We start from the raw sequence: 54095 nt of genomic DNA, 5'->3' as shown, positions 1-54095 counted from the left end.
ATCACATATAATGTTCTCTTGTTAAAATGTTTTTGTTGTCATCAGAACGTTGGATCATCGTCCCACTAATAAAAACTCTAAAGCTATAGTATGTTGGATATACTGTATGACACCCCAGAGGGTGCATTAGAATGATCTCAGATAGAAGGGAGACAGAAGCCGACCCAGCACAGATACTGTCAGATCAATCCCATGTCTGTATCAGAGCCACCTCTGATTCAGATATAAACGAAGAGTCCAACCAAGTCCAGACACAGGCCTCTCCCTCACTTAGATTTTCATGGATTTTAGTCAGTGCCACCTCATTCACAAGGAGAATCCTACCCAGTCCTGTTACAGCCAGAACAGCCAGTCCCAGCCACAGACCTCACATTCAAGACTGAGACCGATCTCTCTTCTCCAGCTATATCATATCTAGTGTTTTACTTTGGACCAGAACCAGGTGCAGTGACTCTGCAGTCTGACTCACACCTGTGATGCCTTCAACCTTACCCTCAGTCTGTCCCATACCTCTCACCCATACAGCCTGAGCAGCCTCCATCCATATCTAATGGCCCTCCACAGATCATCTGTCACTCAAACCTTATCCCAAGCTGCCCACTTCTAGATATAGATCTCCCCCAGGACAACAAAAAACATTAATTTCAAAGTTTAAAGCTAGAATCCTAAATTGCTATGTCCATTTTTGGACTTGTAAATTAATTATATTTACCCATTGATTATTGATGAATATAACTTATAAATGCCTCATGAGCTTAATTCAACTGTCGTACCCCATCAGAACCCAAAAATATTGTTTTACTCCAATGTTTGTAAACAATGTAAATGTAAACAAACAATGCATAGCCTCAAAACATGGTTAAAACTGCAGTATAATGTTGATATCATGGATGGTAAGTCCTTGCATCCATAGCTCTGTCTATGAATTTGAGAGTGGTTACAGAAACTGAGGTGGGATGAACCGCTTTGTTATTTATTCATTAAGGATTTTCTAGCTTTAACAAACCATACAACTCTATTCACAAGGACACATTTTAACAACTTTCACTGAACATTTACTAGAAGAACTGTGCAGATGGGAAGTTTGGTAACAGAATTTGGGTAAAATCTCCCTCAGTTTTTTATGTGACCACGTTTTCTAAAAACTCTTAAATATCTGCTCTGAATTAAGATTCAAATATGTCTGCAGAAATAATTGGGTTTTAGCCGTGTGGTGCCAGGTCAACAACTTCTCCCTCAACGTGATCAAGACAAAGGAGATGATTGTGGACTACAGGAAAAAGAAGAGGACCGAGCACGCCCCCATTCTCATCGACAGGGCTGTAGTGGAACAGGTTGAGATCTTCAAGTTCCTTGGTGTCCACATCACCAACAAACTAACATGGTCCAAGCACACCAAGACAGTCATGAAGAGGGCACGACAAACCTATTCCCCCTAAGGAGACTGAAAAGATTTGGCATGGGTCCTCAGAGCCTCAAAAGGTTCTACAGCTGCACCATCGAGAGCATCCTGACTGGTTGCATCACTGCCTGTAATGGCAACTACTCGGCCTCCGACCGCAAGGCACTACAGAGGGTAGTACGGCCCAGTACATCACTGGGGCCAAGCTTCCTACCATCCAGGACCTCTATACCAGGCGGTGTCAGAGGAAGGCCCTGAAAATTGTCAAAGACTCCAACCACCCTAGTCATAGACTGTTCTCTCTGCTACCACACGGCAAGCGGTACCGGAGCACCAAGTCTAGGTCCAAGAGGCTTCTAAACAGCTTCAACCCCCAAGCCATTAGACTCCTGAACATCTAATCAAATGGCTACCTAGACTATTTGCATTGCCCCCCACCCCTCTTTTACGCTGCTGCTACTCTCTGTTTATTATCTATGCATAGTCACTTTAATAACTCTACCTACATGTACATATTACCCCAATTACCTCGACTAACCGGTGCCCCCGCACATTGACTCTGTACCGGTACCCCCGTATATAGCCTCGCTATTGTTATTTTACTGCTGCTCTTTAATTATTGGTAATTTTTCTTTTTTTAGGTATTCTTTCTTAAAACTGCATTGATGGTTAAGGGCTTGTAAGTAAGCATTTCACTGTAAGGTCTACACCTGTTGTATTCGGTGCATGTGACAAATACAATTGGATTTGATTTGATTTAGCTATGTCATGACACCTTGACTTTGAAAAAAATCTATTTTGGTTATTGAACTTAAGTTAGTGAGGTGGATTTACATCCAGTAACAGAATTCCGGTAACGGAAGTACATCATGGGTCCCTGATCTGTACCATACAAAAATATATTATTATGGATATTAAAGTCATTCTCTTCATGGTAATGTATCCTGTTTAGGTACACAAAAGTAGAAATATTCAATTCCTCCTTTGCATATTTGGCTATTATTCTAATAAGCTACGCCCCCAAACAAGACCACATTTAGTTGGTCCGGACCAGACCAAATCTGAACCAATCATAGACGTCTATGTTTCACAAGTTTGGACAGTACAGCACAGTACATTAGAGTTCAGTACAGTATAGTAGTTCAGTAGAGTACAGTAAAGTAGATACAGTATTTTCAATACAGTACATTATACTGTACTCTAGTGTAGTGTGCTGTACTGTACAGTACTGAACTGTACTATACTCAACTTTTCTTTACTGTACTGTTCTCTACTGTGCGCTACTGTACTGTGGTGTCCAAACTTGTGAAACATAGATGTCTATAAATGGTTCAGATTTGGTCCGGCCAGGACAGACTGACCAAATTTCCACTACTTTTCAACGTCTAAGGACGTCCCGTGTCAGTTGGTCGGTGCTCAGTGGGTGAGGATGCTTGTTACAGTAAATGGAAAGAGGGTAAGTGGTAGGTGTCATTAAGAGCCGTGAGAGATGCCATTAACTGGAGAGAGAGGGAGAGGGAGGGGTTGTCCAGACTGTTTTTACACTCTTGCTTTGACCACTAGACAACAGAAAGAAAACAGTTATGAGCTGAACATAACAGTATGCTAGTGGAAGGGAGGACAGACAGTAGCAGGTGTCTGACCCAACTGTGGTTTGTGACTACTGTGATTTCCCATTGTAGCCAATTCAATTGCAGTCATTCGATTTGGTAACAGAATTAGGAATTTTTATCACTTAATAATTTATAAACAAACTTGATGTCAGCAAAAACACAACTAGTTTCTTAAACTTACAGAAGGCAAATAATTTCTCCAAAACTAAATACATTTATAAGTGTTGATATTAGTTGGCAGGGGACATTACTTCATCATTATTGTGTTTTGCCGTATTTCTAATACCTTTTAAGACTTTGTCTGGTAGATGTTGTCAAAGACCCATATTTCCATCTGTTTGACCAGAAATCAAAGCTTTTGCTTATTCCTACATTTTAGTGTGGAAAATTGTAGAAAATGTACAGTATATATGCCTTAATTTCTCAAAATGATAGACTCTTAGCTTTCATTTGAGATCCAATTTGACATGCCCCTATGAATGTCACGTTTGTGCTCATGGGTCCTTTTACATGTTAATGCCCATTTGCATTGCTTCAGTAACTCTGAATAAAACGAGATTACACACTTTTCACATACCTTGTCAGAACAGTGATGTTATTAGTGGTTCTAAATGTCATACCTGCATCACCAATGGCACCCTATTCCCGAATCCCCCATATAGTGCACTACATTTGACCAAGGCCCATAGGGCTCTGGTCAAAAGTAGTGCACTATATGAGGAATATCCTTTGTACAAACTGGTAATTGATGTTCAGTTTATGGTTGTGTTTCATAAACTTTCACCCATATAGCTAGAACTATGTGGCCGGAATAGGGTGTCATTTGAGATTTGCCATGTGTGTGTGTTCCACCCTATATTCTTTAAGTTTGAGGTAACAGTTAAGCAAAGGACAAAGGTCACCATCAGGGACAGGTCAGAGCAGAGCCCAGACTGAGTTGAACGGTCAGGATTTCTGCATGCTTACTACCGAGAGGTCACTTCTTATTCACACAATTCAGTCATTTCTCATTGACACAATTCTCTCTCTCTCTCTCTCACACTCACACACACACGTAGGAGCAGGGCCACCACGTCAGCCAAAGAGACAGATACCAAAAGCACCACCATAGCTAACCAAGCCAAAGACCAAACCCTGAGGGTCACTGAATGGCAGTGGACCTAGAGTGCCCCGCGGTGGCTGACTGGGGAAAGTAGATGTCACGGTATTGACGAAAAATTGGAGGCTACATTTGTAGGATATAGATAAGACTATCCCCCTAGGCACTCTTACCAGGTAGTTGCCGTTAAAAGCCTTTATTGAGTTGGCATGTCCATGTAGAAAAGTGAAATGAAGGCAAACAATTTGGCTACTTCCCTCAAAGTTCTGGAGGAATGTGCGCTCGGGGAGTGCACGGCAGCCATGGAGCCCTCCTTGACTCCGCCGAGGTCAGGGAGAGGTTAGAGGTCAGAATTTAAGAGAAAGATGTGGATGAGAAGAAGGATGAGGAAGAGGAGGAGACGGGGAAGGCTCGTTCACAGAGTAGCTGAATGAACTGTGTCGTCAGGAGTTTGTCACTAAGGTAACAACAAAGGAGTTTACTTTCTTTTTCTTTTTTTCTTACACGAATCACATGAATGTTCTGTGGAGGACTTTGTCACCTTAGTTTTATAGTATTCTTTTGTTACTATTTGCAGCAGCAGTGATAGTTGGGGATAGCGGTTTTGATAATACTGTCTCAGGTTGGGGCCGTGCTGGATTTGCAGTACCGTCCTCTCCTCAGACCCTGACACTATTGACATTCTTGCAAAGGAAGAGGCACAGACACAGATATTACAACCTTATTTCCATCTCTGGCTCTCTCTCTCCTCTCTCTCTCAGCCTCTCATTCTCTCTTTATAAATAAAAGTAGCCTACAGCACTGCTTTACATTTACATTTTAGTCATTTAGCAGACGCTCTTATCCAGAGCGACTTACAGTTAGTGAGTGCATACATTTTTTTTTTTTTCATACTGTACTACAAAATGGTTATTGCATATATGACTCTACATACACACAGTTGATAGATATTTATTACTCAATATTCTTTTGTAAATATGACAATTTAAGACATTTGAAAACTGTTTTTCTGTAGAATCTTCTAAGGACTGTCACACCTGTTCCAATTCAACACTAACTAACGCCATCTTCCCATAATCCCTTTATTCTACTCCTACAGGTAAACCACACAGGTGACCACCAGGTGTCACAAGCAAAAAAGGAAATTACCATATACATAAGTTTTCATACATTGATACACAATAAAACAAAAACAAGTTCTATTCATTTTCTTTTCTAATACATTTAAGTCATTTAGCAGACGCTCTTATCCAGAGCGACTTACAGTTAGTGAGTGCATACATTTGGTTTTTTTTCATACTGTACTACAAAATGGTTATTGCATATATGACTCTACATACACACACACACCATAGATAGAGCACATATGTATGACTACACACAGGCACACAAACCACAGGTGACTGGTTGCACTTTAATTGGGGAAGACCAGCTCATAGTAATGGCTGGAACCGAGTGCACTTAACAGTATAAAACACATCAAACATAGTTTGATATCAATTAATTCACTCCATTCCAGCCATTATGTGCCGTCCTACCATCACCAGCCTCCTCCTACTTCATTATTGTGCTCTCTCCTTATTTCTTTCTTACCAGGTGGATCAGGAGCACCAGACATACCTGCCAGTGTCAGCACCACACTGCATCTGAAGGCTGTTCTGCACAACAACAGGCCCCGTCACTCACGGAACATGGAGAAGCTCTGAGCTCACCTATGACATCATATGACTTACAGTTCGAGAGGCACTGCATGTCTATGTCCACCAGTATTCCTCATACAAGCCATTCAACTTCAAACTACGATAACCACAATGCACCTGGCCATGGGCCTCCAGTGTTCATACAGAACTTTGTGACTCAGGATGGCCGGACTGTTAGTTGATGGTGTGATGGAGGGAATATTGAGTGAAGAAGGAGAGGAATCAGATGACTCCACCACGGTGCAGGTGGGAGATGTGCCGAAACAGGATGACCTGGAGAAAGAGGAGGGTGGAAAAGAAAATGAAGGAATAGTACTTCCCTCCATCCAGACATACCCTTTCCCCTTCCGTCTCCAGTCTAGACACACCCACTGATGACATCCCCCACCCCCTTTCCCTCTGACATCCAATCACGGGGGCAGGAGGATGTTGACGGACAACCCCGCCGTCCCGCTCCCCTAACCTGAGGCTCCTAGACATGGCTGCCCATGTCCACTCTTTCGCCTCAACGCCCCTGGAGAAAGATGACGAGGGCCATCTGAATTGGAACCCCCAGTACCCTCGCCCCTTTCAGCTCTCCCAAATCCGGGAAGAGAGTCTGGAGCATAGGCATCAGCTGGAGGAGAGTCCTGGAGAAGTTGGGAGTGGGAGGATAGTGGAGGCAAGCTGATGAGGGAGAACTGCAAAACTCTAAATCATCAAACGGGTCCAACACTGACAATATCAATGCTGAAGCATTGGACAGAATCATCAGTTCTCAAGCTTCAGGACTGGACAGTTTCAGTGTTGAAGTATCAGAGAGTACCGATCAAAAGGTGACAAATGTTGCTGAAACAAGTCCACCAGACAATGCCAACACTCACGCAACTGACAGTCTGAGTGCCAGTATTGAAGCAACTGACAGTGTCAAAGAAAAGCTGACAGGCATGATCAGACACGGCTACTGAAGCGCCTTGTATTACCGAGTGTGTTAGGTCAGATAGTGACAATACACTGTGGCCAGACTCTCCTACTACTGACTGGTGTGTGAAAGATTTTGCTGACCTCAGTACAGTCCCTATCATTACTCAGGTAGAGAGTCCACTGCCATTCACAACTGGCACAGATTCAGTCAGTGTGTCAGTGAGACTGTAGAAGAAGCATATTCTAGAATGGAGTAAACATAGAACCAGCATATAGAAGGTGCGAATGTGAATGACTGTGTCCAACAGTCAGACTCCCATACCAGGGCTGACCCACCCTCACTCTGGCTGGTAAGATTCCACTACACTCCCCCTGTCTGGATGTTCCAGGGCTCAACAACAACCAGCTCTAGTCATACATGCCCAGGGACAGCACAAGGGAGACTACCACCATCTCTTCCGCACACACCCTCCTCTCCCTGGGCCAGGTTGAGGTGGAGCACTCCCTCACCTCCACGTCCCATAGAAGACAGCAGGAGAGAGTTTTGGGTGCCATCAAGGGAGGGATGGACAGTGATGTAGAGAGAGAGAGAATGGGATGGAGACCAGAGAGGAGGTTGAGAGGGAGAGAGGCACAGAGATAAAGCAGAAAGAGTGAAACGGAAGGAGGGACTGAGTCGGAGGTAGAGACCACCCAAACTGATCAACAGATGCAGATAGAAGAAAAACAGCGAAAGAAGATGAAGGGAGACTTGAGGAAAGAGATCGCTGAAAGACTTGGGAGACATAAAATGCAAATCCAAGCAGATGCAGCAAGAGGTTATCAAATAGACATCAGAAAGAGGGAAGATGTAGGGAAGATCTAGTTAACACAGAAGGGATAGAAAATGAAAAATAGGGAGTAAAGGAAACAGATATAGGAAAAAAGGTGAAGTAGCCAGTTATAGAAGTGGAGAAAGTGATAGCAACCAAATACAAGATGGAAGAGAAAACAGAGAAAGAGAAAGTCAAAAGGACGAGAGACGAGCAGAGGCTACTACTGCTCCTAATATTAACATTGATAAAACTGAAGGTGATACTGAAAGAGCCTCAACAAGGACAAAGAAAACAGAGACAGACAGAGCAACGGTGAAACAACGGGTCGAGGCAAAGGATAAGACAGAAAAGCCAAGTCCCATGATGAGAGTAAAGAGGAATAGCAAAGCTGCAGAGAAGGGGGAAAAAGGAATTGTCGAAAACAGCAAACCTAGCAAAAAAGAGAAAGGGGATTAAGCAGAGGACAGAAAAGCCTCGTCCTATGATAAGTCAGAGAAAGAAGGGTAAAGGTTAGAGAGAGGACTTTGAGCCTGTTGTTCACATGAATTGTTGTGCAACACCATAGGTAAACTCAGACCATCGTCTTTCAGCTCGGAAAAGTGGATTTCTACAGGTGTAGGCTTATGTAAAATACAATACAAAATCCTGAGAATAGTCATTTACATTTGGTTTATATATATATATATATATATATATATATATATATATATATATATTTTTTTTTTTTGTTCTTTAAACAATACAAATTATTCACATACCACATCTCTTTCAAGCAGTACAAAATACAAGAACTCTTAATTTTATTAAAACATTACATTTATAAATAACTATCGTGATACTATTTTCACAGCATCTTGATGAACAGATTCAGAGAACTGTGACATAATCATAGCTAGCTATGTACATTGTAAACAATGTCTTCGAGACAATATATAACCCTTCTGAGACGCATTTAACTAGTCATGACATATTCCCTTTGACATCTATGGGGCTTACTGTATACTGTAGAGCTGCTTTGTGCAGGTTCTCTCTATTTCTCAAAACAGTATAAGCCCCATAGAAATAGAATTCCTAGAAGGGAAATCGCCATTAAAGTCAATTGGGTGTCATTGGAGACGTAGCCCGCGACAGACTAGCCTTCAGAGTATATAAATACAATTCCTAGAAGGGACATAGACCACAGCAATTTGACTGCCCAGTCTGTTCTAGGAATTTAATTACTATGCTTCAGAGTTCCTTCACTTAGTCATCCTTCTTGTTGGGTAGAGCAGAGCTGTTATCAGCTGTTTTAGAAAGCAAGGCCGATCTGTTGTCGCTAGGCAATCCTTCATTATTGTTTGCAACCTTCCCATTGATCAGAGGAGTCGATGGCGTTGTAGACTCTGCCTCCTCAGATGCGAGGTACTCGCTGATCAGCTTCTGATAGGTGGGATGGGTGGTCAGCACTCTGAACAGGTCCTCTGTAGAGATACAACAACATAGCATTAGGGTTATTGACAAGACTGGGGCTCTCTCAACTTGTCTTTCCTTCAGTCCTCGCTACCTATCTCCTTGCTGCCTCAACTGTATTGGAAAAGGTCCACGGTCCCTCCCCTCTGACCTTCTCCAATGGGTTTTGAGAAGGAGGCAAGGAGAGAGGATGCGGGGGAATCGAGGAAAGATTGAGAAAGAGCCAGATCGCTCTTCTTTGAAACTACTGGTGTCACATGATCACAGACTTGGTTTCTGCTCAACAGCCACAAAAGGCAAAAATAAGTTTAATAATACACCACTAATGATCAAGGTAAGTTGGGACGGGCTGAATGTAGCCCATGATCTATAATAGTTATGACTGAAAACACTTTATATAATGTATACCGGATGTGTTTAAGTACACTCTATCCAGATGTAATATGTATCAAATAACTATTTTTGCTGTGTAAAAAACATGCCATGTAAATAATGTGTAGAATATACACATGTAACAAAATTAGTTATTTTTGTCCTCCTAAGAGGGCTGGTGGTAGATGGGCCCCAAAAAATAAAGATACGTTTATTAGATTCATCAAGTTGTTCATTCATTTAAATTAGATTAATATAGATTGGTGTCTTGCGTTCAGTGGGCGCGCCTCTCCTGGACAGTTCTGAGTACAGCTCCTCTGTGTGGTACTGAGGACTCCCCACTAGCGCCCCCATCAGGTTAGACACATCCACTGCAGTCAGACTGCCACTACCCTCTGTGTCATACAGCTGCAGACACACACAGCAGATAGTTATACTGGGTTAAAAATATACAGTTTATGTCAGTATATAAAGTTAATATACGGTTTGTAAAATATATACATACACTTTATATAAAACATAGTTAATATACAGTTTAAAATATGCCATTTAGAAAATACAGTACATACATATACAGTGCATTCGGAAAGTATTCAGACCCCTTGACGTTTTCCACATTTTGTTACATTACAGCCTTATTCTAAAATGGATTAAATTGTTAGTTTTTTCCTCATCAATCTACACACAATACCCCATAATGACAAAGCAGGTTATAAGTTTTCAATTTTATTAAAAATAAACTGAAATATCACATCTACTCTAGTTCATTTAGCAGACAAGATTTGCTTAGAATTCCATGGCATTATTTTATAGTATGAAGAATACAATTGAACAAAGAGTAAAAAAATTGAAAGTATATTTTCTCCAAACGATTTGAGGGAGTGCGCACATGCGGCTATTCTGTGTTGAGCGGTTAACAAAGAAATAGGTATTCCTGTATGCTTAATTTAGAGTTATTAATGTAACTTTAGTTGTTCTACAAACGTTGGGCTATATGTTTAGATTTTTAATACATTGTAAGGCTGCATGATGCGACTAATGATGATTTGACAAAAGTTGCTTGAAAGGCATGAGCTCTGCTTTGTTTTTTGCGCAGGCTTACATCAGTCACTCATTCACAATTTGACAAGCACTTGATAATGCCTAGAATCTCACGGCGGCATCCCCTTTGTGTGGCCATAATGCACCCTAAAAAAATCCATGCGGCAGGTAGCTTAGTGGTTAAGAGCGTTGTGCCAGTAACCGAAAGGTCGCTGATTCTAATCCCCGAGCCAACTAGGTGAAAAATCTGTCAATATGCCCTTGGGCAAGGCACTTAACCCTAATTGCTCCTGTACGTCGCTCTGGATAAGAGCGTCTGCTAAATGACTAAAATGTAAAAATGTAAATGAAAGGCATGAGCTCTGCTTTGTTTTTTGCGCAGGCTTTAAAAACATTGCGCAACATGAGCTCATGAGCTCTCATGAAGTGTTTGATTAGATTTTAGAAAAACATTTGCATTGGGGTCAGAGGGATTAGAGGGACAATAGAATGCTGAGTACCAGGCAGTTAGCAAGTTTGGTAGGCTACTAATGACAATCACCAGCATCAGAGCTTGGAGAAGCCTATTTACCTTGACTAAACAGTCACGTGGAATTTGACTGCCTTCATGACTCGTGACCGCCGGTGTGGCGGTAATAGGGTCACCACAACAGCCCTAGACGTGACGCTTGGCATTCAGAGTTCAATCTTGGATTCATCAGACCAGAGAATCTTGATTCTCATGGTCAAAGTCCATTAGGTGCCTTTTGGCAAACTCCAAGCGAGCTGTTATGTGCCTTTTATGGCTTCCGTCAGGCCACTCCACCATAAAGGCCTGATTGGTGGAGTGCTGCAGAGATGGTTGTCCTTCTGGAAGGTTCTCCCATCTCCACAGAGGAACTCTGTCAGAGTGACCATCGGGTTCTTGGTCACTTCCCTGACCAAGGCCCTTCTCCCCCGATTGCTCAGTTTGGCAGGGCGGCCAGCACTAGGAAGAGTCTTGGTGATTCCAAACTTCTTTCCAAATCATGTCCAATCTATTGAATTTACCACAGGTGGACTCCAATCAATTTGTAGAAATATCTCAAGGATTATCAATGGAAACAGGATGCACCTGAGCTCAATTTCGAGTCTCATAGCAAAGGGTCTGAATAAGGTATCGGTTTTTTATTTTTAATACATTTGCAAACAATTCTAAAAACCTGTTTTCGCTTTGTCATTATGGTGTATTGTGTGCAGATTGATGAGGATTTTTATTTATTTAATCCATTTTAGAATAAGGCTGTAACGTACAAAATGTGGGAAAAGTGAAGGGGTCTGAATACTTTCAGAATGCACTGTATAAATACAGCACATGTAAAATATACTGTATATGTACATTTTATAGGTTAAAGCGTCCTCTTTATACTGTATATACCGCTTGGGTACCAGTCTGTTTCTGCTCTCTTGCCAACTCCTTATGGAATGGTCATGCCAAACATGTTGGAGTTGACAAGCGCACAAACAGATCTGGGACCCAGGCTACGTACACACACACTTTACAGGTTGAAATGTCTAACTTCGTACCAGGTTTTACATGTACTCTAAACATTAACACAGGGGTTATGAATCTATTCTCCACGTACACACACACACACAAACAAACAAACACTGGGAAAGGTACTTACAGTGAAGGCGATGTGAAGGAGAGACTTGACGTCCAGAAGGCTGGAGACAGCAGCCACACTTAGATAGAGCTGTCTGAGATCCACCTTGTCATCCTGCAACGCAACGCACACACACTGACGACGTTTACATGCACACCAATATCCCGTTATTATTCGGGATACTCAAGTATTCTGTTTTTGAGTTGCGCATATAAACATCATATCCCGTTTACAATAACCCGAAAAAGCTTGTATCATGGTTATGTGAAACCAGGATAAGATGCCTGGGTTATGCGGATCTTAGATGGGATACTGTGGCATGTAAACATCTTATCCCGTTTACTGTTGTTTTTCGCGGTCTATGCAGGCTCAGTTGCGCATTTCATGGGTATTGTGCAGTCTATGGTGTTGTGTGATTATGTTTTCATCTGATTGTCAAACAAAACACTTCAAAAAGTAGGCTAGTTGCACAGTTTGATCCACCATAATAATTCCATTATAATTCATTTTGCTGATATTCCGTCCTGGACCGTATAGCATACTTGGTACTTTAAAGTTTCTGCTTATAAATTCCGATATTTGGTAGGTCATATTATGATTTTGGACATTTGTTTGTCAACTATAGTTAGATATATGCAGCTTCTCTTCTGTCATAACTTGTTGCTCTAGAAGACTAAATAAAGTAGTGCTCACCAGAATATGGTCTTACATCGATAGAATGAATGCATTCATCTACTTAGCACCTTTAACATTGTTCGTTTCATTTAGGGACCGGGAGAAAACGCAATAACTCCAAAACAGTGGAAAGATTAGTCCTGTGCAAAATGTCCAATGTCGTCAGTTTGACCGGTTTTAATTAAGGAAATGAAAAGCGGGATATCAAAAGGTGCATGTAAACAGCTTATCCCGAATAAGAATATGAGCTACTATCCAGAATACTGTGCGTATGTAAACAAGGTCACTGTTACACAAACAACACAGAAACAAAGTACACACAACACCAATAAATACTCAAATGTACTGCACACACACACACACACACTTGACGCTGGTGGACAATTATACCTTGGAGTAGTTTACCTCGGAGTACTTTACCTCAGAGTAGAGACCACAGATCTTAGCAGCAGTCTGTCTGTCAGTCAGTCCCATAAGAGGGACCAGCTCATCCACAACAGCACTCGAACCCAGTTCTGACTGACACCGGTCAATCATCTGAGTTAGTGCCACCTTAACCTCTGACTCTCTGAGGCTGAGGATGGAAGGGGAGAGATGGAAAGAGAGAAAAATATGGAAGGGGAGAGAAATGAGAGAGGTTACCAGGAGGTTTCTAGATGATAATTTAAGAAGTATTGCACACAAGAAGTTACGATCAAAACACCAAAGCCATAGGTAAATAACCTTCAGAAAATATTCAGACCCATTGACTTTTTCCACATTTTGTTAGGTTACAGCCTTATTCTAAAAATGATTAAATTGTTTATTCCCCCATCAATCTTCACACAATACCCCATAATGACAAAGCAAAAACAGGTTTTTAGAAATATCACATTTACATAATCCTTTACTCAGTACTTTGTTGAAGCACCCTCGGCAGCAATTACAGCCTCAAGTCTTCTTGGGTATGACGCTACAAGTTTGGCACACCTGTATTTGGGGAGTTTCCTCCATTATTCTCTGCAGATCCTGTCAAGCTCTGTCAGGTTGGATGGGGAGCGTTGCTGCACAGCTATTTTCAGGTCTCTCCAGAGATGTTCGATCGGGTTCAAGTCCGGGCTCTGGCTGGGCCACTCAAGGGCATTCAGAGACTTGTCCTGAAGCCACTCCTGTGTTGTCTTGGCTGTGTGCTTAGGGTCGTTGTCCTGTTGGAAGGTGAACCTACGCCCCAGTCTGAAGTCCTGAGCACTCTGGAGCAGGTTTTCATCAAGGATCTCTGTATTTTGCTCCGTTCATCTTTGCCTCGATCCTGACTAGTCTCCCAGTCCCTGCCGCTGAAAAACACCCCCACAGCATGATGCTGCCACCACGCTTCACCGTAGGGATGTTTCCAGGTTTCCTCCAGACATGACGCTTGGCATTCAGGCCAAAGAGTTCAATCTTGGTTTCATCAGACCAGAGAATCTCGTTTCTCATGGTCTGAGAGTCTTTAGGTGCCTTTTGGCAAACTCTAAGCGGGCTGTCATGTGCCTTTTACTGAGGAGTGGCTTCCGTCTGGCCACTCTACCATAAAGGCCTGATTGGTGGAGTGCTGCAGAGATGGCTGTCCTTCTGGAAGGTTCTCCTTTCTCCACAGAGGAACTCTAGAGCTCTGTCAGAGTGACCATCGGGTTCTTGGTCACCTCCCTGACCAAGACCCTTCTCCCCCGTTTGGCCAGGCGGCCAGCTCTAGGAAGAGTCTTGGTGGTTCCAAACTTCTTCCATTTAAGAATGATGGAGGCCACTGTGTTCTTGGGGACTTTCAATGCTACAGAAATGTTTTGGTACCCTTCCCCAGATCTGTGCCTCGACACAATCCTGTCTCGGAGCTCTACGGACAATTCCTTCGACCTCATGGCTTGGTTTTTGCTCTGACATGCACTGTCAACCTTATATAGACAGTTGTGTGCCTTTCCAAATCATGTTCAATAAATTGAATTTACCACAGGTGGACTCCAAGTTGAGAAACATCTCAAGGATGATCAATGGAAACAGGATGCACCTGAGCTCAATTTTGAGTCTCACAAAGGGTCTGAATACTTATGTAAATAAGTTGTTTTTTATTTGTAATACATTTGCTAAAATTTCTAAAAACCTGTTTTCGCTTTGTCATTATGGGGTATTGTATGTAGATTGAGGGGGAAAAAATCTTCTAATCCATTTTAGAATTAGGCTGTAAAGTAACAAAATGTGGAAAAAGTCGAGGGGTCTGAATACTTTCCGAATGCACTGTATACAGATAACTGACAAAATTATGGAAACATCAGAGTCAATGAGGGATACAAAGTAATTAACATCCCATCATGCTTAGGGACATGTATAAAAATGCTGGGCAGGCCATTCTTTTGGCTACCATGGCTATGCCACCATCCACAGAGCACAAGAAGTCACTGAAAGGTTTGATGAGTATGAAAACGGTGTAAACCACATGTCATGGCCGTCTCAGTCACCAGATCTCAACCCAATTGAACACTTATGAGAGATTCTGGAGCGGCGCCTGAGACAGCGTTTTCCACCATCATCAAAAAAACACCAAAGGATTACATTTATCGTGGAAGAATGGCGTCGCATCCCTCCAATAGAGTTCCAGACACTTGTAGAATCTATGCAAAGTTTATTTGAAGCTGTTTTGGCTCATGGTGTCCCAACGCCCTATTAACACACTTTATATTGGTGTTTCCTTTATTTTGGCAGTTACCTGTATGTATATATTGTAATGGCTTCGGTTCCTAGTTTCTAAAGTAGCCATTTCTATAGATGCTTTGCATGCACGGTTCCAACGTGTATTCCCATTAATGACTTGAGAGAGTTGATAGATATTTATTACTCAATATTTTTTTGTAAATATGACAATTTAAGACATTTGAAAACTGTTTTTCTGTAGAATCTTCTAAGGCCTGTCACACCTGTTCCAATTCAACACTAACTAACGCCATCTTCCCATAATCCCTTTATTCTACTCCTACAGGTAAACCACACAGGTGACACAAGCAAAAAAGGAAATTACCATATACATACGTTTTCATACATTGATACACAATAAAACTAAAACAAGTTCTATACATTTTCTTTTCTAATACATTTACATTTTAGTCATTTAGCAGACGCTCTTATCCAGAGCGACTTACAGTTAGTGAGTGCATAATTATTTTTTTTCATACTGTAATACAAAATGGTTATTGCATATATGACTCTACACACACACACCATAGATAGAGCACATATGTATGACTACACACAGGCACACAAACCACAGGTGACTGGTTGCACTTTAAATGGGGAAGACCAGCTCATAGTAATGGCTGGAACCGAGTGTACTGTGGTCCTCTGTAGCTCAGCTCTGTAGCTCAGCTAGTAGAGCACGGCGCTTGTAACGCCAAGGTAGTGGGTTCGATCCCCGGGACCACCCATACACAAAAAAAATTATGCACGCATGACTGTAAGTCGCTTTGGATAAAAGCGTCTGCTAAATGGCATATTATTATATTATTATACTTAACAGTATAAAACACATCAAACATAGGTTGATATCAATTAATTCACTCCATTCCAGCCATTATTATGTGCCGTCCTACCATCACCAGCCTCCTGTGACACACGTCTCTTACCCGTCTTTGTGCAGCAATGAGAGGGTTTCTCTGGCTGGGGGTTCCAGGGGGAGGGAGAGCCCCCCTAGCATTCTGGTAGGAACACGCCCCATCACATGGTCTGTTGCTGGGATACCCAGAGCCCTGAAACACATAGATGATACTGTTAGAACACACACACACATATATCTCTCGTTCACATAAGCAGTGACTACTACTTACTTAAACTGCATATAGTTTACTAATCGTACTACATACTATTTAGTCAAAACGAATGCAGTAAACAACAAATATCAGCATACTAGGCTCATCCTACTGAGAATGCATCATCTATGTGCGATTCTACTAGATGAAGTGGAAATTAGTATGACATCCTGGCATTTAAAGCACACTCAATTTGAGAAATTTCACATACAATAAAACAGTATTTTTTTTTGCATACCCAAAAAGCTTACTATTTAGAACGCAAGTACAGGTATTCGGACACAGCCATAGTCTTTAGCTGGGCTACCCAGTGCCCTGACAAGCATCAAAGAGGTAAACTCAGTACTGTTAGAATAACACACATACCGCAAGAACAAACACACAGCTCAGTAAGACTGTGAGCCCAAAGATGATACACACACAGAGGCAGAAATGCTGTGTAAACTCACTTGGCCATGAGTTTCTGGATGTTGTCTGCATAAAGGTTAGAGTCATCCTTCTCTTCCTGAGAGGGGGTGTATACTGGCAGATACTGTAACCAAATCAGAGTACAGGATATTAATACTGACAGGTAATATCGCCAATAAGAGAAGAGGACATATATACTGACAGCCAATTTGAAAACAGAACACTATCATACCTCAACAGTAACGTTAGTGTAGAGCTGAGAGCAGGTGTGCCACAGTGTCTCAACCCTGGAGGGAACAACAACACCCATCAGGGAAATATCAGATTGAAGAAACTTGTTTCCAATATTATTTATGTTAAATGGAGATTTGATAATGAAGTTGATTGATTATCATATTTCATTTAGATGGAGCCTTACCAGGTTGTTCCCTTGTGGGTCCAGCGCACAGTATCCTAGAAAAATAAGCATGTTTTTTTTTCTTTTACTCACATGTGCAGACAGTACATCACCTGATTCTGTTCAGAACATTGCATCGCCTACATTTAACTCAGTTCAAAACACATCCCGTACAGGCATGCTGTGGCGCCATGGGAGTTCCACAAACATTAACTATCTATGATTAGAAACCAAACAACATGGTATTTTCCCACGACCAGAACACATTGTAGTCCTTATTAGGAAGGGTGCTCTCAGGCCCAATTCCAATCCATCAGCTACTCTGTATGGGGCTGGTCTAGTGGTAGTGCAGTCATCCCAGACCATATATGCTCCTGTAGACAGTGGTTCAATCCCCCTGTTCCACCACTCACTTTCTATTTAATTTCCCTCTCTACTCACCAGTTTATTGGGGTAGTGCAGCAGAACTGGTTGGACTGGGACTCCAGCCAGGAAGGCACCTAGAAGGGAGAGAGAACAGTAAACCAGTCAGCTCACACCCTTCTTTCTCCCCTCCCTATGTAACACATCATGCCATCCATTCCTTTAGGTTTAGCAGGAGAAGTGACAATTTGTTGATTTAAGACATGAGATTATTTATGTTCTCCCCAATACTGGGTTCAAATACTATTAGAAATGATTTTAGCTACTTTAGCTGGGCTTGATTGAGCTTGCCTGACACAATGGAACCAATAGAATAGTCGCAAAAGTGCAAACAATCTTGCACCCCAGGCAGGCTAAAAGATTTCAAATAGTATTTGAACCAAGGTCACGTTCTCACCAGGTTTAAACTTGATGAGAATGGTGCCGTTCGTAGTGGTGCCTTCTGGGAACATCAGCATCTGAGAGAGGGAGGGGAATAGAGGGAGAGAAAGACAGTGATTGATGAACAGAGACAATGACAGAGACGGGGAGTGAGAAAGCAAGGGAGTTAGTAAAACCAGTCCTTAACCACTAGACCAATAGGAAATCCTTGAACAGTTGGGTTTACATGTCTCGGACAAGGCTACTACGTTACACCAGTTATCCCCATTGGCCTAATATGAACTTTGACCACTGCTTGCCTGTGGCCAGTAGCCATTGGACGTGAGCCTCTCTTTGATCTGCGCAACAGCTTGTTTCCTGGACTCTGGATTCTTCCTATTTACCATCACTGACTGGTTAAACTCCAGGAGGGCTGAAAGAGAGAAAAGAGAAACCATATACAAGGCTGTTATAATGTGACATAACCATAATAAAATGATTACTATATTAATTAGGACACAAAGGCCACTAAAGGCCTGTGCTACTGAAGAGATAGGAAAGGGAAAAAGTAAGAGAGAAAGAAGGAAGGACAGGAAAAGATAGCGGGAGTACACATACAGGAGAAGTGAGGCAATAGTTTGTTTTAGGACTTCGTCATAATTTCTCAATACTCCCTATTATCCAATCCCTCACCTTCAATTCCTCCCCTCCTCTCATTCGCCATCTCACCCCAACAGAGTAGAATTATGTTGCCCCCTGTGTGGCATTTTATCTTATAGTATATTAAGGTTACCATTTGAGGACAGTAATCAGATACTAGATCTGTGTCTTTTAAGGGCAATTTTGACCAAGAGTCACAGGAAGGCTCTGGTTCTCCGATCTGGACACCACCTTAGCCAACTGTGTGTGTGTGCACGCGCATGTGTCCCACTCCCAGTTACCCCCACACTCACCCCCTATAACGGGAATTTTTAGGTTTTCCGATCGGGACACCACTGTAGGTAGCTGGGTTTCCGTCAGCACCAACATATCCAGGAAGCTACTGTGAGGCGCCACCGCCAGCACGGGAGCCTCCTTACGCCCCGCCCTACGACCTTTAACCCGGATCCAAAAGAACCCCAGGAAGAAAAACGCTGCCCGGCCCAGGACCCGGATGATGGGATGTAGCAGCCACCAACGCCACCCCACCACTACTGGCCGGGAGCGTTCCAACTCTGACAAGCCGGCCGAACGCAGCCGGGCGATAGGCCACATCATCAGGAAGCAGAGGGCGACCAGGAAGATTCGTATGGGGAAGAGGATGGTGCCCAACACCATGCCCTGTGGATGGGAGGGAGAGGGACATGTTAATATATGTTAAATTGGGTAGGCTACAATGTATAATGTTTATTCCACGCACAGAGGCAAACATTCTGGCAAAGGCTACAATGTATCAAATCAATTTTTTTTTGCCACATGCGCCGAATACAACATACCGTGAAATGCTTACTTACAGCCCTTAACCAACAATGCATTTATTTTTTAATACAAAAGTAAAATAAAACAAAAAAGTGTTGAGGAAAAAAAGAGCAGAAGTAAAATAAAATAACAGTAGGGAGGCTATATACAGGGGCGTACCGGTGCAGAGTCAATGTGTGGGGGCACCGGCTAGTTGAGGTAATATGTACATGTGGGTAGAGTTAAAGTGACTATGCATAAATAATTAACAGAGTAGCAGCAGCGTAAAAAGATGGGGTGGGGGTGTAAATAGTCCGGGTAGCCATGATTAGCTGTTCAGGAGTCTTATGGCTTGGGGGTAGAAGCTGTTGAGAAGCCTTTTGGACCTAGACTTGGCGCTCCGTTACCGCTTGCCGTGCGGTAGCAGAGAGAACAGTCTAAGACTAGGGTGGACTTCCTCTGACACTGCCTGGTATAGAGGTCCTGAATGGCAGGAAGCTTGGCCCCAGTGATGCACTGGGCCGTACGCACTACCCTCTGTAGTGCCTTGCGGTCGGAGGCCGAGCAGTTGCCATACCAGGCGGTGATGCAACCAGTCAGGATGCTCTCGATGGTGCAGCTGTAGAACTTTTTGAGGATCTGAGGACCCATGCCAAATCTTTTCAGTCTCCTGAGGGGGAATAGGCTTTGTTGTGCCCTCTTCATGACTATATTGGTGTGTTTGGACCATGATAGTTTGTTGATGATGTGGACACCAAGGAACTTGAAGCTCTCAACCTGTTCCACTACAGCCCCGTCGATGAGAATGGGGGCGTGCTCAGTCCTCTTTTTTCCCCCTGTAGTCCACAATCATCTCCTTTGTCTTGGTCACGTTGAGGGAGAGGTTGTTATCCTGGCACCACACGGCCAGGTCTCCGACCTCCCTATAGTCTGTCTCATCATTGTCGGTGATCATGCCTACCACTGTTGTGTCGTCGGCAAACTTAATGATGGTGTTGGAGTCGTGCCTGGCCGTGCAGTCATGGGTGAACAGGGAGTACAGGAGGGGACTGAGCACGCACCCCTGATGGGCCCCATGTTGAGGATCAGCGTGGCAGATGTGTTGTTACCTACCCTTACCACCTGGGGGCGGCCCGTCAGGAAGTCCAGGATCCAGTTGCAGAGGGAGGTGTTCAGTCCCAGGATCCTTAGCTAAGTGATGAGCTTTGAGGGTACTATGGTGTTGAACGCTGAGCTGTAGTCAATGAATAGCATTCTCACATAGGTGTTCCTCTTGTCCAGGTGGGAAAGGGCAGTGTGGAGTGCAATAGAGATTGCATCATCTGTGGATCTGTTGGGGCGGTATGCAAATTGGAGTGGGTCTAGGGTTTCTGGGATAATGGTGTTGATGTGAGCCATGACCAGCCTTTCAAAGCACATCATGGCTACAGACGTCAGTGCTACGGATCGGTAGTCATTTAGGCAGGTTATCTTAGTGTCCTTGGGCACGGGGACTATGGTGGTCTGCTTGAAACATATTGGTATTACAGAGTTCCTGGCACGCTGTTACATGTTACAATGAATCCAGAATATACATGCGTGCACAGCTGATAATCCACAATAGGCACATGCATGCAGACGCACAAACCATTCAAATGGGTCCTCTTTTCAACATAAACTCTTACCACATTTCCTCAAGCATAATAAAACAACTCACCCTTATTCTCTGCGCCCTGGTCAGTTTCAGTTTGTGTATAAATGGGTGAGGGTAATCGGATGTTGCTTGGCGACTGTCCTGCCTCTCCATGGCGACTAGGCAAGCCTTGACAGACCCAATATCTGTAAAAAAGTAGGTCAGACCCAACCAGATTTCAAATTAACCCTTTGAGGTTTGATGTGCGAAATATTCACTAAATGGCGTCGAATATCCAGGTGCGTCGACAGTTTAATTCCGCCGCAACTATTTAGCTTTCGTAAAAGGTTTTGATATAAAAGTTATAAAAGTGCCTCTCAAAATGTATCAAGATGCAGAGAGCCAAATCCAATGCGAGTGATAGGAAAGGAGACCGAGTGCGAAAGTTGGTTGGATAAAAACAAACAAAGAAACAAGTTCAAAAGTGAAAACGATCCAAGTGAAATCAAAGATGTGAATCCGTACTCCTAAAAAATCCCAAAACGTTGATTTATTGTACTCTAATACAAGGAACTTTATACGAAATGTGCGCTCCCGTCCCTGCACATATAGTAAGAAATAAGAGTAACAACTAGCATTGGTGATCTTCTTCGGTGGGGTTTTAGGGCGGACTACATCCTGAAAAGTTATATTGCCGCCCACTTTTTCGTCTCCTTCCTCTTGAAAATAAAATATTCCATTGCGGGAAGGGGGGGGGAATAATATATAAATAACTCGAAACCCATTCCACTCCTTCAGTCACTACCCAATCCAAATAATCATGTTAGGTTTTGGGCCATTGCAAGCGATCTGCTTTCGTTTTCGAGATGATCGATCTCTGTCGAGGGAGGAGCTAGTTTTTACATATTATGTATATTTATTTATTCTGAAAACATTTCCGTTCGTTGGCAATGTAAATTCTCGCAAATGCTTTCAATACACTTACTTTTATGTTCGCTAGCTGGACAGGCAAACGCCGCGGAGTACTAAACTGTAAACCAATCAAAACTCGTTTACCATGGTACTATCCCTGCTGATCACGTCTGCCAATCACATTATACGTATCTAAAGTAGTAGACAGTTGGCGACATCTTGAGAGTAACCTCACGTAACAGGCGCTTGATAATATATATATATATATATATTTTAAATAATGTTGGGGGAGTTTTTCTTCTGCACGGTGCAGAAAACCTCCCCGATAGTTTATTTTTTATTTTATTCTCGTCAAGCGCCTACTACGTTAGGTTACTCTCAAGATGTCACAAGCTGTCTACTACCTATAGATACGGATAAAGTGATTGGCAAAGGTGATCAGCAGAGATAGTACCATATGGTACACAGGTTTGGCTGTAACCTGGTCTCAAAGTATTTCGTATTATTCTGTACGTAAATCAGAGACAAGCATTTTAGTATGATATGTTACGTTTTGTATGGTATGTATTAATTTGTGGATGTCCATCACCCATTTCGTATGATATGTTACGAATTACAATTCACATTATATTTTGTGAATTTGTAAAAGATACATTATGTTACCAATTTGCAAAACCTACAATATGTTACGAATTTGCTAAACGCTACGGAGCTGTGAGGGGAACGGCACCTCTTTACCTTCAGGCTCTGATCAGACCGTACACCCAAACGAGGGCACTACGTTCATCCACCTCTGGCCTGCTAGCCCCCCTACCTCTACGGAAGCACAGTTCCCGCTCAGCCCAGTCAAAGCTATTCGCTTCTCTGGTACCCCAATGGTGGAACAAGTTCCCCCACGACACCAGGACAGCGGAGTCACTGACCACCTTCCGGAGACACTTGAAACACTACCTCTTTAAGGAATACCTGAAATAGTATAAAAGTAATCCTTCTACTCCCCCCCCCCCCCCCCCCCCCCCCACCATAACAAAAAAAAGTGGTTGTCCCACTGGCTATCATAAGTTGAATGCACCAATTTGTAAGTCGCTCTGGATAAGAGCGTCTGCTAAATGATGTAAATGTAAATGTATGAAATGTTACAAATCCTAGCTAGGTAGCTAACGTTAGCTAGCTGGCTAATGTTAGCTAGGCTAGGGGTTAGGTTTAGGGTTAAGTTTAGGAGTTAGGATAAAGTGTTAAGGTTAGGGGAAGGGTTAGCTAACATGCTTAGTTGTTGCAAAGTAGTTAAAGAGTAGTAAGTAGTTGAAAAGTTGCTAATTAGCTAAAATGCTAATGTTGTCCTTGATGAGATTTGAACTCGCAACCTTTGGGTTGCTAGACATTCGCATTATACACCCATCCACCCCAACCAACCACCTTACTTTTATTTTTGCCTTAAGTAACCATTGGTCTTATGTAACTATACCAAATGTAACGGATTTACCTTACTATATTACGTCTAGTCTATGAGACCTGGCTGCAAGAATGGCGCTGGAGAAGATGGCTGCCGTTTTACAGCCCTCTAACCAATTGTACTATTATGTGTGTTTTTTGCGTTATTTGTAATTTATTCTGTACATAATGTTTCTACCACCGTCTCTTATGACCAAAAAGAGCTTCTGGATATCAGGACAGTAATTACTCACCTCCTATTGGAAGAAGATTTTTTCTTCAACGAGTTGGACACAAAGGATATTGTACAGACACCCGACAAGGCCCAAATCCCCATCATTCGCATGAGAAATAGACAGAGATATCGTGGACGTAGGTCGGGGTGCCTTGTAAGGATCCGACGGCGAGCGAGTAAACTGCCTCTTCCATCAATCCTATTAGCCAATGTTCAATCATTTGAAAATAAATTGGACAACCTAAGATTAAGGTTATTCTACCAACGGGACATAAAAAACTGTAATATCTTATGTTTCACCGAGTCGTGGCTGAACGACAACATGGATAAGATACAGCTGGCGGGATATACGCTACATCGGCAGGATAGAAAGGCTGACTCCGGTAAGACAAGGGGTAGTGGTCTGTGTATATTTGTAAACAACAGCTGGTGCATAAAATCGAATACTAAGGAAGTCTCGAGGTTTTGCTCGCCTGAGGTAGAGTATCTCATGATAAACTGTAGACCACACTATTTACCAAGAGAGTTTTCATCTATATTTTTTGTAGCTGTCTATTTACCACCACAAACCGATGCTGGCACCAAGATTGCACTCAATGATCTGTATAAGGCCATAAGTAAACGGAAACGCTCATCCAGAGGCAGCGCTCCTAGTGGCCTGGGACTTTAATGCAGGGAAACTTAAATCTGTTCTACCTCATTTCTACCAGCATGTTAAATGTGCAATCAGAGAAAAGAAAAACTATAGACCACCTTTAATCCACACACAGAGACGCGTACAAAGCTCTCCCTCGCCCTCCATTTGTCAAATCTGACCATAACTCTATCCTCCTGATTCCTGCTTATAAGCAAAAACTAAGGCAGGAAGCACCAGTGACTCGGTTAATAAGGAAGTGGTCGGATGATGCAGATGCTAAGCTACAGGACTGTTTTGCTAGAACAGACTGGAATATGTTCCGGGATTCACCAATAGCATTGAGGAATACACCACATCAGTCACTGGCTTCATCAAGTGCATCGATGACGTCGTCCCCACAGTGACATACCCCAACCAGAAGCCATGGAATACAGGCAACATCCGCACTGCGCTAAAGGGTAGAGCTGCCGCTTTCAAGGAGCGGGACTCTAACCCGGACGCTTATAAGAAATCCCGCTATGCCCTCCGACGAACCATCATACAGGCAAAGAGTCAATACAGGACTAAGATTGAATCATACTACACCGGCTCTGACACTCGTCGGATTTGGCAGGGCTTGAAAACTATTACAGACTACAAAGGGAAGCTGCGAGCTGCCCAGTGACACAAGCCTACCAGACGAGCTAAATTATTTCTATGCTCACTTCGAGGCAAGCAACACTGAAGCATGCATGAGAGCATCAGCTGTTCCGGATGACTATGTGATCCTGATCTCCGTAGCCGATGTGAGTAAGATTTTTAAGCAAGTCAACATTCACAAGGGTGCAGGGCCAGACGGATTACCAGGACGTGTACTCCGAGCATGCGCTGACCAACTGGCAAGTGTCTTCACTGACATTTTCAACATGTCCCTGGCTGAGCCTGTAAAACCAACATGTTTCAAGCAGACCACCATAGTCCCTGTGCCAAGAACACTAAGATAACCTGCCTAAATGAATACCGACCTGTAGCACTCACGCCTGTAGCCATGAAGTGCTTTGAAAGGCTGGTCATGGCTCACATCAACACCATTATCCCAGAAACCCTAGACCCACTCCAATTTGCATACCGCCCCAACAGATCCACAGATGATGCAATCTCTATTGCACTCCACACTGCCCTTTCCCACCTGGACAAGAGGAACACCTACGTGAGAATGCTATTCATTGACTACAGCTCAGCGTTCAACACCATAGTGCCCTCAAAGCTCATCACTAAGCTAAGGACCCTGGGGCTAAACACCTCCCTCTGCAACTGGATCCTGGAATTCCTGACGGGCCGCCCTAAGGTGGTAAGGGTAGGTAACAACACATCTGCCACGCTGATCCTCAACACGGGGACCCCTCAGGGGTGCGTGCTCAGTCCCCTCCTGTACTCCCTGTTCACCCATGACTGCACGGCCAGGCACGACTCCAACACCATCATTAAGTTTGCCGACGACACAACAGTGGTAGGCCTGATCACCGACAACGATGAGACAGCCTATAGGGAGGTCAGAGACCTGGCCGTGTGGTACCAGGATAACAAACTCTCCCTCAACGTGATCAAGACAAAGGAGATGATTGCGGACTACAGGAAAAAAAAGAGGACTGATCACGCCCCCATTCTCATCGACGGGGTTGTTGTGGAACAGGTTGAGAGCTTCAAGTTCCTTGGTGTCCACATCACCAACAAACTATCGTGGTCCAAACACACCAAGACGGTCGTGAAGAGAGCACGACAAAGCTTATTCCCCCTCAGGAGACTTGGCATGGGTCCTTAGATCCTCAAAAAGTTCTACAGCTGCACCATCGAGAGCATCCTGACTGGTTGCATCACCGCCTGGTATGTCAACTGCTCGGCCTCCGACCGCAAGGCACTACAGAGGGTAGTGCGTACGGCCCAGTACATCACTGGGGCCAAGCTTCCTGCCATCCAGGACGTCTATACCAGGCGGTGTCAGAGGAAGGCCCTGAAAATTATCAAAGACTCCAGCCACTCTAGTCATAGACTGTTCTCTCTGCTACCGCACGGCAAGCGGTAACGGAGCGCCAAGTCTAGGTCCAAAAGGCTTTTTAACAGCTTCCACCCCCAAGCCATTAGCCTCCTGAACAGCTAATCATGGCTACCCGGACTATTTCCATTGCCCCCCCCACCCCACCCCAACCCCCTCTTTTACACTGCTGCTACTCTGTTTATTATTTATGTATAATCACTTATGCATAATCACTTGTACACATGTACATATTACCTCAATTACCTTGACTAACCGGTGCCCCTGCACATTGACTCTTTACCGGTACCCCCTGTATATACAGTTGAAGTCGGAAGTTTACATACACTTAGGTTGGAGTCATTAAAACTGATTTTTCAACCACTCCACAAATTTCTTGTTAATAAACTATAGTTTTGGCAAGTCGGTTAGGACATCTACTTTGTGCATGACACAAGTAATTTTTCCAACAATTGTTTACAGACAGATTATTTCACTTAGAATTCACTGTATCACAATTCCAGTGGGTCAGAAGTTTACATACACTAAGTTGACTGTGCCTTTAAACAGCTTGGAAAATTCCTGAAAATGATGTCATGGTTTTAGAAGCTTCTGATAGGCTAATTGACATCATTTGAGTCAATTGGAGGTGTACCTGTGGATGTATTTCAAGGCCTACCTTCAAACTCAGTGCCTCTTTGCTTGACATCATGGGAAAATCAAAATAAATCAGCCAAGACCTCAGAAAAAAAATTGTAGACCTCCACAAGTCTGGTTCATCCTAGGGAGCAATTTCCAAACGCATGAAGGTACCACGTTCATCTGTACAAACAATAGTATGCAAGTATAAACACCATGGGACCACGCAGCCGTCATACTGCTCAGGAAGGAGACGCGTTCTGTCTCCTATAGATGAACGTACTTTGGTGCGAAAAGTGCAAATAAATCCCAGAACAACAGCAAAGGACCTTGTGAAGATGCTGGAGGAAACAGGTACAAAAGTATCTACATCCACAGTAAAACAAGTCCTATATCGACATAACCTGAAAGGCCGCTCAGCAAGGAAGAAGCCACTGCTCCAAAACCGCCATAGAAAAGCCAGACTACGGTTTGCAACTGCACATGGGGATAAAGATCGTACTTTTTGGAGAAATGTTCTCTGGTCTGATGAAACAAAAATAGAACAGTTTGGCCATAATGACCATCGTTATGTTTGGAGGAAAAAGGGGGATGCTTGCAAGCCGAAGAACACCATCCCAACCGTGAAGCACAGGGGTGGCAGCATCATGGTGTGGGGGTGCTTTGCTGCAGGAGGGACTGGTGCACTTCACAAAATAGATGGCATCATGAGGAAGGAACATTATGTGGATATATTGAAGCAACATCTCAAGACATCAGTCAGGAAGTTAAAGCTTGGTCGCAAATGGGTCTTCCAAATGAACAATGACCCCAAGCATACTTCCAAAGTTGTGGCAAAATGGCTTAAGGACAACAAAGTCAAGGTATTGGAATGGCCATCACAAAGCCCTGACCTCAATCCTATAGAAAATGTGTGGGCAGAACTGAAAAAGCGTGTGCGAGCAAGGAGGCCTACAAACCTGACTCTGTCAGGAGGAATGGGCCAAAATTCACCCAACTTATTGTGGGAAGCTTGTGGAAGGCTACCCGATATGTTTGACCCAAGTTAAACAATTTAAAGGCAATGCTACCAAATACTAATTGAGCGTATGTAAACTTCTGACCCACTGGGAATGTGATGAAGCTGAAATATATAATTCTCTTTACTTTTATTCTGACATTTCACATTCTTAAAATAAAGTGGTGATCCTAACTGACCTAAAACAGGGAATTTTTACTGGGATTAAATGTCAGGAATTGTAAAAAACTGAGTTTAAATGTATTTGGCTAAGGTATATGTAAACTTCCGACATCAACTTTATATGCAGTTTCTAAAAACCTGTTTTTGCTTTGTCATTATGGGGTACTGTGTGTAGATTGAAGAGGAAAATAAAAAATGTAATACATTTTAGAGTAAGGCTGTAACGTAACAAAACTTGGAAAAAGTCAAGGGGTCTGAATACTTTCCGAATGCACTGTAGCTAGCTACCTACCTAGATATGAGCAACTACCCTTATTTTACCAGATCCTCTTCTGCTTCAGCCGATGGAGATCTTTTCTTATTTCTGCCAACTTTATGAAAAAGGTTAAATCTATTTAATGTTGTCAGAATGCACTGCATTATTAAAGCAATTCAGAACTAACTTGTTGTTCTGTAGCAGACTCAAAGCCTGACTAACTCATTGCAGAATGTATCCAGAATCATGAATGAATTGTCACGACTTCCTCCGAAGCTGCCTCCTCTCCTTGTTCGGGCAGGCTTCGGTGGTCGTCGTCACCGGCCTTCTAGCCACTGCCGCTCCTCATCTCATCATTACATTTATTTTGTCTTGTTTATTACACACACCTGGTTCATATCCCCTCATCAGTACCTGTATAAGTGTTCCCTCTGCCCCCTTGTCTTTGTGTGTGGTTGTTTATTATGGAGAGTAGTATAGCTCGGTGGAGCTCCTTGTATTTTGTATCGCTGGGATATTTTCCTGTGTGCCTTGTATTTTCCAGTGCGCCTGTTTTGCACACTGGAGTGTTTTGATGCGTTCCTGCGTAACTCTGTGGTTGTGGAATAAAGCCTGTTATTCTGTGATTTACCCTCCTGCGCCTGACTCCTTCAACATCACCACATCACAGAATCACACACCAACATGGAGTCAGCAGGAGAGGAGCACCTGCCTGGTCGTGGCACGGGTCCGGGAGCATTCTGATATGTTAGCCAGCTTGGGAGAAACGATGGATCGTGTTCTCCAGGTTGTCCAGCACCTGGAGATGAGAGGACCTGATCCTTCGAGACCAGCTGAGCGACCGGATCCAGCCACCCACACCCCAGCACCCAGAGGGATTCAACTATCCCGACCAAGGGAGTATGACGGGACAGCTGCCCGCTGCCAGGGATTCCTCCTGCAGCTGGACCTCTACTTTACAACCATCAGCCATCAGCACCTCCATCGGAGTGGGAGATGGTTTCTGCCCTCGTCTCCTGTCTCTCTGGGAAAGCCCTGAAGTGGGCCAATGTGGTTTGGAATGAAGGAGGAGCCGCGTTGGAGAACTACGGGGAGTTCACTCGCCTCTTCCGGGCATTCTTCGACCACCTGCCTGAAGGTAGAGAGGCGGGCGAGTGGCTGGTCCACCTGAGACAGGGGACGAGGACCGCGCAGGAATTCGCCCTGGAGTTTCAGACTCCAGCCGCTGGGTCCAGGTGGAACGAGCAGGCACTCATTGACCACTTCTGGTGCCAGCTATGAGAGGACGTCCGAAGGGAGCTAGCCTGCCGGGACACCACGTTGTCCTTCGATCAACTGGTGGACATGGGCATCCGGTTGGACAACCTGCTGGCTTCTAGAGGACGTCCTGAAAGGGGCCTGCCCGTTCTACATCCCCCCCGCCCCGCCCCCGCCCCCAACCCGGATCACGAGATGAAGGAGCTGGGTGGAGCGGCAATCCGGAAGAGCGGAGGACGACAGCGCCAGTGTCACTCTTGTGGCACGGGAGGACATTCTGCTGCACGTTGTCATATGCGTTCTTTTGGGTCTGGAGGCAGCAGGCAGATTACACGGTAGTTCCCCAGTGTAAGGCGCTGGTCGATTCAGGCGCAGCTGGGAACTTTATGGACACGTCATTTCCAAATAGTCTAGGCATTTCATTGGTTCCCCTATCCATTCCACTTCCCATCAGAGCACTTGACAGTCGACCATTAGGGTCCGGGTTCGTTAGGGAGTTTACAGCACCAGTCACTATGGTTACACATGAGATGCATCGAGAGCAAGTCACTTTTTGTTATGATTGAGTCTCCTGATTACCCTGTTGTGTCATGGCCGCAGAGGGTACTCACGGGGTGTTCGCGAGAGTGTCAGGGTAGGTGTCTAGATGTTTCCATTGGTGCATTCCCCCCGAATCCCTCCATTTGGTGTACGCGTTTTCAAAAACGCAGGCGACCAAATGACCACCTCATCGGGTGAGGGATGGCGCGATAAACCTACGGGTAGATGCTGTGCCTCCCAGGAGTCATGTGTATCCCCTGTCGCAGGCTGAAACGGAGGCTATGGAGACATACGTCTCCGAGTCCCTGCGCCAGGGGTTCATACGTCCCTCCACTTCACCCGCCTCCTCAAGTTTCTTTTTTGTGAAGAAGAAAGACGGAGGTCTGCGCCCTTGCATTGATTACCGAGCACTGAATAAGGGGACTATACGTTATAGTTATCCTCTACCCCTCATTCCATCTGTGATCGAGTCAATGCATGGGGCGCGCTTCTTCACAAAATTAGATCTCCGGAGTGCAACCTGGTGCGTGTCCGAGAGGGGGATGAGTGGAAGATGGCATTCAGCACAACCACGGGGCATTACGAATACCTGGTGATGCCTTACAGTTTGATGAATGCTCCATCCGTTTTCCAGTCCTTTGTGAACGAGGTGTTTCGGGACATGCTTGGTCGCGGTGTAGTGGTCTACATCGATGACATTCTGGTGTATTCCGCTACGTGTGCCGAGCATGTGTCCCTGGTTCGCAAGGTGCTGGCCCGACTGTTGGAACATGTTTTTCCAACAGTCCGCCTCCTTCCTCGGATACCGCATTACCACCTCAGGTGTGGAGATGGAGGGAGATCGCATTTCAGCCGTGCGTAATTGGCCGACTCCAACCACGGTTAAGGAGGTGCAGTGCTTTATTGGCTTTGCCAACTACTATCAGAGGTTTATCCAGGGCTTTGGCAAGGTCGCAGCTCCCATCACATCACTGTTGAAGGGTGGGCCGTCCCGGCCCCGCTGGTCTGCTGAGGCTGACCGGGCCTTCAGTAACCTGAGGGTCCTGTTCACCTCAGCCCCGGTACTGACACCCTTTCCTCGTCTGGACGGACCATCTCCACCTCAGTGTCCTGCTGGGCTGAAGTACGTGCCTGCTCTTGTCCGTGACCGTGTGATTTATTGGGCACACACATCCCCCTCCTCTGGTCACTCAGGTATCGGTCGTACAGTGCGCTGCCTGACCGGAAAGTACTGGTGTATGCCTCCTCCTGCACCTAGGCACCTCCCAGCGGGTAAGTTACAGCCCTTACCAGTTCCACAACGGCCATGGTCCCACTTGAGTATTGACTTCCTTACTGATCTTCCCCTCTCTCAAGGCAACACCACCATCCTGGTCATTGTGGACCGCTTTTCCAAAGCCTGCCGCCTCCTTCCTCTGCCCGGTCTCCCCACGGCCCTGCAGACTGCGGAGGTCCTGTTTACACACATCTTCCGGTACTACAGGGTGCCAGAGGACATAGTGTCTGTCCGGGGTCCCCAGTTCACATCCAGGGTCTGGAAGGCGTTCATGGAATGTCTGGGGGTCTCGGTCAGCCTGACCTCTGGTTTTCACCCCGAGTCTAATGGGCAGGTGGAACGGGTGAATCAGGATGTGGGTAGGTTCCTGCGGTCCTACTACCAAGACCAGCCGGGGGAGTGATCGGTGTTCTTGCCATGGGCCGAATATGCCCAGAACTCTCTCCGCCACTCCTCCACTAACCGAACGCCATTTCAATGTGTTTTAGGTTATCAGCCGTTTCTGGCACCATGGCATCAGAGCCAGACCGAGGCTCCTGCGGTGGATGACAGGTTTTGGTGTGCGGAGGAGACTTGGAACGCTGCTCATGTCCACCTCCAACGCGCCGTGTGTCGCCAGAAGGCCAACAATGACCGCCACCGCAGGGAGGCCCCGGTCTTTGTACCAGGTGATTGGGTCTGGCTCTCGACCCGGAATCTTCCCCTACGCCTGCCCTGCCGGAAGCTGAGCCTGCGGTTTGTGGGGCCATTCAAAGTCCTGAGGAGAATAAACTAGGTTACCTATAGGTTACTACTCCCTCCAGATTACCGTATTAACCCCTCGTTTCATGTGTCTCTCCTCAGGCCGGTGGTGGCTGGTCCGCTCCAGGAGTCTGAGGTGCGGGAGATCCCTCCGCGAGGTACTGAATGCCCCCCACCCGATGCCTCGAATCCAGGATGGAACGGACAGAGTACGCCAGGACCCCCTCTGGACATCGAGGGGGTCCTGGCGTACTCCGTCCGTTCTATCCTGGATTCGAGGCGTCAGGTGGGGGGCCTTCAGTACTCCGTCCTGGCGTACTCCGTCCATTCCATCCTGGATTCGAGGCGTCAGGTGGGGGGCCTTCAGTACCTTGTGGATTGGGATGGGTACGGTCTGGAGGAGCGGTGCTGGGTCCCGGTGAGGGATATCCTCGATCCCTTCCTGTTGTGGGATTTCCACCGTCGCCATCCGGCTCGCCCTGCTCTGTGTCCTCCTAGCCGTCCCCCTCCCAATCCACGAGGTACTGAAGGCCCCCCACCCAACGCCTCAGAGGGTGGGGTACTGTCACGACTTCCTCCGAAGCTGCCTCCTCTCCTTGTTCAGGAAGGCTTCGGCGGTCGTCGTCACTGGCCTTCTAGCCACTGCCGCTCCTCATCTCATCATTCCATTTGTTTTGTCTTGTTTATTACACACACCTGGTTCATATCCCCTCATCAGTACCTGTATAAGTGTTCCCTTTGCCCCCTTGTCTTTGTGTATGATTGTTTATTGTGGAGAGTACTGAAGCTTGGTGGAGCTCCTTGTATTTTGTATCACCGGGATAATTTCCTGTGTGCCTTGTATTTTCCAGTGTGCCTGTTTTGCGCACTGGAGTGTTTTGATGCTTTCCTGCGTAACTCTGTGGTTGCGGAATAAAGCCTGTTATTCTGTGATTTACCCTCCTGCGCCTGACTCCTTCACCTCATCACATGAATAAGCATATTTATTTGACAATACACCTAATCACCCATCAATCACATTGTTTTAAAGAAATCAAAATAGTAAACAATGCATACATATGCCTTTTATAGATAACATATAAACATCTGAATTTAAGTAAACATGAAATTATTTATTTATCAATACCACAAACCTGGGACATAGAAGAGCACCATATGAATTATTATTACTATCCAAGAGCGCACAGATTCTTCTGCTTTTCCATTTTAGGAATTAGACCAGTTCAAATAACACAAAATGTAAAACAGCATATTGTGCTTTTGTGGGTGAGTTAAAAATGGAAACTGGATGCTTACGGTAGGTTTTATATAAAATACTAGGTCAACTCCAGCAGAATGAGAAACACACTTAACAGACTGTAAATCAACACCCTTCTTGTCAATTTAACAGGTCCATGTTGCTGCTGTCAATTGTAAGCAGTACATTTACCACTGCATTCAGTCTGAACCCCAGAATAAGCAGGACAGGTTTACACAGGTGAAAAAAAGATAGCAAAAACAGTACATCACAACACTTTTAAACGTATTACTCAGTCTAGGTGTTATCAAATCAGGAGAAGAACAAGTTAAGGAAGCAGCATATAGAAAATGGGTAAAGGTAGGGTAGGTTTATAGAGATAAGATTGAGAGTTCCAAAGTGTCCGAAGTTGAGGGATCATGGGTCATAAAAGGCATAGTGTAGAATAAAGGGTAGCTAGAGAGATGGTTGGCCATGGAATAAACATAAAATGGGGTGCTGGTGTGCTTCTGCACCCCTTTTAAGTCGTTGTCACAAATATCCGGCCCATGTCCAGTCACACTCAGGGTCTGAGCGTGTGTCCCTCTATGTCATTCCGTCTCAATTGCAGCATTCAAATCATGGTCATCGTGTGTCTGTGAATCACAACATTAAAGACGAGCGATCACAGCATTTCCACAAATTGAGCCATAGACAATACAACTTAAGCATTGAGGACAGCTTACATTATGTCTACTGTGTGTGAATGATGGAAGAATCTTACTCCAGCTGTAGGTCCATTTGAGAATGTGTGGTCACTTAAGCCTGCCCAACCAGTACTAGGACCATTGGAGACTTGGGATGCTTGCTCTCAAAGTGCTGCTTGAATGTCTTCAGGTCTGCATCTATAAAGGTCAAGTACAAAATGGAGGAAGTTAACAATCTGTGGCTTAGATTGAATTCAAAGTTGACACAAATGATAAACTAAGCAATACGATGCAACAAACTACTACACATATGAAAGACTGTACCACACAGGCCAGTACAATAGCCTACACATGGAGGGGAACCTAATGGCACATACAGGCTGTGTGTAGCGGTTAGTGGTTATGATACGAAGGTTTGGCTTGGAAAGGTTTTTTCGCCTGGTCACAGACTGCTGATGTGTTGTGCACTGAAGTCCACAAGTGTGACAGGTTAAAGGAAATACTCATAGCCTGTTTGTTACGTGAATTATTTAACAAACTATTTCAGTGTCTCTGTGTGTCTCCCAAAAGGTTGTAAGTCTTTTGGGATTTAAGTAACGGCCAGAGTCCCGGTCTGCATAGTCAGAGATATTTATTCATTGAGAATTCTGCCATCACAATTTCAGAGTCCATCTTTTATACTCATACGTCATATAAAAACATCCCTCCCCTCTGTAGGCGGGCTGTAGTGTTCCACTCTAAAACTGCTCTACTGACCATCAGTTCACACACACACACACACATATACACACATGCATACACACACACACACACACACACACACACACACACACACACACACATAGCCTACTCCCTGCATTACTCAGTTAATGCCGTTCTCACAATATTCTGCACCATGTTTTCATAACAGTTTCTCCCCTCCCTAAATTGGGAGGCCTCTTTATCTTAGTTTCTCAGTTGTCTTTGTTGTCTGGCCTAACTCTTACTCACATTGCTAAATAGTGGCTCAATGCCATAGCCTTTACTGGTCCTACACTCACACATTTCTAACACATTATACACAGTTTCAGGGTGTAATAATTAGTCATTAATAATTAATCTATCACTGTTATACACTAAAAAGTATTAGTAAGTTCATGGTATGTGAGGATCTTAAAATATCTAAGGTTAAACAGATCATGCATTCGGTACTAGTTCATAGAGATTGATAAAATTCATATAACTGTGTTAAAAAGTTAAAATCCGTCAAGCGTACAAAGGGTAAAAATTGGAAGAGGAATGTGTAAACGTTATATTGATTACTTTATTTTGTGGTGCCTAATTTAAGGGTAAAAGTGTTAATCTGTGATCTACTAAATGCTCTTAATCTATGAGCCTGAGATCGATTGCTCTGGTCTCCACCCAAGTTCCCGGGGAAATTGTGGTCTTTTCCTCATTACACTAAAGTTCTCAGTGAGGAAACATAACCACATCACTCTCGTGATTATTTCTCCCCTTTTTCAGGGGCGTAACATTTTTTGGAGTCACTGCTGAGATAGCTGCTCAGATGTCCGGTTTCCACATCCTGGTCGCTGAATTCCGAGCCAGCTAAATCCCAACATAACAACCCAGACAGGCTGCAGTGAGGAAAGTGTTGCTGTTCGAGGGGAGCTGGAAGTTGGTGGTTAAGTACGTGTCAACTGAGGCCATTGAGAGACCATCAGAGACAGTAAGGACCATCTAATTCAGAGTCAACTCCTGCACAGTAAAAGTTCCTCCTGTCCTGTCAACATGACAACCGCCTTGGAAGAACTACAGGAAGAGGTAGTAAGAGAATTGCACACCCTGACTAAAGACAAGTTACTAGAGATATGTGATTTCCTTGACATATCAGGCGAACAGAGAAGAGATGTTCAAGACAAATCCTGCATATCATTGATGACTCACATTATGATGTTCCTTGAAAGAGAGGAAGTTGCAGAGTTAGAAGATGGCGGCATGTCGGAATTGTTGCTACTGACAAAATGACAGAGATGATCAGTGGCATAGATAACAAAGCAGGGCAAACTGACCATGATATTGAAACAGCCAGAACACATCACAGAATAGAGGAACTGAGAACTGTAACCCCACAACAAGGTGTGGGAACTGAGCAGATTACTGCAGCTAAAGCCAGTGATTCTCTGCGCCAGCCCCAACCCCCTGTCCATCTTCAGGGGAGCATGCAGCTCTCACCCAGTGCACAGCCCGGTTCATACTGGCGCAAAGAGTTTAACATTTCTGGTCAGATAGGTGAACCGGGCCAGAAAGATAAACTGACTTTTTCCAGCCTTGCCCATCAGATTGAGAATGGATTTAACAGAGGCTATCCTGAGGTAGAAATAGTAGACGCGGTAATCAGGGCTATTTCTCCAGGCTCACAGCTACGCAGCTACTTGGAAGGTAAACCCCAGCTAATTCTTCCCACACTTAGATGCATCCTGCGTTCCCACTTCCAAGAGAAGAGTGCAACAGAGCTTTACAAACAGCTAGCTTCAGAAGCACAGCATAGCAAGGAGACCCCTCAAAGCCTCCTGATGCGCGTCTTAGATTTGAGGCAGAAAGTACTATTTGCGTCCCAGGAGTCAGAATCAGGGCTTAAGTATGACCCTGCTCTAGTCCAGCACGTGTTTACACACAGTCCTTACAGGTCTCCAGAGTGACAGTATCAGGATAGACATGCAGCCTCTCCTGCTAGATAGCGAAACATCAGATGAGGTTTTGCTAGAGAAGCTTAACATTGCTTGTGCTAATGAGATAAAGACAAAACAAAAAGTGGTTTAATGCCCCACAGCTTGCTACAACAGTAAGTGTAGTCCAGTTAGAAGATACGCCATCTGCAAAGTGTCCTGTGAAGGAAGCCAAAGCTAAGATACCCGCAGAACTGTTAACAGAGTTAGCTGAACTTAAGACAGGTGTAGCTTCCCTAAAAGGTCTCAGTGCAGAGATTGCTCAGATTAAGGAGACATTACAGCAGCCTATGTTTCAGTCACCGCCTTATGCCTATGCCCCACCTCCAGTTAGGAGGCCAGATAGGGACCCCCAGCCACCTGTTTCCCAGCAGCAGTATTACAGCAACTACAGTCAGCCCCAAGCACCTGACCCTGCGCAGCATCAATATGCACCTAACCTGTATACCAACTGCTCTGCTCAAGCTCCAAGAAGGTGTTTTGTCTGCCAGCAGGCCAGAACAGATGCACGCTGCACACACTGCTTCCGATGTGGGAGTGGAGAACATTTTCAAGCTGGATGTAAAATCCGGGGAGTCAGACCATCAAAAGAGGCCCCTTTAAACGGGGAAGGGTTACCGCTGAGGGACGAGTGTTAACTGTAGCTACCAAAAAGTCCCAGAAATGTGCAAATTGTGCCAGAGAAGATTAATTTGAGAACCTGAAACAATGTTCATCATGTAAAGAGACACTGTACTGTTCCAAAGGATGTCAAAACCAACATTGGACTAAACATAAGGAAAAATGCACTCACCTGAAAATGGACTCTACCAGTGAAAAGCTTCCCTGTACAGAGGAAAATGCCCACTCTTTACCATCCCTAGCTCAAGTTTGCCAACCCCCATAAGGTCACCTCGCTAGTTGGCAGACAGTGCCTTGTTGAGTGTCACCTGAATCGCCACCACCTCCAAGCCCTATGGGACACAGGCTCTCAGGTATCGGTCATTGATGAACGATGGAAAGAGGAATCTCTCCCAAACGCAAGGCTAAGGGATGTTTCAGAAATTCTGGACTCGCCTGATGATCTAAGATTGACTGCAGCAAATGGGACTGAAATGCCGTACCTGGGATGGATTGAAACAACTTTTCGGCTAGCCTCTGAAACTGACCAAACAAAGGAACTGATCTTCCCAGTGCTGGTAATGAAAGGCTGTCACCTATCTCATCCCATCATAGGTTTCAATGTTATCGAGCACATCCTGACAATGACCGAAAAGACTAAATGGTACAGTACAGTGAAAAAAGCTTTCCCAAGCCTAAAAAGAAACAAGGTGAGAGCTTTTATACAGGCTGATAGCGCAGAACAGACTGATGAATACGCAGTGAAAACCAAGAAAGAGAAGGTTGCTGTACCAAAACACAGTAGCATTCAGATTGAGTGCCGTGTAGCTTCCCAGCCTTTCAAAGAGGACATGACAATGTTTTTCCAGCCAGACCTGAACCCGCAGTGGCCAGATGAACTTGAGTTCTTTGACACACTAGTCAGAGTCAGGAAAGGTGTTTTTCCAGTTATCATGCTTGATGTCTCTAACCCCACTGACCACGACATTGCCCTGCTAGGACGCACAATAATCGGTACAGTACAAACCATTATGACTGTGTTACCTTCCCAAGTCTTTGAAAAAGCTGTCACCCCAGCCACAGTGAATCACACCAGCGTTCGAACCCCATGTACTGCTACTGAACAGTGGGATCCACCAGTATGTTTAAGTCACCTAACCGAAGAGCAGAGAGAGGTTGTTAGGCAAATGCTTAAAGAAGAGTGTCACTCCTTCTCCAGATCAGACAATGACATTGGCTGCATTGAACGATTGAAAATTTATATTTCTCTAAAGGACTCTGAACCAGTCAACCGCCCATACATGTCAGTGCCCAGGCCACTGTATCAGGAGATGAAGGGTTACCTTCATGACATCATAGCCCAGGGCTGGGTTAGGAAGTCAAACTCTTCATATTCTTCACCTGTCGTGTGCGTTAGGAAGAAGGACGGGATCCTCCAATTGTGTATAGATTACAGAGACCTGAACAGAAAGACACATCCCGACCGCCAGCCCATCCCTCGGGTCCAAGACATCATGGACAGTTTAGGTGGTAATTCCTGGTTCTCCCTCTTAGATCAGGGAAAAGCGTATCACCAGGGGTTCATCTCTGAAGAAAGCAGATCACTGACAGCATTTGTGACCCCGTGGGGACTCTATGAGTGGATACGTATGCCATTCGGCCTCATGAACGCTCCTGCAGCTTTTCAGCGTTGTATGGAGGAATGTTTGGAAGGGCTCCGGGATAACATCTGCATTCCTTATCTGAACGACACGCTAGTTTTCAGTAAGACTTTCGACAGCCATGTGAATGATGTGCGAAAAGTTTTGCAGCGTCTCAGAGAGTATGGCATCAAACTCAAGCCAAGTAAGTGTGATCTCTTTAAACCCCAGGTCCGTTATTTGGGCAGAATAGTGTCTGCAGAGGGCAGCAGAGTTGACCCAGCCGATTTTGAAGCAGTAAGAGCATTGAAAGAAATCAGACCAGAGACTGTGGGCCAGCTCAGAAAAATGCTTGGTTTACTCACTTACTACAGACAGTACGTCAAATACTTTTCTAGGAGGGCCAGCTGTCTGTATGACCTCCCGAAAGCAGATTCAGAGAAATTACCTGACCACCCACGGAAAACAAAAACAAAGAAAGTAAGTCATGTGGTGCCCTCAAACAAGTAAATCCTGTGGACTGACCAGCTTCAACAGGCACTTGAACAGCTGATTGAGTGTTTGCTTCACCCACCAGTCTTAGGTTTCCCTGATTTCACTCAGCCATTTGTTGTACACACTGATACGTCACACCAAGGCTTGGGAGCAGTTCTTTATCAAGAGCAAGATGGGAAGCTTAGGGTCATTGCTTATGGCTCTCGAACCTTAACAGCAGCTGAGAAGAACTATCACTACCACTCTGGCAAGCTAGAATTTCTAGCTCTAAAATGGGCAATCACTGATAAGTTCCATGATTATTTGTACTATGCTCCGACCTTCACTGTATACAGTGATAACAACCCGCTAAGCTACATTCTGTCTACTGCAAAACTGAACGCATTCACTTCCAGGTGGGTTGCAGAATTGGCTGATTTCCACTTTACAATAAAGTACAGGCCAGGCAGAGAGAACAGTGATGCAGATGCTTTGTCGAGGATGCCACTGGATGTAGAGTCACTGATGAGAGAATGTTCTGAGGAGCTTCCACCAGACACCATTGCCGCCACGATACAAGCAGTTGAAGTACAGAAAGAGTCTGTTGTACCTTGGTCACTTTCAGCTGCATCTATGTCAGTATCAGCTGAAGGTGAGACAACCACTGCAACAATCAGCTCGATAGGGAAGGAGTAATCACATAATGGTAAACAGGTGTGTAACACTCAGACAATGGGTAGAACATAGAAACATAGAACATAGATCGGCAGTAGCTAGTATTCCGGTGACGACGAACGCCGAAGCCTGCCCGAGCAAGGAGGAGGGGCAGCCTCGGCAGAATCTGTGACAGAATGGGACAAATTGACAATAGACAGTGATGACATTCTGTACAGAATCACAACAGCCCGCAAGCAGTTAGTTCTACCAGAGCAGTACAAAAGGTAAAGTGATGGAAGAGTTGCACAATAACATGGGTATCACTAGTACGTGACCGCTTCTTCTGGCCATATATGCAATCTGACATCGAGCACTACGTGACTAAAACTTGTAGCTGTGTCAAGCAGAAAAAGCCAGGCCATGAAGCAAGAGCTCCTCTGACAAACATTGTGACAACACAGCCATTTCAACTGGTATGTATAGATTTCCTCCATGTCGACAGATGCAAAGGGGGATATGAGTACATCCTCGTGATTGTTGATCATTTTACACGTTTCACTCAAGCCTACGCCACCATATCAAAGTCAGGAAAAACTGCTGCAAATCTCATCTTCAATGACTTTGCCCTGAAGTTCGGGTTCCCCTCCCGCATCCACCATGACCAAGGGGGAGAATTCGAAAATCAGTTGTTCCATCAGTTAAAGAAACTCAGTGGCAAGGCGGGGTCCAGAACAACACCCTACCACCCGATGGGGAACGGTCAAGTGGAACGTACAGTGAGGGAAAAAAGTATTTGATCCCCTGCTGATTTTGTATGTTTGCCCACTGACAAAGACATGATCAGTCTATAATTCTAATGGTAGGTTTATTTGAACAGTGAGAGACAGAATAACAACAAAAAAATCCAGAAAAACGCATGTCAAAAATGTTATAAATTGATTTGCATTTTTTTGAGGGAAATAAGTACTTGATCCCTCTGCAAAACATGACTTAGTACTTGGTAGCAAAACCCTTGTTGGCAATCACAGAGGTCAGACGTTTCTTGTAGTTGGACACCAGGTTTGCACACATCTCAGGAGGGATTTTGTCCCACTCCTCTTTGCAGATCTTCTCAGAGTCATTAAGGTTTCGAGGCTGACGTTTGGCAACTCGAACCTTCAGCTCCCTCCACAGATTTTCTATAGGATTAAGGTCTGGAGACTGGCTAGGCCACTCCAGGACCTTAATGTGCTTCTTCTTGAGCCACTCCTTTGTTGCCTTGGCCGTGTGTTTTGGGTCATTGTCATGCTGGAATACCCATCCACGACCCATTTTCAATGCCCTGGCTGAGGGAAGGAGGTTCTCACCCAAGATTTGACGGTACATGGCCCCGTCCATCGTCCCTTTGATGCGGTGAAGTTGTCCTGTCCCCTTAGCAGAAAAAACACCCCCAAAGCATAATGTTTCCACCTCCATGTTTGACGGTGGGGATGGTGTTCTTGGGGTCATAGGCAGCATTCCTCCTCCTCCAAACACGGCGAGTTGAGTTGATGCCAAAGAGCTCGATTTTGGTCTCATCTGACCACAACACTTTCACCCAGTTCTCCTCTGAATCATTCAGATGTTCATTGGCAAACTTCAGACGGGCCTGTGCTTTCTTGAGCAGGGGGACCTTGCGGGCACTGCAGGATTTCAGTTACCAATTGTTTTCTTGGTGACTTTGGTCCCAGCTGCCTTGAGATCATTGACAAGATCCTCCCGTGTAGTTCTGGGCTGATTCCTCACCGTTCTCATGATCATTGCAACTCCATGAGATGAGATCTTGCATGGAGCCCCAGGCCGAGGGAGATTGACAGTTTTTTTGTGTTTCTTCCATTTGCGAATAATCGCACCAACTGTTGTCACCTTCTCACCAAGCTGCTTGGCGGTAGTCTTGTAGCCCATTCCAGCCTTGTGTAGGTCTACAATCTTGTCCCTGACATCCTTAGAGAGCTCTTTGGTCTTGGCCATGGTGGAGAGTTTGGAATCTGATTGATTGATTGCTTCTGTGGACAGGTGTCTTTTATACAGGTAACAAACTGAGATTAGGAGCACTCCCTTTAAGAGGGTGTGTCACAATCGTTGAGAGACGGGTCAGACCAAGGTGCAGCGTGCGATGTGAACATGTTTGTTAATAATAAACACAAAAACAAAACAACAAACCAACGTAACGTGAAGTCCAAGGCTATACATAATACAAGGCTAACACAGGAACACGATCCCACAAACATAGTAGGCAACTGAGCTACCTAAGTATGATCCCCAATCAGAGACAACGAGCGACAGCTGCCTCTGATTGGGACCCATACCTGGCCAAGCATAGAAATAATAACCTAGAACTTTCACACCCTGACTCAATTAACAAGAGTTCTATACGTCAGGGCGTGACAGTACCCCCCCCCCCCCCCTCCCAAAGGTGCAGACTCCGACCGCACAAACCTGACATAACAGGGTAGGATCTGGGTGGGCATTCCGCCTCGGAGGCGGATCCGGCTCCGGGCGTGACGACCTCTCCCTCTCTGCCTCCCCGTTGCGCCCCTGGTCTGGTCTGGACCTCGGCGCGATGCTTCCCCTCTCCTTCCTCCCACGATGCACCAAGCCCTGTCTGGACCCTGGTGTGGGAGGCCCCGAACCTGGAGAGGGGCTGACGTCTGGGCCTGGATCGGCAATCCTCCCGCGATGCACCAAGCCCTGTCTGGATCCTGGTGTGGGAGGCCCCGACCCTGGAGAGGGGCTGACATCTGGGCCTGGAGTGGAGCCACTGACCAGAGCTGGACTGGGCACCGGTGGAGCGGACTGCGCTGGCTCCGGAGTGGAGCCGCTGACCGGAGCTGGACTGGGCACCGGTAGAGCGGACTACTCTGGCTCCGGAGTGGAGCCGCTGACCGGAGCTGGACTAGAAACCGGTGGAGTGGACTGCTCTGGCTCTGGAATGGATCCGCTGACCGGGGCTGGATTGGGCACCGGTGGAGCGGACTTCTCTGGCTCCGGAGTGGAGCCGCTGACCGGAGCTGGACTGGACCCCGGTTGAGCGGACTGCTCTGACTCCGGAGTGGAGCAGCTGACCGGTGCTGGACCAGGCACCGGTGGAACGGGCACAGGCCGTGCCGGACTGGGAACATGCACCACTGGTCTGGTGCGAGGAGCAGGAACGGGCCGGGCCGGACTGGAGACACGCACCACAGGTCTGGTGCGAGGAGCAGGAACGGGCCGGGCCGGACTGGAGACGCGCACCACTGGTCTGGTGCGAGGTGCAGGCACGGGCCGGGCCGGACTGGAGACATGCACCACTGGCTTGGTGCGGGGAGCAGGTACGGGGCGTACCGGACTGGGAACACGCACCACTGGCTTGGTGCGAGGAGCAGGCACGAGGCGTACCGTACTGGGAACCGGCGCTGGAGGTCTACGACTATACCAGTCCTTTACTCTCCGCGCCCAGTCCTCCTCCAGTGAGGACTCCTCCTTGAGCCCCCACGAGTGCAGTGGTCGGGGCTCTTCTCTATCGATCCCCGACCACCCTTTTAGCCCCCCTAAAAAATTTTTATTGGGGCTGTCTCGCGGGCTTCCTCCTTGGCCGACGCCTTCTGTGTTCCTCTCCTGCCTGGGCCTCTTCCTTCGCCCAGGGTCCTTTTCCTGCCAAAATCTCCTCCCATGTCCAAAAACTCTTCCCCACCTGTGTCCAGGGTGTCTGCTGCTCCTGGGCACGCTGCTTGGTCCGTTTTTGGTGGGATCTTCTGTCACGATCGTTGAGAGACGGGTCAGACCAAGGTGCAGCGTGCGATGTGAACATGTTTATTAATAATAAACACACACGACAAAACAACAAACCAACGTAAAGTGAAGTCCAAGGCTATACACAATACAAGCCTAACACAGCAACAAGATCCCACAAACATAGTAGGCAACTGGGATACCTAAGTATGATCCCCAATCAGAGACAACGAGCGACAGCTGCCTCTGATTGGGAGCCATACCTAGCCAAGCATAGAAATATAAATCCTAGATCGTAAACATAGAAATAATAACCTAGAACTTCCACACCTTGACTCAACTAACAAGAGTTCTATACGTCAGGGCGTGACAGTGTGCTCCTAATCTCAACTCGTTACCTGTATAAACGACACCTGGGAGCCAGAAATCTTTCTGATTGAGAGGGGGTCAAATACTTATTTCCCTCATTAAAATGCAAATCAATTTATAACATTTTTGACATGCGTTTTTTTGTTATTTTTGTTATTCTGTCTCTTACTGTTCAAATAAACCTACCATTCAAATTATAGACTGATCATTTCTTTGTCAGTGGGCAAACGTACACAATCAGCAGGGGATCAAAAACTTTTTCCCCTCACTGTAGCTGCATTCGCTAGCTAAGTAAGTGAAAGTGGAAAAAAAATGCAACGAAATATAGCTAGCTCTCTCTCTTGCTTCTCCTTCATTTCGGAAGAAATGAATTTGTTCAAAACTGTTTAACTATTGTCTTTCTCTCTCTTTGAGTCAACTATTCACCACATTTTATGCAATGCAGTGCTAGCTAGCTGTAGCTTATGCTTTCAGTACTAGATGAAATTCTCTAATCCTTAGATTGGGTCGACAACATGTCAGTTCATGCTGCAAGAGCTCTGATAGGTTAGAGGACATCCTCCGGAAGTTGTCATAATTACTGTGTAAGTCTATGGAAGGGGGTGAGAACCATGAGCCTCTTAGGTTTTGTATTGAAGTCAATGTACCCAGAGGAGGAAGGAAACTAGCTGTCTCTGGCTACACCATGGTGCTACCCTACAGAGTGAATTTTGAGGCGACTGTAGACCTACAATGTGAATATATTTAGAATAGTTTTTTCTAAAAAGGATAACATTTGTAATGTTTCACTATTTTTATGAAATTCACTGAGGAGGATGGTCCTCCCCTTCCTCCTCTAAGGAGCCTCCACTGCCCGACAGACAGGGCAGGTGGAGGACCAGTGCTGCCTTGGCTGCAGTCTTCTGGTTTGCAGCCGCTCCATTCTTCTTAGCAGCCGCCGCCATGGCATCAGTCAACAAGTTCAAGTTCAACTTGAGAGTGGTGCATGCATTATACAGTATGTCAATACCCCTCCACAATTGTAACCATAGTACAGAATAAGGACTTAAACGGGTGGACAGCTACAGATATGAATGGCAGGAGTGTGTATAAGCTTTTGTTCCAGTCCATACCTGATTACAAATCACAGCCTATCGCCGTGATTCGGTATGTTGATTATTTAAGTCAGATGTTAGAGCTGGGCTGGGACAAAACCCTTCACATACTCCTGCTCTTGAAGACTTCCTGCAATGACTGAAACAGACCAAAGCAGGAGAATAGTGTTCCAGGTTCAAACAGCTTACCTAGTTGAGAGGTTTAAGACTCAGGCACACCCATTGGTTCTGGAATAGAGAAGGTGCAAATAAGGTTTGCAATTTGGCATCAATAACATTACAGTAATTCTACCTAAAAAACTAATGTGTGAATACCAATTAATTTAAAACCCACCATAGCAGGTAGGACTAAATAAGGTTACACAACCTTGCCTACTAGCTATACTAATGATCTGCTGTCCAGAGGGTAACAGCAAACATATCAATGTTTTCCCACAGTAAAATAAGCAAACTGTTGACTCAAGAGAGGATGACCACATATCTCACGTCCAGAACCCGGTCTACGATCACATACCATGGATGGAACAAGGCCCTATCCTCCCTCCCTCCCTCCCTCCCTCCCTCCCTCCCTCCCTCCCTCCCTCCCTCCCACACACACACACACACACACACACACACACAGACACACACACACACACACACACACACACACACACACACACACTCCTTGTGGGGACCAAACAATTTATTCCCATTCAAAATCCTCTTTTCCCCAACCTTAAACTCTAATTGCAAAGGGTTAGGGTTAGGGGTTATTGTTTTCTTTCACAATATAACAATGCAATTGAATTACAATTAACACTAAACAATAACTTGACAGACATTAATATATATATATATATATATATACAATAGAATATAGTAAAGGAAACAAATGTTTTAGCCCATTTAAACATGAGCTTCTCAGTCTATCAATATCCTTAGTGATATTCAGTAATAGCATAGCAGGATTTGCAAGTATTGTGGTACCCAGAATTTCCCCAATCTTTTCCATGACCCTCTGCCAAAAGGTACCCAAACCTGGACAGTTACAGAACATATGGATCATGTAACCTGTACTTGAGTGACATCTCCAGCATAGGTTGGAGTCTATCAAACCTATTCTGTTCAGCCTCAGAGGAGTCCAATAAATCCTATTGAACACTTTAAATTGAATCAGCTTGGACCGGGCATCTCTCATAGGGAGGAGCATCTGTTGTACTATTTTGTTCCATTCCTCCTCTCCAAATGTTACCTCCAGGTCTTTTTCCCCATACGGCCTTTAGGCCCTTACAAGTTCCTTTAAATCCACCTATAAGGTGGCTATATACAGTGGGGAAAATAAGTATTTAGTCAGCCACCAATTGTGCAAGTTCTCCCACTTAAAAAGATGGGCGAGGCCTGTAATTTTCATCATAGGTACACGTCAACTATGACAGACAAAATGAGGAAAAAAAATCCAGAAAATCACATTGTAGGATTTTTAATGAATTTATTTGCAAATTATGGTGGAAAATAAGTATTTGGTCAATAACAAAAGTTTCTCAATACTTTGTTATATACCCTTTGTTGGCAATGACACAGGTCAAACGTTTTCTGTAAGTCTTCACAAGGTTTTCACACACTGTTGCTGGTATTTTGGCCCATTCCTCCATGCAGATCTCCTCTAGAGCAGTGATGTTTTGGGGCTGTCGCTGGGCAACACGGACTTTCAACTCCCTCCAAAGATTTTCTATGGGGTTGAGATCTGGAGACTGGCTAGGCCACTCCAGGACCTTGAAATGCTTCTTACGAAGCCACTCCTTCGTTGCCCGGGCGGTGTGTTTGGGATCATTGTCATGCTGAAAGACCCAGCCACGTTTAATCTTCAATGCCCTTGCTGATGGAAGGAGGTTTTCACTCAAAATCTCACGATACATGGCCCCATTCATTCTTTCCTTTACACAGATCAGTCGTCCTGGTCCCTTTGCATTAAAACAGCCCCAAAGCATGATGTTTCCACCCCCATGCTTCACAGTAGGTATGGTGTTCTTTGGATGCAACTCAGCATTCTTTGTCCTCCAAACACGACGAGTTGAGTTTTTACCAAAAAGTTCTATTTTGGTTTCATCTAACCATATGACATTCTCCCAATCCTCTTCTGGATCATCCAAATGCACTCTAGCAAACTTCAGACGGGCCTGGACATGTACTGGCTTAAGCAGGGGGACACGTCTTGCACTGCAGGATTTGAGTCCCTGGCGGCGTAGTGTGTTACTGATGGTAGACTTTGTTACTTTGGTCCCAGCTCTCTGCAGGTCATTCACTAGGTCCCCCCGTGTGGTTCTGGGATTTTTGCTCACCGTTCTTGTGATCATTTTGACCCCACGGGGTGAGATCTTGCGTGGAGCCCCAGATCGAGGGAGATTATCAGTGGTCTTGTATGTCTTACATTTCCTAATAATTGCTCCCACAGTTGATTTCTTCAAACCAAGCTGCTTACCTATTGCAGATTCAGTCTTCCCAGCCTGGTGCAGGTCTACAATTTTGTTTCTGGTGTCCTTTGACAGCTCTTTGGTCTTGGCCATAGTGGAGTTTGGAGTGTGACTGTTTGAGGTTGTGGACAGGTGTCTTTTATACTGATAACAAGTTCAAACAGGTGCCATTAATACAGGTAACGAGTGGAGGACAGAGGAGCCTCTTAAAAAAGAAGTTACAGGTCTGTGAGAGCCAGATATCTTGCTTGTTTGTAGGTGACCAAATACTTATTTTCCACCATAATTTGCAAATAAATTCATAAAAAATCCTACAATGTGATTTTTTGGATTTTTTTTTCTCAATTTGTCTGTCATAGTTGACCTGTATCTATGATGAAAATTACAGACCTCTCTCATCTTTTTAAGTGGGAGAACTTGCACAATTGGTGGCTGACTAAATACTTTTTTTCCCCACTGTATAAGCCATGTGGTATGTGGTCATTTGCAGAGGATTTCTATCTTAACACTTACAGTGGGGAGAACAAGTATTTGATACACTGCCGATTTTGCAGGTTTTCCTACTTACAAAGCATGTAGAGGTCTGTAATTTTTATCATAGGTACACTTCAACTGTGAGAGACAGACTCTAAAACAAAAATCCAGAAAATCACATTGTATGATTTTTAAGTAATTCATTAGCATTTTATTGCATGACATAAGTATTACCCTCGGTCTGGGGCTCCATGCAAGATCTCACCTCGTGGGGCATCAATGATCATGAGGAAGGTGAGGGATCAGCCCAGAACTACACGGCAGGACCTGGTCAATGACCTGAAGAGAGCTGGGACCACAGTCTCAAAGAAAACCATTAGTAACACACTACGCCGTCATGGATTAAAATCCTGCAGCGCACGCAAGGTCCCCCTGCTCAAGCCAGCGCATGTCCAGGCCCGTCTGAAGTTTGCCAATGACAATCTGGATGATCCAGAGGAGGAATGGGAGAAGGTCATGTGGTCTGATGAGACAAAAATAGAGCTTTTTGGTCTAAACTCCACTTGCCGTGTTTGGAGGAAGAAGAAGGATGCGTACAACCCCAAGGACACCATCCCAACCGTGAAGCATGGAGGTGGAAACATCATTCTTTGGGGATGCTTTTCTGCAAAGGGGACAGGATGACTGCACCGTATTGAGGGGAGGAAGGATGGGGCCATGTATCGCGAGATCTTGGCCAACAACCTCCTTCCCTCAGTAAGAGCATTGAAGATGGGCCGTGGCTGGTTCTTCCAGCATAACAACGACCCAAAACACACAGCCAGGGCAACTAAGGAGTGGCTCCGTAAGAAGCATCTCAAGGTCCTGGAGTGGCCTAGCCAGTCTCCAGACCTGAACCCAATAGAAAATCTTTGGAGGGAGCTGAAAGTCCGTATTGCCCAGCGACAGCCCCGAAACCTGAAGGATCTGGAGAAGGTCTGTATGGAGGAGTGGGCCAAAATCCCTGCTGCAGTGTGTGCAAACCTGGTCAAGACCTACAGGAAACGTATGATCTCTGTAATTGCATGGTTTCTGTACCAAATATTTCTGTTCTGCTTTTCTGATGTATCAAATACTTATGTCATGCAATAAAAGGCAAATTAATTACTTAAAAATCATACAATGTGATTTTCTGGATTTTTGTTTTAGATTCCGTCTCTCACAGTTGAAATGTACCTATGATAAAAAATTACAGACCTCTACATGCTTTGTAAGTAGGAAAACCTGCAAAATCGGCAGTGTATCAAATACTTGTTCTCCCCACTGTATATCAGAATATACAGGGAATTTGTTTTTTTCTGTCTCACCTTAAATATACAATCTCTAAGCTGGAGATACTGTATCTCCAAACGTCTTGTTTCTGTAAATTATACTTGGACCTTAGTTCTTCAAAAGAGGTAAATGTGTTTTCTTGATATAGACACCCAATGTGCTTTATCCCTGTCACGCCCTGGCTCTGGGGACTCTTAAATGTTGAGCCAGGGTGTGGATTTTCTATGTTTAGTTTTCTTTGTTTTTGGTTCTAGATCGTTTAGATCTATGTTGGCCAGGGTGGTTCCCAATCAGAGACAGCTGTAGCTTGTTGTCTCTGATTGGGGACCATACTTAGGCAGCCTTTTGGCATGTTAGATTGTGGGATCTTGTTCCGAAAGGTTTGTGTTGTAACCTAGGACTTCACGTATCGTTTCGTTTGTTGTTTTGTTCGTGTTTAGTACTGAATAAAGTATGTACGCTTATTACGCTTCATCTGTCAACGATCGTGACAGAAGATCCCACCACCAGAGGACCAAGCAGCGTGCCCAGGAGGAGAAGTTGGCGATGTCCCAGGTGGGCGAATGGTGGTCTTGGGAGGACATATTCGCGGGCAGAGGGCCATGGGCAAAAGTAAATGCCCAGGCAGGAGAGGAGAAACGGCGCCAACCGTGCTGACGACGGACACGCGAGAGGCAACCCCAAGTAATTTTTTTGGGGGGGCACACGGCGTGGACGACGGGGCTGCTGGAGGCAGCTACAGGACGAATCGGCGGACTAGGAGAGGAGGCCACCAGGTTTGGGGGGCTGGAAGGGTGGTTGGCGGAGCCTAGAGGTAGAGCAGAGCCAACTCCCCGTACTCAGGCTAGGCAGCGTGAGACTGGGCAGGTTCCGTGTTATACGGAGCCAAGTACTGTGCCGCGAGTGTTCCGGCACAGTCCTGTACGTCCTGTGCTAGCACCACGCACGTGTCGTGCTAAGGTGGGCATGCAGCCAGGACGGAGTGTGCCGACTCAACGCTCGTGGCCTCCAGTACCCCTCCTCGGTCCCGGATATCCTGCGCCAGTGCCACGTGCTGTAGTGCCAGTACGAGTGCACAGCCCTGTACGTCCTGTGCTGATGCCTCACACAGATTGTGTGGAAATAGGCATTCAGCCAGGACGGGTTATGTCAGCTCTCTGCTCCAGACCTCCAGTCCGTCTCCACAGTCCAGCCCGGCCTGTTCCTGTTCCCCGCACCAAGCCAGTGGTGCGCGTCGCCAGCCCGGTCCGGCCTGTTCCTGCTCCCCGCACCAAGCCTGTGGTGCGCGTCGTCAGCCCGGTCCGGCCTGTTCCTGCCCTCCGCACCAAGCCTGTGGTGCGCGTCGTCAGCCTGGTCCGGCCTGTTCCTGCCCCTCGCACCAAGCCAGTGGTGCGCGTCGCCAGCCCGGTCCGGCCTGTTCCTGCTCCCCGCACCAAGCCTGTGGTGCGCGTCGTCAGCCCGGTCCGGCCTGTTCCTGCTCCCCGCACCAAGCCTGTGGTGCGCGTCGCCAGCCCGGTCTGGCCTGTTCCTGCTCCCCGCACCAAGCCTGTGGTGCGCGTCGCCAGCCCGGTCCGGCCTGTCCATGTCCCTCGCACCAAGCCAGTGGTGCGCGTCGCCAGCCCGGTTCGGCCTGTTCCTGCTCCCCGCACCAAGACAGTGGTGCGCGTCGCCAGCCCGGTCCGGCCTGTTCCTGCTCCCCGCACCAAGACAGTGGTGCGCGTCGTCAGCCCGGTCCGGCCCGTTCCTGCTCCCCGCACCAAGCCAGTGGTGCGCGTTGTCAGCCCGGTCCGGCCCGTTCCTGCACCCCGCACCAAGCCAGTGGTGCGCGTCGCCAGCCCGGTCCGGCCCGTTCCTGCTCCCCGCACCAAACCAGTGGTGCGCGTCGTCAGTCCGGCACGGTCCGTGCCTGTTCCACGTCAGCTGCTCCACTCCGGAGCCAGAGCAATCCGCTCCACCGGTGTCCAGTCCAGCTCCAGCCAGCGGGGCCAGACCAGACCAGGGGCGCTACGGGGGGGTAGAGAGAGAGTGGTGGTCACGCCCGGGGCCGGATCCGCCTCCGAGGCAGAATGCCCCCCCGGCCCCTACCCCATTGTGGTGGTGTGGCGCGGTCGCAGTCCGCGCCTTTGGGGGGGGGTACTGTCACGCCCTGGCTCTGGGGACTCTTAAATGTTGTGCCAGGGTGTGGATTTTCTATGTTTAGTTTTCTTTGTTTTTGGTTCTAGATCGTTTAGATCTATGTTGGCCAGGGTGGTTCCCAATCAGAGACAGCTGTAGCTTGTTGTCTCTGATTGGGGACCATACTTAGGCAGCCTTTTGGCATGTTAGATTGTGGGATCTTGTTCCGAAAGGTTTGTGTTGTAACCTAGGACTTCACGTATCGTTTCGTTTGTTGTTTTGTTCGTGTTTAGTACTGAATAAAGTATGTACGCTTATTACGCTTCATCTGTCAACGATCGTGACAGAAGATCCCACCACCAGAGGACCAAGCAGCGTGCCCAGGAGGAGAAGTTGGCGATGTCCCAGGTGGGCGAATGGTGGTCTTGGGAGGACATATTCGCGGGCAGAGGGCCATGGGCAAAAGTAAATGCCCAGGCAGGAGAGGAGAAACGGCGCCAACCGTGCTGACGACGGACACGCGAGAGGCAACCCCAAGTAATTTTTTTGGGGGGGCACACGGCGTGGACGACGGGGCTGCTGGAGGCAGCTACAGGACGAATCGGCGGACTAGGAGAGGAGGCCACCAGGTTTGGGGGGCTGGAAGGGTGGTTGGCGGAGCCTAGAGGTAGAGCAGAGCCAACTCCCCGTACTCAGGCTAGGCAGCGTGAGACTGGGCAGGTTCCGTGTTATGCGGAGCCACGTACTGTGCCGCGAGTGTTCCGGCACAGTCCTGTACGTCCTGTGCTAGCACCACGCACGTGTCGTGCTAAGGTGGGCATGCAGCCTGGACGGAGTGTGCCGGCTCAACGCTCGTGGCCTCTAGTACCCCTCCTCGGTCCCGGATATCCTGCGCCAGTGCCACGTGCTGTAGTGCCAGTACGAGTGCACAGCCCTGTACGTCCTGTGCTGATGCCTCACACAGATTGTGTGGAAATAGGCATTCAGCCAGGACGGGTTATGTCAGCTCTCCGCTCCAGACCTCCAGTCCGTCTCCACAGTCCAGCCTGGCCTGTTCCTGTTCCCCGCACCAAGCCAGTGGTGCGCGTCGCCAGCCCGGTCCGGCCTGTTCCTGCTCCCCGCACCAAGCCTGTGGTGCGCGTCGTCAGCCCGGTCCGGCCTGTTCCTGCCCTCCGCACCAAGCCTGTGGTGAGCGTCGTCAGCCTGGTCCGGCCTGTTCCTGCCCCTCGCACCAAGCCAGTGGTGCGCGTCGCCAGCCCGGTCCGGCCTGTTCCTGCTCCCCGCACCAAGCCTGTGGTGCGCGTCGTCAGCCCGGTCCGGCCTGTTCCTGCTCCCCGCACCAAGCCTGTGGTGCGCGTCGCCAGCCCGGTCCGGCCCGTTCCTGCACCCCGCACCAAGCCAGTGGTGCGCGTCGCCAGCCCGGTCCGGCCCGTTCCTGCTCCCCGCACCAAACCAGTGGTGCGCGTCGTCGGTCCGTGCCTGTTCCACCGGTGCCTGGTCCGGCACCGGTCAGCTGCTCCACTCCGGAGCCAGAGCAATCCGCTCCACCGGTGTCCAGTCCAGCTCCAGCCAGCGGGGCCAGACCAGACCAGGGGCGCTACGGGGGGGTAGAGAGAGAGTGGTGGTCACGCCCGGAGCCGGATCCGCCTCCGAGGCAGAATGCCCCCCTGGCCCCTACCCCATTGTGTTGGTGTGGCGCGGTCGCAGTCCGCGCCTTTGGGGGGGGGTACTGTCACGCCCTGGCTCTGGGGACTCTTAAATGTTGTGCCAGGGTGTGGATTTTCTATGTTTAGTTTTCTTTGTTTTTGGTTCTAGATCGTTTAGATCTATGTTGGCCAGGGTGGTTCCCAATCAGAGACAGCTGTAGCTTGTTGTCTCTGATTGGGGACCATACTTAGGCAGCCTTTTGGCATGTTAGGTTGTGGGATCTTGTTCCGAAAGGTTTGTGTTGTAACCTAGGACTTCACGTATCGTTTCGTTTGTTGTTTTGTTCGTGTTTAGTACCGAATAAAGTATGTACGCTTATCACGCTGCGCCTTGGTCCGCTTCATCTGTCAACGATCGTGACAATCCCCTTTCTAAACCACTGTGTCCTCCTATTTTCAATTTAGGGTTGTTCCATAACAAAGCAGAGCTTGTCAAGAAAGGTGAAGATTTCTCTCTCTTATGAATCTGACTCCATATATTTTTTGTATGGGACATTATTGGGACTCAGATAATCTGATGCTCCAAGTGGGGCATTAAATTCTTCTTCGATGTCCACCCAAATTGGCCTATTAGAGTTCTCAATAAA

General features: G+C 46.1%; 1 protein-coding gene across 1 annotated transcript; it reads right to left on the bottom strand.

Moving 5' to 3' along the window:
• Window positions 1–8310: 8310 nt before the first annotated feature.
• Window positions 8311–21853, bottom strand: LOC311132927 (lysophospholipid acyltransferase LPCAT4-like). The gene is made up of 13 exons (XM_084166315.1): window positions 21225–21853; window positions 19045–19411; window positions 18412–18524; window positions 18129–18189; window positions 17750–17808; window positions 17330–17364; window positions 17144–17198; window positions 16953–17035; window positions 16321–16443; window positions 13115–13268; window positions 12041–12133; window positions 9626–9761; window positions 8311–8992 (listed from the first exon to the last, which is right to left on the bottom strand). The coding sequence occupies exons 1-13, from the start codon at window positions 21312–21314 to the stop codon at window positions 8775–8777; spliced, it is 1587 nt and encodes a 528-aa protein (XP_084022441.1). The 5' UTR covers window positions 21315–21853; the 3' UTR covers window positions 8311–8774.
• Between the last annotated feature and the right edge of the window lie 32242 nt (window positions 21854–54095).

Source organism: Coregonus lavaretus (assembly GCF_964263955.1).
Source record: "Coregonus lavaretus genome assembly, chromosome: 7".
Lineage (NCBI taxonomy): Eukaryota > Metazoa > Chordata > Actinopteri > Salmoniformes > Salmonidae > Coregonus > Coregonus lavaretus.
Note: the sequence above shows the minus strand (reverse complement) of the source record. Positions and strands in the feature narration are given on the sequence as shown.

Excerpts from the sequence above, each read along its gene's own strand:
- LOC311132927 (XM_084166315.1), bottom strand. The coding sequence starts at position 21,314 with ATGGAGAGGCAGGACAGTCGCCAAGCAACATCCGATTACCCTCACCCA. Across the intron at positions 18,525-19,044 it reads AAAAATTCCCGTTATAGGGG|CCCTCCTGGAGTTTAACCAG; the intron begins GTGAGTGTGGGG and ends TCTCTCTTTCAG. Across the intron at positions 17,199-17,329 it reads ACCCACAAGGGAACAACCTG|GGTTGAGACACTGTGGCACA; the intron begins GTAAGGCTCCAT and ends TGTTCCCTCCAG.